Below are 52,475 nucleotides of genomic sequence, written 5' to 3'. Positions count from 1 at the left end.
ATTCAGAACCACGCCCTCTGATATATCCCTGCCCTCGGAAGGGGTGGGCAAGTGCTGGGTCACACGAATGGATCACTTCAATATATCCCTATGAGCTCGAAATAAAAGACACCACAGAGTCGTCCACTTCTGCTTCATACCTAGATATTTTATTGAAAGAAGATATCAACGGCAAAATAACACTACTCAACTATATGACAAACGGGATGATTTAAGCTTCTCCATCGTCAACTTCCCATATTTAATTTTATGTAGAAATAATTCAGTGTCACCTGCATATGGTGTTTATATCTCTCATTTGATTCGATACGCAAGAGCTTGTTCTGCTTATGGTAAGCTTTTAAATCAAAGCAGGCTGCTGACAAACAAATTGATGCTGTAGGGGTTCCAACAGTCTCAAAATCCTCCGATCTGATAACTTTCAAGAACAATGTTTACGTATGGGTATGTAGGAAAGTTTTGAAAACCTTCATTTCAAGAACAACAGGTTCATGATTAATTATCTCAATATCAAAGCACATGTACTGCAGATCGACTTTTGTTCAAATCATGGCCCCCAAGGAGTAAGGATAGGCCACAATAGGCGAACCAAGTATTTTACGGGACAAAAACGACACATTATCAAGAATTTCTCAATAAGAACAGTACTACCGAATTGCACGTGATATTAAAACATGGACAGAAAGCGCGGATTTAAGTTTAATCAAACCATGGCCCTGTGGGATAGAGTTTACGATTACGGGCGGATGCAGAAATTGAAATTAGGGGAGGCAACAGGTGGTGTGGGGCCTCCTTCAAGTCCCCAGTCGGTTTAGGACGAAGGCCTAATGGGACCTCGTGGATTTTCTATATTTTAAAGGGATTGAAATATGTCTCCTGTGTGATATTTAAAAAAATTCTGTTGTAGAGATGAAATTGATGAAAATGACACAAAATTATTGGGGGGGGGGGGGGGGGGGGGGGGGGGGGGGGGGAGTGTTAGAACTTAAGTTATCCCAATAAACGTAACAATAAATCAAAAGATTTTCTCATGTATTTCTATGAGTGGATTTGTTATACCCGCAATTTATAAAGAAAGTTCGGGTATATTGTTTAGATCCGAGTCTGTCCGTCCCGGTTGTTGTCACTAAAACTGTGTCCACATTTATAGCGCAATCCAAATGATATCCAAGGAGCTGAATAGCAATGTCCTATATATGTGCAATAAGGTTTCGGAATTTTCAAATTAGCCTCAGGGGGCAAATAGGGGCCGGGAAATGACGTTTTCTATGATAAAGCTCCATCTACATCTGTAGGAGTAGTCACATGATAGTCTAAGAGCTGAGACAGTCGCTGACAAATTCAACTCACAACTTATTTCTGTGAGAGATGAATCCCAGAAATCCGAAGACCCTCAAACTCAACGACTGTCTCCGAAAGTAATTACTCAAAGATGAGCGGTCGTGAAGACCCAGACTCCACTGGAATGGGATTGTTGACCTTGAATGACATTGAAAGTGGGTTATGGTTAATATCACACTTTGTCCTCATCAAGGTCTTAGGTGATTGACCTTAGAAATGGTGTCAAGACCAAAAGTCAAGGTCACTCTTCAAGATGTGGGTCTCCATAAGCGACGCAATATTGAGTATGTACGCGTTTCCAAAGGAAGTCTATATCCCCTTCCATCACGTGATCCAGCATGATATTTGTCTTTACCAAGTTTGCGAGACACAGACAGATGACCGACACTCCACACATTACTTGGAGAAACAGTGTTACACTCCAAATCGTCGCCCGTCCCAAGAGGTTTAATTGAGAGCAAGGAACGACAACTCTGGGTAGAGATTGATTGCCTTCGTAAACTTTTTTTCTCATTATTTAAAGGGTGTTCCTAAAACGCAGAACGGAAAATAGAACGGAACGGAACGGAAAATATTGTATTCAATTTAATGTATGGGGTCGGCATTTTGTAAAATCAAAAGGCTTATTATGAGCTAAGGAAGCAGAGATTACAGAGAGAGCGGGAAGTCATCCACAGAATCCTCTGTTTGATATACTTCATACGAATGCATGTGTATTTTAAAACCATTAACTTACCATGGAACGTATCAAACGCCTGCGGGTACCATCGTTTTTCCTGGCTTATTTTCCTTTTTTGCTCCCCTCCCCCCTTTTTTCCCCGGCTTAGTCACTTTTTTCAACAATATTCCCCAAACATAGCCGTTTTAAATCGACCTTGCTTTTTATTCGAACTAGATATTTTTTAAGATAGTTGAATTTGAATTTAGTTTTACACCTGGTACGATATACATTTAGATGCATCACATAACATTTGAAAGCAAACGATTCCGGTGTGTATGCAAGGTTTGTCTCATTTGGAATAAATTGATGTGGAAGTTTCGTACCTGCGGATTAGTGTTGAACCCGAAGAGATACAACGGGAAAGAAAGATTGAAACAGAACCAATGAAAACTAAGGTGAAGTTTACGATCCATAGTAAGGAATTAACAGATTTACTTCATAATATATGAAATATCTAAAAGGCGAACAGAGAATTTATGCTTGATTGGGATTAAAAGATCATCTCATTATTAATCTAAATGTTAAGATACAAGAATTTAATTTAGAAATAAACTTGTAAAGGCCCTCCCTATTTAGGAATTGAGTGCTGCGGTTTAAGTCAAAATGATAATTCAAACACAGATGCTTAACTTGTTGACTTAAAAAGATCATGAATTCTTGTTGTTTTATACACACATGCACCACAATCCCTAGCTGTTATAGGTACACACTTACACCGTATTATATATACATACCACACTCCCTGTTGTAGGTACACACATACACGGTATTATGTGTAAATACACGAACATGTGCGTTTATGACGTTTTGCCAGGAGGGGGGGGGGGGGGGGGGGCATATAAACCACGTGTGTTCTTTCCATTCTCTACCCATAGGTGGCGCTAGGTGTTAATGCCGAACTTTCAAAATTCTTGTAAAACGCTTTTTGAATTGTTATACAAACATTTACTTTGCTTATTCAATTTATGATGCAGAATTTTAGAATGAAATTGTTTTACCGCTTGTAAACAAATTCCCATCAACAGAATGTGTGTGTTATCTTAGCTACATTAACCATTCTAATTCTTAAATTGTATTCCGTTTTTCGTTCCTTTCCGTCTTCCGTTTCGTTTTCTGTTCCGCGTTTTAGCAACACCCCTATTCAAAACGTCATTCCGGTTCAAGTGATCATAGATATATTTAGAGGGGAAAAGTGAAACGGCATATGATGGTTGCCGATCAATAACTTTTGTCACATTTGTTTGAGCATGTAATTCAGTAGAAATTAAACTTGTAAAAAATACACACTGAAATAAATACGACAACTACTTGCAGAGAACATGATCATACTAGATAAGTGCCATCAATCATCCTTATCGAGTACAGTCACTTGACTTTTAAAATCACCCCGATGCGAAGTAATATCAGTCCCGTTCGTTTTATTGACATTTTATGCACTTTCTTTTGAAATGGTAGAGAAGTTCGATTTATTGACTCTCTCTCTCTCTCTCTCTCTCTCTCTCTCTCTCTCTCTCTCTCTCCTTCCTATGCATGGTAGGAAGTCGAAACGGTATGTAGTGAAAATGTACGTTTTAACGATGAATTAAGTCATGATTTGAAGATTTAGTATTTAAGTACGTGCTTTATTTTAATAACTTTAGGCCTAGTTGTCAAATTACTGAGTCAACTTCTTCATCCCCTTTTGGAACTGAGGATGTAACACCATAGCCAAATCACACTGTCGCTTCTTAACTAGTTACACATATTAATTATAGGATCCAGCGATATGAAAGGGGGGTGTCCAGAAATGAAATAAAGTAAAAAAAAAGAAGAAGTGAATCGATAAAAATAAATATACGTGTATCATCCAGTGCTAGTTAATCTTTTATTTAACTTGTACATTGAAAATAATTGCCTACAAATATTAGCAGTATCATATATAAAAAATCTAGAAAGATGTCCCACAGGAAGACGGGGGGAGGGGGGAGGGGGAGGCCGTTAAACCCCTGGATTCCCCTCTGGATCCGCCATTTTTTTTTTGGACGAAAGTATATTTAAAGGCAATCACTTGTATGTGGGTATTACTGTCTTATGACAGCATCTAGTTTATTTTTTTAATTTCTGTCTAAGAGACTATGATCCTTAAATTTGAAAATGTACAGGGGTGACTTAAATCCGCCACTGAAAATAGGGGAGAGAAGTTTTTTGTGATGGCACTAAATGAAAACGCTAAAAACCAGGAAAGCTGACGTTAATGTTTCCTGTACAAGTTTCAGTGGTGCATACACAGTTATGTAATATCTGTCATTTAACAGGGATGTAGCTTCGTTAGGCCTACATATTTATTTATTTTTTCATTTTCAAAACATATGTTTACCTATAAATATTTGCAAAAAATAATATGTTCATATATATTTCTAGTTTTTTAAAATCGGATATATAAAATTATTATTCCGTCGGGCATGTTCTTTTTATAATGCATTCTAGATGATGTAAATAATGGTTGCATATTTTCTACAAACGTATGGTGATTACATTGCCTCACTCGAGTTAACGTTTAAAATCTTTGAAAAGTTGTACAATATTTAATATCTATTGCAATTATTTTGATGCTCAGATTAGTGCAAATGAGTCCCAACATTTCAAACAATTATTTCGGAGATGACACCCCACCCCACCACCAGCGGAAATGGACAACCTCCTCCCGCACCAAATCCCCCCCCCCCCCCCCTCTTCGGACCTCCGTCACACCTAGCTTCATCTTTCGGGCCTATATATTGAAATAGTCCTAGCTACGCCCCTGTCGAGATTTCAGTCTGTGGAAGCTGTAAATTGTGATAGCTAATGGTTTCAATCATCGCTAGCCAAGGGCCGTGTATCATCACGATGGGTAGATTTTGTATCTCTGAAAGTAAACTAAAACTCGGTAGTTTTTTTAAATAATGATTTGATTTTCAATCTAGAATTCAAATACGAATAAAAAGAAATCATTATATTGTGAGAAAAATGAACAACAATTTAGTACTTGATAGCATATATTTAGAATTCACTATTTTTATCAAAACTTAAATGAAATGAAATACAGAATGCAAAGAGAGAGAGAGAGAGAGAGAGAGAGAGAGAGAGAGAGAGAGAGAGAGAGTATTCCATGCTTTGCAGTTGGATGTGGAATTTATTTCACGAGTAAGGCGGATGTTTTTTCACGAGTGTATCATAAGGAGTCTATGACACCTATTTGTTTTGGGATGAAATGGTCAAAATTGAAGGGTCAAACCGGATATAGCAATATAATAGTCCCTATGTTTTAAGAATAATGATGGAATGTTTCTTTTTCTCTGATGTCGGAGTTCTTTTTCGTGGTTTCCAGAAACATGCAGACACAATAACTCTTTAACTCTGGCTCTATAAGAAACGTAGCTACGTGCTACAACCGAGCTTTCAATTCTGCTAGATCGTGTCAGTAATATCACACAAAAATGCTCAAATTCATCCCCAAAAGGAATTTATGAGCAATTTAGCAATGACTCTCATAGCGGGCATTTTATGAATCGCATCGTATATATATATATATATATATATATATATATATATATATATTCATGCACTGCATAGTCATTTATATACTGTGATTTGTATTCTTTCGACTCTATTCGCTCGATTCTAATTTAAGTTTAAGACCCCACACCCCATCGCGAAGATTAAAGTGTGGATCACCCTATGGTGTGACGTTATGGAAATTGTATTCTTTACACATTTTGATAACGTGAAAACCTGTTTTGAAACATCGGCACGAGTCCTGGCGAATTGCAGGTCCCCATCGTACAGCGCTGCTCGTCAGAGCAAGGACACCGGAGTTATCTTCCGTTCTCCGCGCAAATCTGACAACACAAATACTAGTTTACCGTTTATTTTCTCAATAACACAAGCGATCTTTTATTTTGGTTATTGCAAAGTGTTGTCTAATGATACCACAATTCTGGGTTATTTACAAATATCTATTGACGGAAGGTAGAGAGAATAGAAAACTAAATAATAGAATTTTTCGGTGTTTTTTATTTTTATTTTGTGGCATTAGTCCCCCCTAAAAAGGGTGTATCCGGGATCAAGTTAGTTTTGAACATCTAATGAGGCAATCTCTCCGTTATCGTACACCAACTGTTCAAATTCATGTTCCCATATTGTTACGAGCGTTACCCTAAGCGATGTTAAATTCTTTTTTATGTGAGGCATCAGGGGCGGATCCAGGAATTGCGGTTATGGGGGTGCCACATTATGAAGCAGTGGGTCCAAAGCGAAGTCCTGGTGGGTGTTCAGGGGGCGAAGACTCAGGAAGCTCCTGGATTTTACAGATTTTATGGGAATTGAAATATTTCTCCTATTTAGTCATTTGTACTATTCTAAGAGGTTTTTTAAAAAAAAATTAAGTTCTCCCGATAAAGTAAGTAACGAAATTAAAAGATTTTGTCATTTATTTTTTCCGGGAGTGGAAGAAATTATTGTTTCTTTTATCGTTTAATACATTTTCCAAAAAAAGATACACCGATTTACCTTAAATTTGAAAATGTTAGGCTGAGCTCCTCTAAATCTGTAACTGGGCATACAATTCAACATAGGACTGCTTTGTGTGGTGGATTGTGGCACGGCGTTTATCAGACTGAGAGTAACACGAAGGACATCCGCGTCACATGCATCTATTGAATTCATAGGCAGTGTTTGTTTTACTACCATTCCCATATAATTTGTATTTTGAATTGAGAAAGGTTTTGTTTTATCTCAATAAGGCCTTAAACTATTCGTCATTTTATCAATTCTTATTATCAATTAAAACAACAAAATATAGTGATAACTAATGGGGATGCTAAGGAATATTCGAATATTCTCCATTAAAATGACAATAAAAGAATGATAACTTTGGCAAAATGTATTGGGAAGTTTAATTCAGAGTCATCTCTCTTCAGTTATGATCCCCACATACTTGCATACTCGCAAATACGAGTATGCGAGCGGATCTAACATCTCAATTTAGTTAGATTGATTTAAAACCGACTGACAAACGAAGTTGTTGATTACTTTAGCGGTCAGCCGGATTCGATCGCTGATGGCCAGATTAGTTCAGTTAAATTGGTAGAGCACCTGACTAGAGATTCGGGGGGGTCCGGGTTCGAATCCTGGTCTGCTTCATTGCATTGTCTCCCTTCCTGTTACATTTGGTGTCGTGACCAGCCCCTGGAATTAACAGATGAAAATGCCCATCAGGTGATTAAGATCCTGTGTTGATGTATTCAGATGCAAAGACATTTAAGGAGGGAGGAATGCAGCGGTCAGGGGGGTTCCATCGCCGTTGGCCAGTTGGTAGAGCTACTGACTAGAGATGCAGGGGCCCGGGTTCGAATCCTGGTCCTTTCTCCCTTCATGTTACCCTACAAGCAGAATGAAGTGTATCAAAAATGGGGCCTGGGGGTTGCTGTAAGACCCGCAGCGAGTCGATGACAATGTCTTTGACCCAACCCAAAACAATGCCATGGTGGGGGCCCGGAGTGAAGCCCCTGTAGGTCGTCGGCCGAAAATGCAGTCGAAATAGTTTTCTTTTTTAAATAATGTCTAAATATTACAATACTTATTACCTATACATAATGGCTTAAATATGCTAAGTTTTAATAGTTTTAAGTTTTAAAAATATTTATTACGTACCGTCGATAATTTTTCACTCCTTTTGAGATGTCACCAGCTGTACGTGAAGTACCACAAATTTAGACCTATACTTAGCGCTCAGTGTCGTAGCAGTGAGGGTTTTTTTAGCTTGTTAATGCCTGCTGCGACGCGGAACCTCCGTTCTTAAGGTCATATCCAAAAGAAGGTGAACATTATTTGTTTTTTAAAAAAAGAATAATATTTAAGCAAATTAGAAAATAAAAATATCTCATTTTCCTTTTAGTAACATAATTTAGATAATTATCGATCAAATTACCCGAACGAAAATCAAACAGTCCGTCTCATTTTGTTACGAAGTTTTTAGCCCACCTGAGCTAAAGGCTCAAGTGAGCTTTTCTGATCACCCGTATTCCGGCGTCCGTCCGCCTGTCTGTCTGTCCGTCTTACCGTCCGTCCGTCCGTCCGTCTGTCTGTCCGTCTGTAAACTTTTAACATATTTGACTTCTTCTCAAAAACCACTGGGCCAATATCAACCTAAGTTGGCACAAAGCATCCTTAGGTAAAGGGAATTCTAAATTGTTAAAACAAAGGGTCAGGCCACCTTCCAAGGGGAGATTATCAAGAAAAGGTAAAAATAGAGTAGGGTCATTAAAAAATATTCTTCTCAAAAACCAAAGGGCCAGAAAAGATGAAATATGTAGATAAGCTTTATTTGTTAGTGCAGATTCAAAATTGTTAAAATCATGGCCCCCGGGGGTCGGATGGCACCGCAATAGGGGATCAAAGTTTTACATACAAATATATAGGAAAAATCTTTAAAAATCTTCTTCTCAAGAACCACTGAGCCAGAAAAGCTGAGATTTATATGAAAGCTTCCTGATATAGTGCAGATTTTCAATTATTTAAAATCCTGGCCCAAGGGGGTCGGATGGGACCACAATAGGGGATCAAAGTTTTACATACAAATATATACAAAAAATATTTAAAAATAGTCTTCTCAAGAACCACTGAGCCAGAAAAGCTGAGATTTATATGAAAGCTTCCTGATATAGTGCAAATATAGGGCAATTTTTAAAAAAAAAATCTTCTCAACAACCATTCAGTGGACTAGGAAAGTACAGATTTACATGAAAGCTTCCTGACATAGTGCAGAATCAATGTGTTAAAATCGTGACCCCCAGGGGGAGGTTGAGGCCACAATAGGGTCCTAAGTTTTACATTCGAATATATATGAAAAACCTTTGAATGTAGGTCAAGGTGACTCATGTGAGCGATGTGGCCAATGGGCCACTTGCTTTGTTCTATTTTCATTTTCTGATAGATAGACTAAAATACCCAACTTGTGACGTGTCGTTTGGATATTTTTGGAAACTCTATGACGGATATCATTATTCAATAGACATGCATATATCACCAAGATGAATATCACGAAACATCAATGCATCGTCCCACCTCTAGCGAATATACCTAAAAATATTTTGAAATATTCTTTTTTTAAGAATCACTGGTCCAATAAAGTTCGAATTTAAATGTCAGCTTTCTGACATAATGTAGATTCAAGTTTGTCAATATCAATGCCCAAGGGGGTACGTTGGGACCACAATGGGGATGAAACGTTTTTTGAAATATATATAGGGAAAATCTTTAGGTATGGGGCAAGGTGACTCAGGTGAGGAATGTGACCCGTGGACCTCTTGATTTTAAAGATGTCTGATATAATGCAAGATAAAAGTGTGAACTGCGAAATCTTTAGGGGATGCTTACTTCTCCTAGGTAATTGATCCCACATCTGGTGTGTCCAATGGTCCGTATTTTGCCCAACGCTATTTTCTATTGCTTATAGGAGTTATGAGATTAATTGCTGTTCATTATCTTCGCCTTTTACTGAATACAAAATAATGAATACTGAGGACAACAGTGTGGGCAATGTCGTGTCTATGTTTAAGTGTGAACAGCAAAATTACTAGATTTAATACAAAATTATCAATACTGAAGATGAAACTGGTCAATATCGTGTCAGTGATTGCTTGATCATTCTGGATAATTCCGAATACGTTATCTTAATCCATGAATCTTATTTGTCAAGGCAACATATCTAGTTAACTTTATTACGAGGCTATGAAAGATTCCACAGTCATTTGATTAACTTCCTGCACCATGTGTAAACTTTCTGACTCATCCTTGGTGTGTTTGTAGAATTTAGAATGGAGTGATTGGTTGTATAGAAAGTTCTCCCAGATCCAGTGAAATATGAGGTCAGTCAGCTGGACATTAGCGTAAGTATATTCTGACTATCTGACCAAACAACAACATTGTGGAGGGGGGGGGGGGGGCAGTGTGAGTTAATTCTTTTACTTTAGAAGTGATTGATGCATCTTACTGCGGCGACATTTGTACCCAATGGACTGTAGGACAGCTCAATGTTCCATGGATATTTATAGACACGCTTATATCCTACACCCATGGGTCCCAGTATCTCTAGGCAGGTGCTCTAACAACAGAGTAACGTCAGATGCAGCACAGTACCTCCGTTTTTAAGATCATATCCAAAGACCTAGCTCTGATTCTCACTTCTAAGTGCTGAGTGTTTGACAAAGGAGCAATTGCTACCAATGTGTACATTTTAGGTTTCGCATCTTTGGTTTGACGTGGCATGAAGACATTTCAGACTTCAACCCTGAATAATCTACCCCTGAGCTACCATGATCGGAACCCCTATACTAGTCTCGGATTTGATTCCCGGTCAAACCATAAATACACACTGTAATAAACTGCACTCTAGTTCTGAAATGTATATAATTGTTGACAATTCAATTTGATATGAATACACCTTGTTTATGTTGGTTTTGTAGGACTGTGGAGTGTTGTGGTGCAACTGATGGGGAACAGAAGACCGTGACCTTGAATCTGAAGATCTTTGATAATAGGGTCACTCTCTGTTACTGTTTTACAAATCTAAGTAAGTACTAAGTAATAATGTAAGAGTGAACTCTATATCATGTTTATCTAATAACCTATCATTGGGTAAAATGCTGTCTGACGTGTGTCATACCGATTGTTAAGCCGTTCTTGTCACACTGATTTTAACTGCGGATAACTCCGTTTAGCTGAACATGATATGGGGCTCACGGCGGGTGTGATCGGTCGACAGGGGATGCTTACTCCTCCTGGGCACCTGATCCCACCTTTGGTGTGTCCAGGGGTCCGTGTTTGCCCAACTATCTATTTTGTATTGCTTGTGGGAGTTATGAGATTGATCACTGTTGTTCACCTTCACCTTTCTTATAGTACATTAGAATATTAGATAAATATATACATTGTAAAAATACATATTGAATCTGAAGATCTGTGATGAAGACTGGAAGTTTGGAGTCACTCTATGTTACAGTACTACAAATCTAAGTAAGTACTCAGTAATAATGTAAGACTGAACTCTGTATCATGTTTATCTAATTTGCACATTGAAAAATAAAACACATATTGAAATACATTATTAACAAAAACAAAAGATGTTCAATTAGTAGTTTATTACACTAAAACAAATAATAGGCAAGCACTCAGTAGTGGATGTATTATAATTCTAGACTACATACAGAATATTGACAAAGTAAATATCCTAAGTACCTCAAAATGACTGACTTACTTTTATTGTGTTCAGTGATTCACGCGTATTTCAAAGATTGAATATGATAGAAAATAATAAGTAATACAGTCAAATTAATCCACAAAAGATTGTATAGAGATAGATAGCTAGTAACACAGTCAAATTAGTCCACGAAAGATTGTTTATAGATAGATAATTAGTAACACAGTCACATTACTCCACAAACGATTGTATATAGATAGATATGTAGTAACACAGTTAATTAGTCCACAAAAGATTGTATATAAAAAGATAACTGGTAACACAGTCAAATTAGTCCACAAAAGATTGTTCATAGCTAAATTAGTCCACAGCAAATTGTATATAGATAAATAATTAAGTAGTAACCCAATTGAATTAGTAATTAGCATACCAAGGTTAATAGTGTTCCACTAACTATAATGATACAGATATTATAAGATATACATGTAATTACTAAACAGCAGTGAGATAATGTTCAATCAATTAAACTCACGAGTACATGTTAATTACATATCACAAACACAGAGCTGTAATTAACACATGGTTGTAACGTACACAGGGCTGTAATGAAATGTAGATGTAATTAACAAGATAATGTAATTAACAAACTGCTGTAAACAACACTGTGTTTACATGCAAGGTGAAGATAACGAACAGTGATCAATCTCATAACATGTGTCATGAACATGTTTCAGACATGTAATTAGCACTGTGTTGAGCTGTGTAATTAACATCGTGTTGAGCTGTGTAATCAACACGGCGTAGATTTATATTGTTTAGCTATTTTTCGCCAATCTCAACAATTTTTCAGTTATCTGGTGGCACCCAGTTTTTATTGGTGGAAATTATAATCCTTTTATAATATAACTGGGAAGAGACCACCGACCTTCCGAAAGTAAAGTGGGAAACTTTCTCACTTACCGGCGCGAGCGAGATTCGGACTTTATTTCATTTTATTTTTCAGATTACTTTCTAATAAAACTGCATGTTTGGACTAGATAAAATAAACTTTGGCAAAATTGCGTTCGGAAAATCGAGAAACTTGCGAGATAATTCCTCAAAGCCAACATTCACGCATAGGAGTGCAATACCTTCTTTATCATACAACTAAACTATATTTCCACTGTTTTATGCTGATGATTTATTCATTTTCTCCTCAGTTTAGAAAATGAAGCATTGCCGTGTATAGGCACTGATGCAAATGTGTGCAATAGAAAAGTTACTCGTGTTCTCAAATTTCACCCAAACGCATCGATTAATGCTTGTGAAATGTTTCAAATTGTGAATAATATCTACTAATCCTTAACGGTAAACCAGGGTCAATATGTGATAAAAATTAAGTGATTCTTAAAGGGGCATTAGCTGTCATTTCGTCACCAAATATTCAGTTCAATAAAAACTGCTCTATATTATATATTTCAGAGATAACATCAGTATCTAATTATTTCACACAGTTTCTACCCTCAATATAGGCACGTGGATATGCCATTTTGCTGATTATTAATTATTGTCTTGCAAGACAGCAATTCTCTCGTATATATTTATTTACATTACACACGGTTATCTCACGTAGTTTTATAAGGTCGGTCTTGTTTATATACAAAATAAATGTTGTATTAACCATTAATATATATCACTATGCCATTGGGAGATTTTGATAAATAATGGTTGCCATCACTTGCATAGCTAATGTCCCTTTTAAAACATTGAAACAGGCTACCAGAGCTCACCATTCGATGACTAATCTGATGTTTGCTTACAACGCGATAACGGCAATTCATGTTCGGAGAGTTTAGGTGCAGATATTATAATTTCATGAAAACTTGGCGTTCAATAATGGCCAAAATAGTTCCCCAGAATTTAGGAACTTTTCGTTGCTAAATAATCATTAGTTACAACAATAGATAAAGCGCTGCATTCTCCCATTCACTAATTCTGTATGAGAATAATATGGAGAGGTGAATGCATGTAACCCAGAAGTGTCTTTTTGAAATAAAAGTTTAATTTAACAAACCCATCTTAAGCAAAGTCTTTTGTAACAATTGTTTAAAAGTGTATATCTTTTTATTTACTTGTTATAGTAAGTGAATCAAACACATCATTCAGTTGTTATCTACGTAGAATCAGAGACACATAAATGCATATTTGAGAAAAGAAAGGTAACTCTTGTTACATCTATCAAAAACAAAAATTTCCATTTTATGTTTCAAATTCACGGGATTTAGAATTGAAAGATTAATATTTTTCGATTAAATGGAGTATATTATGAATGTATAAACACTTGGACTTGCATGTCTATATCAGTGTGAAATGTCGTGGTTGCCATGGTTGTCTGAGGTGGTGGTGTTCCGTCTGAATTATGCGGAAACACCATGCAAGATGACTTTGGAGTGACATTCTAAGAATTTCATATTGATTTCAAGGATTCTTTTTGTGGTTTTAATTCAACCTGTACCATAGGAGTTAATTAAATCGAAAGGAAAATAAAGCTTAATTTGATTAAATATTCGACAACACAGTTGAATGTCGTGTCAGCTGATGATCTGATGTAGAAACTGGAAGAATGGCGGTAATATTTTATTAATTGAGAGAATAAAGCTGTTTTGAAAGTGAATTTCACCGTTACGTGAATAAGAACAGTGGTTCAACATAGCAAGTTTCAAGTTTTTATTTTTCTCATAGCATTCAAAAGCAATACTCACGCATGCACAAGTAATTCCTATAAATATATATCACAATCTTGATAATAAGTACACGGAAGAGTCTCCATAGTATATTTCATGATACTTTGAATTACAACTAGAGATACAAAACTTACTGAATGACAATTACTTTATATATGAGATTGATCACTGTTCGTTATCTTCACCTTGCATAAAGAATCTATGCATGAACATTAAAAGCAATACAAAAAAACTTTCTAAAACAAATTAACCAATTGATTTGAAGGCGTCATATATTATCAGAACTCTTCAGTTTTGAGAAGGTAAAAATGAAATGGTCGTCATTTGCAACGGCTTCAAAAATAGGCAACTTTATTTACTGTGGGGTTTACATTGTGTAAAGGTAAGAAATGCATTTTATAGTGATAGGGAATTAATAGGATGTTTAAGGCCAAAAGTTAAAGCGGACAAGAAATGCAGTTTAACCCATTTTAATCGCAACAAACGGCCACAATTCAGGCAAGATTTCCCGAATCACTTTGTGTGACACTGGTCTGAGATTCGGAAGAGACGTCAGTCCAAATATCTAGCCTCGACGAATCTCGCTTCGGTTTTGAAGTTCCCATTTTGGCTAGCAAGAGTAAGAACAAGAAAACTCTCTTCGAATATTATCATAAGATAAAACACAAAACTTAATGCACTGATTAATGAATTAAACACAGTGGAATGTAAATTAAACAAATAATGACACAATGCATACGAATTAGAGGATTGCTGTGTAGTAATTTTGTTTTAAAGATTAGCATATATTCCCCCAGAGGAAGCAGGGCGGGCAACCAGTTTATAACACTGCTGGTACTCCTCCTACAAGAAAATAATCAAAGTACTGAATCTTGATAAATATCATATAGTATGTGTATTCTAATAGTAGGAATTCCAACATAAATACAAGTAAAATGCAATATACGAAATGATTTTTATGAAGTGCTTTCATTCTCAAAATTCATCGGTTTTCTCTCTCGTTTTTTTAAGATAAATATAGTATATCTATTTTAACGGCTTGGAATTCCAACAGAAATGAAAGTAGAATGCAAATATGAAAAATTGATTTTATTTCTATTTTTGAAAATACATTAAGACATTAACCACAACGATTTACGCTTGCATACTTTCCATGAATCACGCATGCGCAGTTCATCCATTCATGTATTTTCAAAATTGAATTTCATTTCTTAATCATACACTGATGATGTTTGACTATGTTGATATAGGTGAAAACTTCATATTTGTGAGATAGCATACGACTTTTCGGAGAACAAGTTACCTTTATAACACAATCATCTCTAGATGGAGTAGGGACTACTTGTTCCAGGGAATTGATTGTAAAATCTACTCATGTCAATTAGCACATTGTCTTTTATGTTCAGTGTTAAAAAATACAGCAATTTCAATCATTCGAAGAGTTGATTTCATTATTTAAAAGATGGTTCTCACGTTGTTTCAATGACGGATCTACAGAGTGTAAAGGGTGTGGCACATTACTGGCGGATCTCGAGATATTCCGGGGGCTGTACATCAGTGACGGATTTTGAGGGGATTACGGGGGCTGTACATCAGTGACGGATCTTGAGGGGATTACGGGGGCTGTACATCAGTGGCGGATCTCGAGGGGATTACGGGGGTTGTAATTCCTCTTCGTTTGAATGTTTTTCAAAAGAAGTATTTTCCTGTCATTTAGGGTTTCTAAAACACCACCACCCTTCCCGTTCCTTTGCGGGAAAAGGTACCTACTTAGATCACAATCTCCACCTCCTCTTTGAAATATATTTTGGATTCACCACTGGTTCTATGTTGTAAGATACAATTGGTACCATGGATGCAGGATAATATTAATCGTTAATCTGTATACTGACCGATGTCTTTACCCTCATACTAACCAGTTTTGTGATGATTTCCGGTCTTCTGGTCTGTATTTGTTTGACCGCTGTAAATATGTCCACCTCTCCGTCCATACGAAGCTGTTGTAGAGCGTTATGTAAAACACAGAATAATCCTGCTGGTCCGGCACCATTCCTTGATTAAATGGAAAAAAGTTATTGATCAAGCGCTTATAATATATAAAACATGTGCCATTACATAAATGCTCGTTATAACGATCTAGTTTGCCAATAAAAACCTGTCATTGTGTCAAATGCTGTCTGATGTGTTTCATACCGATTGCTAGGTCGTTCTTGGCACACTGATTTTGACTACGGATAACTCCGTTTACCTGATCAAGATATAGGGATCAAAGCGGATGTGACCGATCGGCAGGAGATGCTTTTTCCTACTACAAATTTGATTCCACCTCTGGTATATCAAGGGGTTATTGTTTTGGGGGGTATATATGTTTGATTTTATGCGTGTTTGTGTGTGGATATTTATGAGTGAGTTTATGCGTGTTTACTCAATACAATATCAAAATGTTGACAAGAAATGAATGCAATGATAAAAGTTTACGAACGATCTGTGACTGAGATCACGAAGAGATCTGGGAGCCGTAGAGGAAGTTTGCAAGACCTGAACTCACATATTTTTGTTTTTTATTTTACTCATGAAATCACTTACTTGCTCATTACAATAGTCGTCAGTATGCTGGTTTTCTCTCTGTCTAACAATAGTTCCGTGGCTTTCAGCAAGGCGTCTTCATTTCTGGACGGTACTTGGAAGACTTTTAAGTTCTTCTTATCTCCCTAATAGTAAAAACAAATTCCAATATCCTTTATTTGTTACAGCTTGTGAATGGATCCAACTCACGAAATCTTTTTAGAACTTTTTAAAGATTATAAACTGGTTTGAGATCAATCTGTTGTTATTATATAATGAAGCTCAGTTTTAATTAACACTATTATAATGATTAACCGTTGATAACGAAGCAAATTCCATTCCTCACAAATGTAGTAACGAACACCTAATTAAATATGTAAGACTCTAAAGTGCGATGGTCGCTCCAAAGTGTGATGGTCTGCGCCAAAGTGCGATGGTTTGTTAACGTTACGGACGCCAAAGTGCGATGGCCACGCGAAAGTCCGATGGTGCGGAGTTAAGTAACGTTTGTGATGTCACGTCATTGTGACGTCATCCTCAACGTCTTTCAAAATAAAACTGACAAAATGCAACACGAACGACAGCAACTGCAAGGTATACAAAATTGAGGATAGTGAGAACGGCAAAGTACATTTGTTGTTGAACTATCTACTTCGCGCAAATTCAATTCAGGATCATTTATTACGTGTGATGTACACGTACTAAAATCCTGGGGATATGCTCTAATGCAAAATATTCTATACGATTTCGCGTTGGAAAATTTTGTATTTAATAACACAACTAGATGGTAATGGAATAAGTTGAACTTGTTATTTTTTATGCATGGATTTTGCACTGGTATTTTAGTGAAACAACAAACGGTTGGTACCGTCTGTACCACACCACTGTGTCGTTTACAAACCAATGAGTTTCGGCGTATCACACCATCGCACTTTGGCGTGTCAGACCATAGCACTTTGGCGCATGAGTGTGGACCATCGCACTTTAGTGTGTCACACCATCGGGGTTTGGCGCAGACCATCGGGGTTTGGTGTGACCATCGCACTTTGGAGTCCCATCGCACTTTAGAGTCTTACAAATCTAACGAATTTCGCGTATTATGAAACGTTATATCCATGCTTTACTGTAGACTAATAATATTACGTCCTGTGTAACGTGTTATATCCGTGCTTTACAGGAGACAAATAATCTTACATCCTGTGTAATTTGTTATACCCGTGATTTACTGTAGACTAATGATCTTTCGTCCTATGAATTAGTTATATCCGTGATTTACTGCAGTCTGATAATCTTACATCCTGTGAAAGTTGTAATATCCACGTTTTACGGTAGACTAATAATATTACGTCCTGTGTAACTTGTTATATCCGTAATTTACGGTAGACTAATAATCTTACGTCCTGTGTAACTTGAAGACTATCCAATATAATACCACCAGTGTGAGTTTCTTTGTTTCCCGCAGTTATGATGAATGGTGGACATTTTCGTGACAGTCCTTTCGTTGGTAGCCATTTGTTTTCCTTAAATATACGAGTAAAAAATTACCAAACGAACTAGTGATGAACAATCAGATGAGAATAGACTGAAGTTCAATGCAAGGTGAAGATAACGAACAGTGATCAATCTCATAACTCCTACAAGCAATACAAAATAGATAGTTGGGCAAACACGGACCCCTGGACACACCAGAGGTGGGATCAGGTCTAACTCATCACTTATTGACGTTTATATGTAAATCAAATTCAAGATAATAGTAGATTTTTGATACGATTTAAAAGATTGATAATGAATTTTAGTTATTGTAACAAATCTAGGATATATTGAATGTGTAAGTTTTGGCTTAGTCTATTCTCATTTTATGATCGTGAAGTTCACATTCGAAAGTGAATTGCAGAGAAATACATTCCAAGTACTTAAATGGAACTAAATCAGTGAAGATGAAGTCTAGAGGAACTGGAAAGTCCACAAAATACCTGGATCTTCCCCTCTAAAACAACCAGGACGTTCACTTCATGATCCACACACAATCTCCACAGATCCACCTCCGTGTCAGGAAGGGGCTTCTGGGTAATAATGAACGCAGTGGGATTTGTGAAAGACTGGAAAATAAAAACAAACGCACATTCAGACAAGAACAATACAAACTATCTATTACGTGTACATTGAAATGAAATCAGAATTAATATTTAACACCAGAGTCTTTTTTAACTTTAAAACTGTATGATATTTCTAGAAGTTAATGAATTTATTTTTATAACATACTGGAACAATAACTGCATTGATGTATTCGTTTCTTCCTTTGACGTAGGTGGTCAGATACGGTCGGAATTTAGACACTGAAAACAAACAAATCTGATTCTACAAATTTACGTGTTGAGTAACCTACACATAGGAGTATTGTTCTGCAACTAAGTACAGTTTATTCTAAGATTGGGTGTTGTCTTTCATTTCTCAGTAACAGTATACCTGGTAATATCTCCATGTCGACATTTTTGGCTCTATTTTCTAAGGTTCTGGGGAGATCTTTTTCTTCACTCTTGTAAACTGGTATCAATGTTTCTAGAAACTGAAGATCATTTAAAAATAAACTTTTCAGTATATGTTTATAATAATTTGCGTGTATACTAAAAAGCTATTATTTACAACGAGGGATTCTCAACAGATACACAATGTTAAACATGAATAAATTAAAATGACGAACAATGATCAAATTCATCAGAGGTGACGCCAAATGCCTAGGAGGAGGAGTAAGCATTCCCTGTTGACCGGTCCCGTAAGTCTCCTATCTTAATCAGGTAACGGAATAATCTCTAGTTAAAATCACTATGTAAAGAACAGCCTAATAATGAGAATGAAACACAACAGACAATATTGGACCTGGTGGCAGGCTATATATGTAAATTAGATCTGTATAAGGGCCATAACATTTGTGAAATGCTGAATTTAAACGAGACTGTTGAAGCCCATGTAACATCAATTGATCAGTAACCCACATCGATTTCAAAACTGATCATACGCAAAGCATCCTGGAGTGTATCGAATCAGTTGAGAGACATAGACACCACATGTAGGTGGTATGGAATATTCACTAACAGGTTTGAAACAGATTTGGGAGACACTGTAGTGTTTTATGTCGAGTTTGCTGGGATATTTTGATTGATTGATTGATTGATTGATGTTTTCCGCCACACTCAACAATTTTTCAGTTATCTGGTGGCGCCCAGTTTTTATTGGTGGGAGAGAGAATCCAGATACAATGTACCAGGGAAGAGACCACCGACCTTACGAAAGTAAACTGGGAAACTTTATCACTTTCCGGCACGAGCGGAATTCGAACCAGCGCCAACAGAGGTGAGAAACCGTGTGATATTGAGCCCGATGCTCTAACCACTCGATCACGGAGGGATATTTTGAATCGAGATACGAGTGAAAATGAATATTATAGATAGATAAAACTTCTTCAGTATGTCTATGTTCAATAAAATATCCAAATATACCTGATATTCGTTATACAACGATTGTAGATTCAAAGGTGAGGACTCATCCAATAATGACTTCGCTTTTGCCGGAAGATCGTGTTCGGATATCACGGTGTTCTTTGCTTGAAATCCATAGTGAAGTGCTCTATGTAAGAACACGTATTGTTCCTAGGGTAAACAAAACGCGCTATGTAACACAATATACCTTATTTGTATATAAATCAAAATATATTTATACGATTGAAACCTTGAATATTACTTATCTACGATTTTAGCAATTAAGTGAAATGGATATCTGAAATGCTTTCTACATTTGCATGTCGAATTCCTCAGATATTGCGGTCTTACCGGTGTCTGGACCATGATCATTCGGTCCTGTCTCATTTGTTTTACAAACTCAAAAACATTGATCCTCCCCTTTTCTTTTCCTTGAATTAAGAGAGAATCCAGACCGATGTACGTCCCAGATCTCCCAACACCGGCACTGAAAATAAGGATAATAACATTGATAATGATAATTCTACAAGCTAAGATCTCCTATCTGTACAACAGAGTATGAACTGCAGAGATAAGGATAATAACATTAATAATGATAATTCTACAAGCTAAGATCTCCTATCTGTACAACAGAGTATGAACTGCAGAGATAAGGATAATAACATTAATAATGATAATTCTACAAGCTAAGATCTCCTATCTGTACAACAGAGTATGAACTGCAGAGATAAGGATAATAACATTAATAATGATAATTCTACAAGCTAAGATCTCCTATCTGTACAACAGAGTATGAACTGCAGAGATAAGGATAATAATATTAATAATGATAATTCTACAAGCTAAGATCTCCTATCTGTACAACAGAGTATGAACTGCAGAGATAAGGATAATAATATTAATAATGATAATTCTACAAGCTAAGATCTCCTATCTGTACAACAGAGTATGAACTGCAGAGATAAGGATACTAATATTAATAATGATAATTCTACAAGCTAAGATCTCCTATCTGTACAACAGAGTATGAACTGCAGAGATAAGGATAATAATATTAATAATGATAATTCTACAAGCTAAGATCTCCTATCTGTACAACAGAGTATGAACTGCAGAGATAAGGATACTAATATTAATAATGATAATTCTACAAGCTAAGATCTCCTATCTGTACAACAGAGTATGAACTGCAGAGCTTAACGTCGGTATGGTTCGTGACGTCAGAGGACCAGGTTATATGTAATGTATCAACAGTGGAAGAACACATTGCAACATTTAAACTAATAGTGTATCTACAACGCTGTAGTGTATCTACTAGCCTAAAAAGTATTTACAAACCTACAGTGTATCTACAAACTTACAGCGTATCTAGAAACCTACAAAGTATTTACAAACCTACAAAGTATCTAGAAACCTACAGCGTATCTACAAACCTTCAGTATATCTACAAATTTGTAGTGTATTTACAAACCTACAAAGTATTTACAAACCTAAAGTGTAACTACAACCCTATAATGTATCTACAAACTTACAGCGTATCCCCAAACCTGTATTGTATCTACAAACCTGTATTGTATCTACAAACCTACAGTGTATCTACAAACCTACAGTGTATCTACAAACATATAGTGTATCTACAAACCTACAGTGTAACTACAAACCTGTAGTGTATCTACAAATCTGTATTGTATCTACAAACCTGTGGTGTATCTACAAACCTGCAGTGTATGTGTATCTACAAAACTGTGGTGTATCTACAAACCTGTAGTACATCTTCAAACCGACAATGTATCGATAAATATATAGTTTATTTACAAACATATAGTGTATCTACAAACCTGCAATGTACCAGTAGAGGGGGACCCGGTCGGTATCGAGTGCTAACATATCTGTGGAACTGAATCAATCCCAGCTCTTCAGGAATATCGTGGTCTGGCCAGGCCGTATAGTGGAACTGTGTGATTGTTCTCCTCTGTGTTAACTACAGTAGTAGAAAAAAAATCAAGACGGACAAGTGGTTCTCAATGACTTAGCCACGAATATTGGATAACCTGCAAACTTGTTCACTTCTCTGAAGATTTTACTCTTTCTCAATTCCAAATAATGAATGACTATTTGTGTTAGATACGTACCTGTGAACGAAAATAGTTATATATAATTTTATCATAGACTTCTTGTTTCCTTCCATTGCATTCAATGACTGATGAAAACTTGAGAGTTGTGACGCCATTCTGGTAAATTATTCTAAACGATACTTACATCTACTCTTTCAACAGTTAATTTTCGAACCACATGGAATGCATAGATCGTTTCATCAGACAGGTATACTCTACAGCGACCCATACTCAGGTGTTTGTCTTTATCCGGCCAATACTTCGCACACTTTTTCTAAAGCAGTGACAGATCAACTATGAACTTTGAATATGTAGAACATAAAATGAATTGAAAATAAAGAATAGTCTGACAAACCTTTCCAGTTTCCACCAGATTAGTTAACATAACAATGTCCTTTACACGTTCTTGCCATATCAGTCGCCAGAAATCTTCAACTGTATTTTCTCTTGGACCTGCGGGAGAAATGCTGTGTGGTAGAAAACTTAAGGATGTACGCTGGTCAGGATTTAGACAAATCAAAGTCAGTTTGAGTCATCTATCACATGCGATAATTTATTGAATGACGAATTAAAATCTTTTTGGATTTCCCGACAAATGTTATCATTCACAAGGTTTTACCGTGGTGTTTGTGGTCCATCTGTTATTTAATGTGTTTCGAAAGACAGCTTTATTTTAAATGAATTGAAATTGAGTGACGAATTCGAAGAATTGTCGAAACATTTTTTTTTTGGATTCATTTAAACTGCTGTAGTTAATGATGTGATTGGATATTTTTGCAACTAGTTATCTGTAAGATTTGGTTGATAGAAATATTGGTTTTATTTGATTTTATGTTTGTAAGCACTGTGATTTGTGTTCAATAATATTTTGTCTCCATGCACAGCCACCCTCAGTTAATTTTAACAATAGTATTGTTAGCAATTTCGCTCTCTGACATGTTTATGATAAATATTGTCATTAGTATTGCCGATGTTAAATAGGTTTAGGGTTAAAGATAAATCTCTCACTAGCATCATGATGAGAATGAGTTTGAGTATTATATATACTACAGTTATAAGGATCGGGATGTGACTGAACATTACAAGACTTCTTCTTCACGTCTGAATGATTGATTTTATATTGATTTACGTCCCACTCCAGCACGTTTCATTTGCATGGATACGTCATCATTGCCAGTGGAGGGCTGCAACATGTATAAGCCGATGTTCAGCGCACACATACTTTTAGCAGGAAGGGGTCTTTATCGTGGTAATCGCCTATTCTTCTTTGATATTGACACACCGTAATGATATGCATGCTCTTTTATTGTATTAGATATCTTTGTTATAACTAGTATTTATCTCCTCACGAAAAAGTTTGGGGGAAAAAGAATTCACTTGGAACTTAGAATTCAGTTGTTGAAGAACTAGTAAGAGGACAGTCAGGCAAATAGTCTATACATCCATGTCAAGTAGTCTATACATTCATGTCAAGTAGTCTATACATCCATGTCAAGTAGTCTATACAATCTTGTCAAGTAGTCTATACATTCATATCAAGTATTCTATATATTAATGTCAAGTAGCCTTTACATTCATGTCATGTAGTCTATACATTCATGTCATGTCAAGTAGTCTATACATTCATGTCAAGTAGTCTATACATTCATGTCAAGTAGTCTATACATCCATGTCAAGTAGTCTATACATCCATGTCAAGTACTCGATATTCAAGCGTAGGCTGCTTTTCTCTTTCTCACATCTAAAGAGAAACACTGGGTATTTACAAAGCAGCAGTGCAATGGTGTATTCTAGTGTAACAGTGCCATTGCTTATTCTAAGACCCGTAGGTCCACATCAAATTCACGTAAAAACAATCAATATGGTCCATAAGAAAAGCTTGCAGAACTGAACTGAATCTCGTACCTTGTGTTGCAATATAACGTTTTTCTCCATTTGTGTCCTGTAGAGAAAGATAATTTTAATAAATCTTAAAAATATCCGTGCTGTCTTCATTTCACTTTAGTGTTCGTGTATTAAACTTTATTATTATTAAATTGAGTGGCAGTGTTAATATATTGCATCTCAGGGGTATTAAACTGAATATCAGTGTATTTACATTACACCTTACTGTTCAAACATTGAATGTCCGTGCTATTATATTCAACCTTACTGGCTCTATGTTAAAACTCAATGTCACTATCCTGACCTTCATTGCTATTCTACTGTAATATGTCACCTTTATGTAATTTGCATTGATATAATCGTTGTCGGAAGCGCTCCACCTTTGTTTTAGGACAACCCTCGAATGATCATCTAAACAGAGAGAAAATGTTCAGATAACTTCTCACTAAACAATCAGATATGATAAGTGCTTCAAGTATCAGCGTTCAAAATATTTTAATAGTACATAGAGCGATATATCTTTTTCTCAAGAACGTATTTATCTTACAAGGAAGTGTGGATTTGAAACGGTTCTTATCAAGGTTTTCCGTCTTCTGTGCTTCACAACAAGCTCTGACGTCCTTCGGCGGTAATTTCTGGTAAACAAGTGATAACAATATCTTGATTACTGTTCGTTATCTTTGCCTTTCATCTAACGATGGCATTAATGAGGAGAACATTCAAGTAATGCGAACAAGAGGAACTTGCGGATTTTTGTTTTAATTGATTTACACAACTTTGAGAGTAAGGTAACAAAACAAACATAACTGTAAAGAATACAGAATTATGAATCAGGCAATATGAACTCCTGGATATATCAGAGGTAAGATCAGGTACCGTAATAAATAAAGGTATAAATTATACACGAAAAAGTAGAAATAACGAACTGTGGTCAATCTCAGAATGTCTATAAAGAATAGAAAACTAAGAGTAGGACAAACACGGACCCCTGGATGTACCAGAGGTGGTATCCGGTACCGCTATGAATAACGCTATTAAATATGTATGAAAAAGTCAAAATAACTGCAATTAATATTATCAATCCCATAAAGAATTCAATATTATGACAACGGCAAACTTAGACCCCTGGACATACTAGAAGTGGGTTAAAGTGTCTAGGAGGAGAAAACGTCCCCTGTTCACCGGTCACATACGCCATGAGTCCCTTATCTTGATACGGTAAATAGAACAATCCGTTGTCAAAACAGAATGCGAAGAACGGTCTAATATTTGATATGAGACACATCATATAAGTTTTACATATCAGACAACAATAAACCTAATGACAGGTTGAATTTATAAATTAGGTCGTTATAACGACCATAGAATTTGTGAAATGCTGACTTTAGAGGAGACTTCTGACACCCCTGTATCATCAACTTATATGTCAGTAACCTTTCTGTATTTTAAAAAATGATCATATGCACAACATGTTCTCTCGTATCAAATCAGTTGAAAGACATGTTAGTCCTAATCACCTGTTTAGAAATGACAAGAACTCCATTTGCCTTGTGAATTTTAGAGACTTTTGTCATGTGAAACTTGATTATATTTGTCACGTGATTTATAAATATGAGTGGATCATGTTGATGTCTTCACGGATTTATACCTTGTGATTTATGTAGTACATAAGTTCCTATAACATTCAAATTGTTTTTCCCTTAAACAGTTACATCACTGAAAGATAATATTAATTTGGTAGTGAATTTTTCAAACATGCTCATGCATTGAAATTTCAAAGTTGATGTCCATCGACTTAGTCGACATTCAGATACTTTCGGTATCTATCACCTTGTACTCCGCAAGGAAGATGTTGTTTTGTCCCGTGGTTTTTGTAGCTATACAACGCTGGAGTTCATCGATGACAATGTCCGTCCCTCTGTAAGCTAAGTTGTAATAGCCACACTCCAACGAGACATCCACATTGGGTATCTGCACGTTGGATGGGGCGCCAGGCGAGTTTCCTTTATAAAAAGCGATAATGCGTGAATTATCGTAAACTATTCCAGGGGTAAAGTCCTATTTGCGTTAATGATACAACGCATACAGTAGGGTCACTTCTTGATCTTTTTTTCTTCTTTTTTACAATTTCATTCAATTCAATATGCTTTGGAATGCATAGACAATACACACGAGTTTGTAATGTTTACGTTTGTGGTTGTTTATCATTCAATAACGTGGAGTAAATACACCTACCACTGGTATCTCTGCGTCTGCCCTCTTGAATATGGTTAGAGTTCAGCTCAGAAGTGACACCAGCGTTGAGTTCACTTCTTGTACTTCTTTGTCTCTTTCTTACGTTCCGGTACCTAAGAAAATATAGAATCCATTGAAAGTCAAGAATTACTTAATTAACTCCATTTAATGATACTATTAAAGTACCAGCAGTTGTCAAAAATATTAGATATTTAAATGTCAGGAGAGGCTATGTAATTAAAGATTAATTCTAGAATGGAATCAATGGGAATTTAATTACCTCAAGAGCACAATTAACATGATTATTCCAACGAGGGCAAACAATGTAGCAAAAAGGCCCCCACCAATGGCACCTGTGTTTGGTTCTGACGTCATCAAGCGAGCTGAAACGTGATCATTGTCAATGAAGGTGTATATGCATGTAGCTTGTAAAATGTAATAAGTCATGTAGCTTTTATGATGTAATAAGTCATGTAGGTTGTATGATGTAATAAGTCATGTAGCTTGTATGATGTAATAAGTCATGTAGCTTGTATGATGTAATACGCCATGTAGCTTGTATGATGTAATAAGTCACGTAGCTTGTATGATGCAATGAGCCATGTAACTTGTATAATGTAATAAGTCATGCAATAAATCAGGATATCTAGAAGTTCATAAACCACTTTGAATACCGAAACTGTTTTAAAATTCATCTCAATCTGTTATATAAATTATACCACTGCAAATAACCTATACATTGACTAAACATTTTTGCCCATCGTTCTATACTCCAACAAATGTAAGGCATCATAAATAAAGCCTTAACGTACTCCAGCAAATGTAAGTCATCATGTGCAAAAACTTAACATGCTTAAAAACGATTTACTTATTAAATCTTTGGATACACACCATCACATCTGGCACCCTCCCAATTCTCTTGACATCCTCGTAAACAGTGTCCACTCTCCTGTGTACACGTGGTTTGTACACAATGTCCACATGGGTTCTCGCAACTGACTCCGAAAAAGCCCGCCACACACTCTACAATGAAAGGTGAAGATAACGAACAGTGATCAAACTCATAACATTAGAAGTGGGATCAGGTGATACATGTCACTCAGTATCTACAATGTGATACCTGTAACTGAACATATGTGTTTGTGGCCAGAATTTTTTTTATCACAGAAATATGAAATCCGTTCATCAGAATACTGAAAAGAATCAACAGTGTAAAAGGTACTGTTTCCTTCTATACGTCATCAAACGCCGTCATCAAACACCAATCGGAATTCCTCGAATGGCTAGCTATGACGTACGTAACGTAATGCAGTAGGCTGTGACGTTAGAGTTGACAATGCATCAAATTCACTCATGAATGCCATCGTATTACATCCGAGATCAATGTCGAGTGCACGAGACATTCGAGGTGTTCCGATTGCATCAAACATCGTCATTAAACACCACCATCAAACACCGTCAGTAAAAATCGTCATCAAACGCCGTCATCAAACAGTCATCAATCAGACATCCTCAACAAACACTGTCATCAAACAGTCATCAAATATACTGTTCGCGATTACATATAAACCATTCACCGCTCCATACAAGCCATTCACCAATCCATACAATCCATTCACCAATCCATACAATCCATTCACCAATCCATACAAAACGTGCACCGCTAAATATAAACCACTCACCGCTCCATAAAAACAATTCACCGCTCCATGCAAACATTCACTGCTCAATACCATCCATTCACCGCTCCATAAAAACCATTCACCACTCTATATAAACTGTTCATCGTTACATACAAACCGTTCACCACCACATATAAGCCATTCATCGCTCCATATAAACCATTCACAACTCCATTTAAACCGTGCAATGCTATATATAAACGATTTAGCAATTCATGCAAACCGTTCAACCGCTACATAAAAACCATTCATCTTTCCATACAAGCCATTCACTGCTCCATACAAACCATTCACTGCTCCATACAAACTATTCACCGCTCCATACAAACTATTACTGCTCCATACAAACCGTTCACTCCTACATACAAACCGTTCACTGCTACATACAAACTATTCACTGCTCCATACAAACCGTTTATCAGTCCGTTTAAATTATTTACCGTTCCGTGCTACAATCGTTTTGTACAAATCGTGTAGTAGCACGCTTCAGGGTATGTACTATGACATTAGAACAATGTTCTAAAATAACACACACAAAAACCAAAGACTCTCATTTCTAACTGCTGAGCGCTTAGCAAATAAAAAAAAATAGCTTTCTATGTCAAACGTCTTACGTTTGGATTGGAATCGGTATTGAGAATCAGATTTCCCCCGACATGCCCCCCCCCCTCCCCCCGGCGGTTTGCGAATAGATTGTTCTAACCACAACGCCTGCTTCATCATAAATCTTTGTGGTATGATGATATTTTACACTATCAATACGCACCATTACAACAAGAGCCGTCCCATCGTCTCTGACATCCGTTTGGACAAACACCAGTGTCCTTATCACAGTAGTCTTGTTCACACTTCCCACACGCTCTGTTGCAGTCTTTCCCATAAAAACCTTTTCCGCATACTGTAAAAATAAGCAATGTTTCCACATGATATGAAAGATAATAGAATAGAAACTTAATATAAGGTTGACAAAATTGCACGTGAATAACATTTGCTTATAAATGTGAAAGTTGTGAATGACGTCATAAGTGCGCGTCCTCTTATTTTAGCCGTAATAGCGGGATATATATTAGCGCTTTTGGAAGTAATACAAAAGCGCGAATTCATGGATTAGCTAAGAAATAGAAAAAATATATTTATCAAGGATTAACACAAAACAAGCGATAATGTAATACGTATATGGTATCAATTTTCATGCACCAGATGCGCATTTCGACAAATAATGTCTCTTCAGTGATGGTCAAGCCGGAATTTTGGAAATTTGAAATGACAAAAAACTTGTAAGAGCTAAAAGGAAAACTAGAGTGCCAAAAAAAAAACCCAAACAACTGGAGCCAAATGGGAGATATGATCCTTAATTTTGAAATGAAGTTCTAGATTTTATCCCAGCAATTAAATATACATCCATATTTTCAAGCTAGTAACGAAGTACTTAGCTGCTGGGCTGTGGCGACCTTCGGGGATTAACAGTCCACCAGCAGAGGCTTCGACCCAGGGGTCATAATGTAAAACTTATACGATACCAATTTTGATGCACAACTGTATTTTAAACGAACTTAAATCATGTTTACACCACATAGCGAATCAGTTTTTTCCACTTTATTTCCAAGGAAATTCATTGAAAACTTGAAATAAAGTTCATAAAATTTCATGTGGTTACGTGCAAAAACATCGGGTTATAAATGTGAAAGTGATGAATTAATCATTGTTGCCCGCAACTGGATATATTTATGTTTTAGGTACATGTAAGATAAGACAATATCTATTCATGGAGGTTTAAAACAAAACAAGCGATAAATCATGGTTGCACCACATATCAAATCAGCTTCCCTTGGTAGAACAGTAATGATATACTGGAAACATATAGTATTGACCTAGTGTAATCATCATCCATATTAGTTGTCTAGTTCATTTCCGAAACTTCATTACGCATGCCTAGCTTGCTTCCAGAACTTCAGTGCGCATGTCTGGTTACCAAAGTTCAACAATTATGTTAGCATAGGTGGCTGTTTGGTAGACCAAACACGAGCCGTGACACCCCTCCCGATTTCGACCAAGGTAGTTCAATCGTTCTTTGGTTCAACTTTAATTACTGTAGTTGATGATCGAACTAGACGATTGTTTTAATATTTTCGTAAGATCATTAATAATTATATACATTTCATTGCAATATGCTCGCTTGATATCAAGTACTTTAATTTGTACACGTCTGAACAAATCTTGAAAACATTTTCCGTTCAACTGGAAAGTCGTTTGATTTTGTTTCCTACAACTTTCGATTCTTGCTAAAAATGTTATAAAGGTTTTCAAAACATGTAATTTTATTGAGAATTCTCCGTTAACATGGGAAAGTAAAAGAAAAGTAACTGACGTAGAACTCTATAGATACCCACCGTCACATTTGGTTCCACTCCAATTCCCCTGACACCCCTCTGTACAAATACCGGTTGTCTTGTCACAATGTGATCCGTTTCTACAATGTCCACACGATAATGTACAGCCAGACCCGTAAAAACCGTCCTGGCACACTGTGAATAAAAATGTGTAGAATTATCTGAGGTTTTCTTTGACCATTTATGTACCCTAGTACCTATTAGATTTTTTAAATCATAGGTTTGGAAGGATTAATGCATCATTCGTGTTTCAGCGTTTGATTTAAAATCCGTAAATATTTCCTCTGCCATTAGCAAATGATCCATAGGATGCCAATTACGTTTTATGACCCTCTCAGAAAGAAACTCAGGACAGCCATTGATGAGAAGTTCATATCACATTTACCGCTCTTTTTGCTGAAATTTAGGCCCAATCTGTAGTGCTTGATAAGATGTGTTAGATAATGTGGTATTGAACTCATATATAACTGCTTGTTATGTGGATTATTCATAAACATCCGTCAAGATATGTTTTCTCTCTGCACATCGACGTTAGATTAGTTGTTAGGAAGTTAATATCCCAGCTGCTCAAATAAAAGCCAAAACAATGAAGGTAAAAGTCAGATAGATTTCAAATGCAAAATTGTATTCGTACACGGTATGCATCAGGAATTAAAAACGTTTAAAACTTCAATATGCACTACAACACCGATGGAAATCATTACGACACTGATGCGATATATCACAACACCGGTAGTGCGCCAAACGTTGGATGATTTGCATGGGATAATTTTTAACATGAATGGAAAAAATCTCAGAAGAAATGGAAATTTTTTTAGAGAGATAGTCTGAGATGAGAACAAACGATCTCACCTCAATCTGAATATTTGACCTTCGGATTTCAAATAAAATGTGTGAAGGGAAAAAAAGAGAGAGGTTTCATTTTCTGATTACAATATTTCCTTCAATGTTTTTAATTTTCTTCCAAACATGAAGTTACAAAAGTGTATTGGTTTTTTCTTAGTTTCAGCAATCAATGTAACGACATTGTAATAGCTGTATATAATTAGTACGCACCGTCACACTTAGGCCCAGACCAGTGATCCTGACATCCTGCTGGACAGGTGCCCGTGACGTCATCACAATGTGTTCTGGTACGACATTTCCCACAGATCTCTCTACAGTTTTTCCCATAAAACCTCTTTTTACAATCTGTTAAAAAGTTTTATGAGCGGATTAAATATATAAATAGAATTCATGTTAAGGAGTACCCTTCCCTGTACATCATGTATAATCTGTATAAAACCACTAATTTGGAATAATCAAAGTACTGAAAGATCTCAGAACTGAAATTATTTTATAAAATACTCCCTTCCTGTACTAGTACATTAAAACTAGCCTTGATTTCGAAACATTATTTCAAATTAGCATGTGACCATTACCTCAATATATAGATTGTATTTTACTGACACACTTTGATAAAATTCCATTTTAAAGACCCAAATAAAATACCGTACGCTTTCCTCACGGATCACTCGATGTGAGCAGAACTCATCCATGGTCATTGTTATTTACCTGGCCAAGAGATCGGGGTGCTGTGTATAGTTATGGGGGTCTCAGGGCCGTCTGTAGTGTTTCTGTGTTCATAGTGTTTGTATAATGGTTGTATCCCTATAGCTGGATGACACACAATCTACACCACCACCCCCCCCTTTCTCTCTATTTTACTCTCAGTCATTGGCTCAATAAATAATTTCTTTTATAAATATAGAACTATCATAAATTGATAACATAAATTGCAGTAAGTTACAAGTTTTGAAAATTAGTGGGCAACTTATAGTTTGATTTCTGAATGTGTAATTTATAATACATGTATATAGAGGGGGGATTGCAATTATATTAAAATTGTGTTGTTCAGGAGTCTTTTTAAAACAATTGAATTACGAGAAAATAGCAGTTGTGGACAGGTCAATGCTATTAAAACGTTAGAATACGGGGCTTCCTCGAGATCTAAAGAATGCCTGTAGATACTGGCTGTTATTGTTATCAAAACACCTATCTGGGGTAGCTCTAGACCACAATTTCTACAGATGTCACTCCACCTGAGGTCTATTGTTAAATGTTTTATTGACAGACAGCTAACTATTTGGGGGTGTTAATCTTTAATAGCATTCATTACTTATACATTATTTATACTATTGTTTCTGACCATGATTACCGATTGAAATTTCAAGAATGTTTCTAAGATGTACGTCACCAAAAATACAAGCAATGCAGCGTGTCGGGTAGGAACATATCACTACAGGGAACTATTTTGACATGTTTCTAAATATATGGGTGTTGTGCTTTCCGTTTGATATATATTTATAACGTGTTTTTTACCAGTTTATATTGTTTATAGATACACAATATGTTGAACAAATCATCTCTGTTTTTCAATCCATGCATTAGAATTGTGTTTTGAATATAGGATATATGTTTTAGCATTATGTCAGGCATCAAAGAAAGTTAAAGGTGATATGTAATGTGTACAAGATCCCCTGGCAATATATACATGCACGATGTAACCGATGACTTAGGAAGTTCAACTTCCCCAGCTCCCAAATTCTGTCTTTAAAAGTAATATTTTAAAGATTAAATTGTAATGTAGTTCCTGAATAAGACAATGTTTCAATATGCGATCAATATTTCCTTTTCATAGCATCAAAGAAAAACACAAAAGACCGAGAAAACAAATAAATACATGTATTATGAGAATATAAAGTATTAGTGAAACCCAGGCGTACGGATACAGAGAGGAGGATCCATCACGTGGGTACTGCATCCCTGGATACAGGATCCGTTAAATACGTCACACGATCCGTTCTGGCACAGTCCACATTGTGAGCAGTTTTCCCCGAAATATCCATACGGGCAACCTGTTAACCAGCAGCAGATGTTAAAGCATTGTTCGATTACGTAAGTATACTAGCGATAGAAACCACAAGAGTGTGTTTTGTATACATCATACAAAGCACGACCTGTCTACAGAGATACTTCTTTTAGATTAAACAATGATGCAAGCGAACTAAGCGACATGTATTCTTTGATGTGCATTTTGGTATTTTGCTTTGTATTTACCGTACCCTGTGGAAGACGGTACGTAGAGTTGAAATTTCTATATATTTCCTGACTATGTATTTTCTTTGATAGCGATTGGCAGAAAGTACGTGACGTGAAAATTCTATAATGTTTTCACTAGTTTAAATGCTGCTCTTTGCAAACTTATCAAGCCGATATCGCCCTGCTCCACCATCCTTGCTTGTATTTGTGTGACAACTTTCGGCAGCAAATCGTATCACGTTTGTGTTTCACAACTCATACTAGAAATACTGTTATATGTATTATCGGCACCGGAAATATCAAGTGCTCTCAGGACATTGTGTAAATTCAGAATAAACCGGTGTTCCGGCAGTAACTAGAAACTTCCCTATGTATTAATATTGTTTTTGACATTCTATTTCATTATTTCAGTGATATATTTTGTTGAATTTATGTTGTGGGATTCTTCAGTTTTCTTCATGCATCTCAGAATATAGGGTTCACCTCTGGAGTGTTCAAGGGTCCGTGTTTGCCCAACTATCTATCTTGTATTGCTTATAGAAATTGTGAGATTGATCACTGTTCGTTATCTTCACCTTGCATAATTAACATTATCTCAGTGTATAATATGTATCTTTATTGTTTCCTTAAACGATTATTCGTATAGACAAAAGTGTTTTTTTCCAAAAAGCTACACTTACGTTCCTTTTCTGTTGAACAACATACTGATTATCAAAATCTCGATTATTCAAATTATTAACAAGAACTTATACACCGGTCTTTTGTATTTTTAATGTAATTTTGCAGGCATATAATACATTTCTGTCTCTAACATTGAGAATATTTTTTTTTTCTACTGATGGTTTGTTCTAGAAACCCTTTTATGAAAAATTGAAGATAACAGTGATCGTCCTTATAACTCCTATAAAGAATCCACAAGTAAGAGTTGGACAAACACCGACCTCATGAACATACCAGACGTGGTATCAGGTGTCTAGGAGGAGTAACCATCTCCTGGTAGCCGGTCACACCCACTATTAGACCCATATCTTGAACAGGTCAACGGAGTAATTCGTAGTCAAAATTAATATGTAAAAGTGTGTACGTGTTCAATGTTAAGCTTACCCATTATATTGACTTCACATGTTTCAATGGTAGAGTATCGATGATCTTGTTTATAACCTTCACAGTTTGTTACTACAGGTGGTTTCTTCGTGTTGAACAGCGCTATCCCTCTGGTAGCTTTATTGACTGTGACATTCAGAACGCGGGTAGGACACGGTGATGATCCCTGAGTAAATACTTTATTGGGAGAAGATGACGTTGGAATAAAACGAGGGTCATCGAAGACGAAAACGGAAAACCCAACGTGTACATTGACAGCTGCAATAAAAGATGATTGTCATATACGATAAATAGATAAAAACCAGGTAATGATTAAAAGATGTACCTTTTAATATATGTACACATAAAAAAGTTTTATTTTGAAGGCATACTTTTTGCACATTAACAGGGAAATCCTGACTTGTAAGCGTGTAAATTGATTGTAACATTGTATATATGCATTATATCTTTGTGGAAAACGCTGTATATGAATTATAATGTAATATCTTTATGTAATAACATACTACGCTTTAAAAATATATAAATCTTGTGTAATATTGAGTTTTCTACATGGGAACTGTCGTTTACTTGGTAGTAGCGAAAGAAAACACTGGGAAACAGTTTTCATAGAATCAAAATGTTGTGTTATGCAGTATTGAAACAGGAACCTATTCATAGTACGCTTTTATTTCCGACTCCAGAATCGAGACAGGATGTATGGTAGATTCCTCAACTGCACTACACATTTAGATGAAAGCCTTTAAATAATATATGGAAACAAAACACGAATGAATGATCGTACACATTATCCTTATTTACCAAAAGGTAGTTCCGTCGTAATTTCTGTTTACTTTTCAATAGAAATTCACTGCGTTACCGCTTACTTGTTACTTTTCATCTTTCATTCAGCAATTACTTTAATTTGCTAAACATCATTCTATGTTTCGTATTCTTGTAATTGCATATTCATAATTCATATTTGATTATAAATCAATACCGGAAATAAAATGGTAACATGATTAAGGCGATTTAGTTATCTGAAAGCAATGGCGAAGAAATAGAAATAAGTCAAAGACATTGTGTTTGATTCTTGTTTTCCACTATAAATCTTACTTCTATTCCTAAAATAAATCTCCAAGTATGCCACGTTTGCTTTTTTCCTCAAAGAAAATTTCCACCATGCTGTTATTGACGTCCAGTCCTTAGTAAAACTACAGGTAGACTGATCGTCATCATGCTGAAGATGTCCGTCCACTGCTTTGTCTGCAGTCCAGGGCTCTCCGGGATATGTTGAACTCTGGGAAGCCTGACCTCTATATTTCGGCATTTGTGCAAGGTTAACTGAAATTTAATTTGATATGACGTTGAATAAATATTGATCCGAACAGAAAACGTGGAGATAAAATAATTTCTGATAAATTCGCCGACAATCTATATAACCAAAGATAAGTTCGCTTATCAAGTCGTATTTCTTTACCCTTCCATTTCATATATGTTTTATTATATAATTTTGATATACAAGTATTTAAGACACGTAATTACTGTTATCGAAATCAGAAAAAAAAACAACATTTAAATAGCACGTTTTCAGTATCGGCCGCGGTAACTCCGTGGTAGAGCGTTAGCTTCGTAGCCGGGAGGTTGTGAGTTTGAGCCCCTCTTGTGCCATGGCCGCGTCAAACCAAAGATGATAACATAAGTAGCGATTGCTCCTTTGACAAATGCTTGGCATTTAGAAATGAGAATCAAAGACCTTTCGGATATGACCTTAAAACAGAGATCACGTGTCACGGCAAGCGTTGGCACATTAAAGACCATTCACGGCCAACGCCATGAGCTGTAAGCATAGATCTAAATTTGCAGTATTTCAGCTAAAGCTAGGGAGGTCACAATGTGAGTGAAATATTCTCGACGGGACGTAAAACAAACAAACAAAACTAATGAAACAAAATTGAAATAAATCATACTTTGTTGTTATGAATACAGAAGTATATAGAAAAAAGATAGATATGTATTACCGAAACAGGACATTGGAATGACAGCAAGTCCAACACAAAGTATCTTCAGCAAAATCTCCATTTTCCCGATCCCACTTAAACGCAAGCAACACACAACAAAAATTTACAGTAGTGAGAAACATTTCAGAAGCATGTACACGGAAGTAAAAAAAAAAAGCTTGCAATTTTCGGTGACAAGAATCATAAGGTTCTACAGAGCACGTTGGCATAGTAGCGGGTTTGTATAGTAAAATCAAAGTACTGAAAGTAGAAGTAGTGCCTGGTTCAACATTTATTTACATACTGTTGGTTGTTTGTTAGTTTTACGTCCCGTCAATAATTGTTCATTCATATTGAGACATCACTGGGTGTAGATTAAGTACCACACATTTACACTTATGTTTGGTGTTTAAGGCCGTAGCAGTGTGGGTTCTTCCATTTTGTATTCAATGGAACAATGCAGTATCTATATTTTGGAATAAATGACATGTGATATATTCATTCAAAACATTATCAAAGCGGAGTCTTTGTTGTATAAAAAATGTGTGGTTACACTTTAACTGTGGAAGAAAAATCAATAATACTCTTGTCAATGTCTGTTAAAGACATCGCTCCTAAATATTTCCACATTCATCTCTCTTCTCCACGTTCAGATATCTGAGGATAAAATTATATTATTTTGATATTTACAGTACATTATTTCTACCATATGGAGTCATCATTACTACTGTAATATGTTTATGGTGTATCTTTGTTTTCCTTGTTTTAGAGATTTGACTTTTTTACTTGATATAGCGTGATTAGCTCTAACCAATATTTGTCGAAGGACTCGTTCAGAAACATTTAAGAATTTCAATTCTGTCGACGACGTTCAAATATCTCGGAAGTAAAATCGCAGTCCTTTGATACTTACAGTAAAAACACACAATATTTTGTTTGCCTTTTTGCAGATCTTTGTTTCGTTGTTTTATACACTCGTTTATAGTTTTGTATTTTGCCAGCTGTTCTCAGAGGTTTTATTTCTGTGCTTTGTGTTTGGCCTTTGTGTTGTGAACACATTTATGAGATCGATCACTGTTCGTTATTTTGATTTGTTTCACCAATCTGTAAAATCTAAGAGTTTTTAGTGATTGATTAGTACAGGCATACACATGCATCCAATCTCATTTATATAATATTGTTCAACGAACGAGGATTAATCTGTCCCCTGCTCCTGATCAGCATGGTGATTATCTTATGATTCTTTTTTTCCCTGCATTTTTGTAGATATTTCATTGTTTTAAACATTCGTTTCTATCTTTGTATTTTTAATAGCTGCACTTTGAATGTTTATTTTGTTTGGTTGGTGATAATCAATAGGAAACCATGAAATAAGATATTACTGGAAAATTTTGAGTCATAGATATAGTTGCTTTCTTCAGCTTTCAATGTATCCAATGGCCGTCAAACAAAGGTTGTCGATCGTCCTTTGAGTGTTAAATCTCATTTTCAGTTTCCTCGGTAAAGAACTAAGTTCGTTTGGTATCATATTTGGCCCCCTGATTTATTCAAAAATGAAGTACATGTTGAATTAAACTTCTATATTGCAAAATACAGACGAAGATACACTTGTCTCAAAAATAAAACGAAACTTTGAAAATGTGTCACATTTCTACTACATTGACGTAGCCAAAATACGTACGGAACACAAATTTCCGGAAAATTTCATAAAATTTAACCACTTTTAAAGATATTTGAATAGGTCCGCATAATATCACCACTTTAAAATTTCCACACGTAAAAGATCTATGTGTAAGCATTTCACATACAAAAAAATACGATTGTGATATTGTGCGGACCATACTTATTTCTTATTTTACGTTCATATTTTTAGCGTTTTTACAGCATGGAAATACACGTCATGTTTATGGATGTTGTTATATATGTGTTGTTACATAAGTTTACCTATATTTTGATTACAAAAGAAAATGCTCGTCTAACACCGCATTAAATGATAAAATTCCTAACATCAATCTAAAGGGGCAATGTCACGATACGATATTTACATGTCTTCCCTTGTGTTGTGTATTATATTAATCATGCCATCTTACTTCCGTCCCTGTAACTAAGCGACATGTACACTGGTTTGGAATACTTTGATATCAATTACTTTTAATCAATGAAAATTGCATTATATGAAACATTTTGCCGAATACAAAATGCTACTATTTCTTATTAATCTATATAGCTAAATGCGTGGCAGAGCACGAGGCCGATTTATTCATGTATTTCGGTATATAGACGACACTTCTCAAAAGTGACAGACGTCACTTAATTCTCAAAAGTGACGTCACAATGGGTTGATAGATCATTTAGTCAACTTACATACTACGTTACCTCAGCCGGTAGTGTAATGGAAACGACCAATATTAAGATATTAAGTAAAAAAAGATATTTTTTTTTTATATTTAAAGTAGAGATATTTCAATATAATTCTTATCTACTTTTTATTTAAAGGATATCAATAGCATTGAACATTACAGTGCATATGCCGTCGTGCGATACGACTATATATAGGCCTAAGTCTATATCTGCAGCATTTGTATTGTTTTAATTTTCCAATTACCCCAGTATTCGTAACGTGTTACCCTTTCCTGAATGTAAGTATATTAGCTATTTTATTATAGACACGTAGGGTTGTTTTTTCAAGGGGGAGCCGGAGAAGTTGACTTCACTTTGTCTAAAAATAATACTTGTAAAATTGAAACAAAAAGCCAACATGGTCTTCAAAATCCTAATTTGTGGGGGGTGGGGGTGGATTTGGGTTGACATACATCATATGTATTTTCATTAAATATAATATTGATTAAACTTTACGTTTTCCCTAACTTCTAGTTCTTCATTCCGGGGGGTAAGTGGGGTTGCTCCCTTCTATACATAAATTCAATTCATAATTTCTATTAGTACTACTTCGAAACTGCATTCTTACCATTCACTATTACTTTTTAAAAAGTGGCCTGGGGAAGTCACCAAATATATCTTTACTACAAAAATATATATTGTTAAGAAAGCACCCCCCCCCCTATCATAAATGCCTGTCATACATCGCTTTGTGTTATACACGGATAAATATTATAAAGTTATTTTCTGTCATATACGTACATTCGTGACAAATTAATTTTGTATAAACGCACATGATTACTAATGAAATATTTTTCAAACAGCACATTCAAGTAGGCAGCATAAATCTTTACGTTTTGTGAAACGATTGATTCATCATGACATGGATTTCAACATCGTCGGAAACCCACGGTGGAGAGAGGAACGAAGCGTAATCAACCGTGGGTTTCCGACGATGGGATTTCAAGGTTTTATTTCATTCCCACAAGCATTCACTACTACCATAAAGGGGAGGGAGGGTGCAGGGTAAATCAAAATTCATGTTAGAATTATGGAAACACTATATTGTCAAAATAAAGTGGGGGCAAGTTCTGTTGCTAAATCCCTGTAATATTTTTTTGTGGAATCTAATGTGGCAATATACTGGGCACTGGGATATGTGTTCTATGTCATGGTCCTTTTGAAAGATACATAATACCACTGGTTATTTTCATCATCAAAACGTGGAACAGTTGTTCAGGTAGTACGTAGAGCACGATTTTCACGCACATGTAGACCTTTACAGTCTGCCCATCCATCCACCGTTGATATGACATTTATATTGGCGTGTGCAAAAGACATCGCATATCTAAATCATGCGCGGATCTAAAGTGGGTCACCGGAACACCACCCCTGGAATATGAAGTTATTACATCCGTGCGCTAAGTAATGAGGACAGAACCAGATCACAATATTAATATCATGAAATCATCTGTACAAAACTGGAACATTGTTTAATATCCTTCCATTTTCAATTTACATAATTACCGGTGATTAATTTTCTTTATAGTCATTTTTTATTATATATATACTGCCGTAAAATGGCCGAAATAATGTCAATACGATGCAAAACATTAAAACAATTTATACTCTACATGTAGGATTCAAAGCATAGATTATAATTTAAACCTTTCACTTAAGTTAATGACAACAAACTACTGGATAATACAAACCTTTGACTGACGGCATTATTTATGTTAGTGAATTGTCATAAAAGAATTTACTTTTGTACAATTTAAACTGTCACTACTTCATTCATCATTAGAAACTGACCGAACAGGACTAAATCAGGCATGTAGCAAGAAGGGGGGGGGGTGGCTGCCTTAAGGTACGATCCTCTCCCATGCGGACTTTGGACGCGGTATGAGACAATAATACTAATTTATAATTCAAACTGTTTCAATTGCGTAAATACCAATGCATTGAAATATGTGTTGCATATAAAGAAGTATTTATGATATTTTTTTTTTTAAATAGATACACGTGCATATGCTAAAATTTTGAATCTTAAAATCCCGCAAGATTATTTTTAGTTATATTCTTTTCATTGTGAAAGTGTTGAATACATGTGCTGTACATTTTCAATCCCAACGTCATGTGTGGGTTTTTTTTTAATTCCAAAACATTTTAATATTTCTTCTCACATTACTTTGAATGAATTTCATGTTCTTTTTACTGTATCCAATGTGGCATCGTTTAGTGTCTTCGCTGAGCTGAATACACCTTTAGTGTTCTTGGGGGGGATGGGGGATTGAACATGGTGTGTATATACACATAAGTATAGTTTCATGTACCCAATCACCATACATACAACTGATATACATTTAATTCATATTTAAACAATGCAATTTAATCCAAATGCAAAGACACAAACATGTGCTGAATGATAAAATTAATTGAATATGGGTTACTCTACCATTACTAAATACCGTTACACAAATCGTCATTCAAATTGTAGCACCCGTCACATTGAATCATTTACAATTCATGAAAACTTTCGGAGTGAGTCAATTAAACTTTTCAAATAATAATCACAGTACACTGATACGGCACGCTATGTAATAACGAGACGGTCCCGGAATCGGCCTAAAACGGTACAGTCACTGCAATCGGTTGCAAAGCGTTGCACAAATGACGACGCTATGTACCAAAAATTATTGTTACACTGTGCATACCTTCGCCACTTATGCCACTGTATGTAACATACCCTCTCGTTATTGCATACCGTGCCGTACCAGTGCACTTTTATTTTTGCCAAAATAATAAGACATGTAGCCTTCTTGTTCATGACGTCGCATAACGTAACGTCAAAATGGCACAACGTTATCGTAAACTATACTGTATTAACGTATGTATTATATGAAAATAAAGCTTCTTACGGACATATGATAGTCATTTTATAAAAACATATACCTTATTAAAGAACTTTGAGGGATATCTTTTAATTTGAACACGGGACCAAATTTGGCCCCAAACGTACCGTGTCCTTTAACGAACCATTTCAAATGTGAGTTCAAAGTTATTGCAAGCGACAATTTGTGCACATATATGATATATAGTGAGATTCAACCATGCTTGACTACTACTACAATCACCGGTTGATATATAGTGAGATTCACCCATGCTTGAATACTACTGCAGTCACCGGTTGATATATAGTGAGATTCAATCATGCTTGACTACTACTGCAATCACCGGTTGATATATAGTGAGATTCAATAATGCTTGACTACTACTGCAATCACCGGTTGTTATATAGTGAGATTCAATCATGCTTGAATACTACTGCAATCACCAGTTCATATATAGTGAGATTCAACCATGCTTGACTACTACTGCAATCACCGGTTGATATATAGTGAGATTCATTCATGCTTGACTACTACTGCAATCACCGGTTGATATATAATGAGATTTAATCATGCTTGACTACTACTGCAATCACCGGTTGATATATAGTGAGATTCAATCATGCTTGACTACTACTGCAATCACCGGTTGATATATAGTGATATTCAATCATGCTTGACTACTACTGCAATCACCGGCTGATATATAGTGAGATTCAATCATGCTTGACTACTGCAATCACCGGTTGATATATAGTGAGATCCAATCATGCTTGACTACTACTGCAATCACCGGATGCTCTGTTAAAAATCTAACTTCTGTTTGAAAAAGCACGTTCGCATCAGTATACGCAACGGTAGAAGATTTTATGAATTTATAGAATATAAGCCCACCAGTTACTGTTTGTCAACAAGGGATGCTTACTCCTTCTAGGTACCTGATCTCACATCTGGTGTGTCCAGGGATCCGTGTTTGCCCATCTATCTATTTTGTATTGTTTATAGGAGTTATGAGATTGATCACTGTTCGTTATCAAATGTAGAATTTTAATATCGATAGATTGATTGATTGTATCTTGTTTAACGTCTCTCACGAGGATTTTTCACTGATATGGAGACGTCACGAAGACCGGTGAAGGGTTTCAAATTTGGCCCTTTGTTCCGCGCTTACGGCCATGAGCAGTGAGGGTTCTTTAGCGTGCCACTTCTACTGTGACACGGTTCATCCGTTTTTTAATCATCTCCGAGGACCCGTTACATTTACACCTGGTGCCGAGTGTTTGGCGATGGAACTGTCACTACCAGTTTGAACGAATTAGGTCTGTTGCAGACGAGATTCGAACCTTAGCCTTCCGCATGCGGGGCGAACGCCCTAACCACTAGATCACCGCGGCGGTTTTAGAGATCGAAAGAGATATGTCAATTTAAAACTATAGCTGTACTTATTAATTGATATCAAGGTATAAATCTGCAACTGTACTCATTCATGTGTATCTATATACAGATTTACAACTGAAGTCATTCATGTGTGTCTCTATACAGATCTACAAAAATCAAGTTTTGACTTGTTTTAAGATACATGACCTATCACAATATGTACAGAATCAGTGTATCGCGATCTAAAAATGTACAATGTAACTTTTAGACAGCCATGTATTATTTTATTTAGACTTGCAAATAAATCCTGCACAACAAATTCGCATTTTATTCCTAAATTGTGCATGGGTAGTAATAATCTCAATACCATATTTTCTGTAACGGCGATGAACGATAATTCAGTCATCCATGTAGGACATGCCTGAATCGAAAATCCATTGTTCAAGAAAACAAGGAAGCTAAAGTGCAAGGTGAAAGAGGGAGAGGAAAGTTGTGAAGTTGCAATTTAAATATTGCAGATGTTAAGACACGATGACAAGGAGCGGTATCACATTTCCCTCTGGTTTTCATTATTTTGTATTCTATCTTTATCATGTAGCAACGATGCAGAATGTGTAGATGGTTATAATGAATATAGTACAATGAATGTTCTGTTGTATTTTCCAATGCAAAAACACTAATTTCTCTATCTATCTTTCTATCTATCAATGCTTTTGAATATGACATTGTACCGGTGGATCGCTGGATAATTTTAAATATGGCATTGTACCGGTGGAACGCTGGATAATTTTGAATATGGCATTGTACCGGTGGAACGCTGGATAATTTTGAATATGGCATTGTACCGGTGGAACGCTGGATAATTTTGAATATGACATTGTACCGGTGGATTTTTTTAAATAAAAAAACAATAAGGATTACAACGGAAACCTGCAGTTTCGAGAAGAAACAAAAACGAAAAGAAAATGAAATTTATATCACCAGAAACTAATGTGGATTGTGCAGCCGATATTGGTATAGTTGATAATCAGCTACAACTGTTTCCATTAATCTGCATCCATATATTAGTAGACAAATCTTAATTTTCAAATCTAAAATACAAAAACCCGCACTTTTGTTTTCTCACTTCATTGTAATTGGATAGACTCTGTGTTTACAGTGAAAATTGAAATCTTACTAATCTTAATCGTTTTAAACAACGATAATTTATTTTTCCAAATTTTGAATTCCCTAAAACAAAGGAGGGGTTTTCAGATAGTCTGAAATAGTGCTTGAGGAGTTACATAAACATGGAACTCCCCTGTAACAAAGAAACATTTATTAATATATTTAGCCAACACAAGTGTCTGTTGTTAACAATCTAAGCGACAAGTACGATTATGAGTGAGGTTAGGCGTGCTTAGTACAAATTTTGACGCGAGAAAATAATACAATTCATAAAAAAAAATTCGCTTATTCGTCAGAAGCCTGCCTCGTTTTCTAATATGGCCGCTCTTGCGTGTCAAATCCTTTGGGATTAGTCAGGAGACAGATACTTGTTTGATAAAGCAAATAGCCAGATTGGGCCAGAGAGGTAAACGGAGTTGATCAAACCCGTACACGTATTAGTGTAGACATATAACCCCGATTGATAGTCAGAATAGTTTAGAGATATATACCAGGTTGATCAAGTCGATGGAGAGATTGGTTTACAGACATTTATAGGGTTGATCAAGCCTATAGCCAGATTAAGATGTAGAGATATACCAGATGTGTCATATACAGGGTTGATCAAGCCTATAGCCAGATTAAGATGTAGAGATATACCAGGCGTGTCATATACAGGGTTGATCAAGCCTATAGCCAGATTAAGATGTAGAGATATACCAGGTTTGTCATATACAGGGTTGATCAAGCTCATTGCCAGATTGGTCTAAGACAGACACTGTGTTGATCAAGCCCATTAACAGATTGATTTCCCATCAAGCTGATATATCTCTATGGAAGGTTGGTAATACACTCAGCTAATATAAACATGTAAATTCATGTTCAACATATCAGAAAATAATTCAAAATGATATCATACATTTTATTTCAAGTTTACGAAAATCTAACGATTGAAAACGATATGATAAAACACGAACATTGACAGGTTTTGAAATAATTGGAAGCAATACTAACACACAGATGAAACGTTGTCATAATAATAATAATAATATCCTTTATTTATACAGGATTGAACAATTAGTTATATAAACTAGTTTACATTGTGGTCCTGTCTATAAGATATATACATGCCGAGAACATATATCACAAAGCATGGAAATATCACTATTTATATACATAGAGATAAGAACTAAATGAAAAGAGACAATAAACACACGAGTATCATTGAGGATCAAAATAATGTTTTGGATAGGCTGATTTAAAAGATGTGGTAGTTGTGCATTTTTTTTTTAGATACAATCTGGTAATGAGTTCCATAAAATTGCTGCTGAAATGATAAAAAATCTTCTAAAATATTCTGTTTTGGCTCTTGTAACATAAATACAATTAATCATATTGTGTTCCATCAAGTAACTTCAGTTGTGTGTTAACATTCGTTTTATGATGCATGGAACAGTTGCGACTAAAATATGGTGGTACTATGTCCGTCATTTCTAAATTACTAGATCTGTGTTTGAATACGTATTCATTTCTGGATTCGAACGTTCATTTAGCGGGGAATCAATCTGACTGTACTCATGGTCATCTCCTGTCGCTGCGGTAAATTCGTATTCATCCATGTTTTCGCTGGTCTGCTTCGGTTTGTCCACTGTTTGGTTAGCATTAGATTGTTTGAAACATAGATTTCTTCTGATGTATGTAGATGAAACTTTGCACAGGATTGTTAGGATCATCACTGTAAAAAGCGTGGACCCAACGGAAATAACCGCTACCACAGTGTTAGAGAGTTCGCCATCTATAAATATAACGTTATTATTATTATTATTATTATGTTTATTCAGGCAAAGCATCAGATAAATTACAAATCTTAATCATATATATTGTAAAATACATTAATAATGTCAGTTAGGGATCACAATTAAATTTTTGGCGCATTGCTATCATATGTACACATTAGCACTCCAGATATTATCACAGCTATAGCCACCAACATCATTATCAAAAATACATGCTTATCGCAGTACCAGGTCTTATCACAGACAATATAAATTATATACTTTCAATAAAAATTTGCCTAGGATAACCCATGAAAGCAATTTATAAATCTTGCTTATTTCCAATGGGGTCCTCAAATGTTTTAAGTTAATTATGGATTATGTATGACTAAGACAGCAAAGACAAAAATAAGATTGAGCATTAGATGATTTTCCTAGCCCAAATTAAGTAAAACTATGTACATTGTTTGATTATATATTGATACAAAATATTTTTAAAAAGGTATCATTATACACCACAAAAACATTATAATATAAATGCTTTCTTCCCTTACACGAGCTTCTTCTGCAAGATGCAACTTGACAGTCGATTTAAAACTAGCTCTATTAGCTATATTGGTTACTTCCAAAGGAAGAGAATTAACATCTAAACCTTTGTTGTGTTTAATGTATGATTATTGACAAGCATTGAGGTTAGAACCTTACTTTAGCGAGCTGCTTATATTTAATCAGGCAAGCAAACATAGAGATATGGTATAATACGTTCTGCTTTTTGTAGATAGCAAAGGATGTTACGCATTTGAAATTGGTTCTTGTGATTATCGAGACCTGGTGGATCTATCCGCTTTTTCAAAAGTCATTTGGTGACGTACATGTAGATGAGTAGTGTAAATCATTGGTCTTAATGGTGAATGCCGACGGCATCAAAGTCATGGGGTGTTACAATAATCTCTTTCTAACTGAAATACACATCACAAATTCTATCATTATCGAGTCAAATACAAAACAGAGGAGATAAATATATGCTAGTAGAGACATCTCCTCCGCGCTTGAGCACAACTACAAGATGCTATATCTATTTACATACTAATCAAATATTGGTTGGTGTTAAGAGCAATATATTATGTACTGGATACCTAACTCCATACACTTGAATTTTTTATGGCAATTCAAACAAACAAAGTAAAATATTACCATCGTTTTATCAAAGGACTCCAATAGAACTCTTAAATGAGAATGTTTTCTAGGTTGTGTGAACGCTCACACAGTACAAGTGTTATTTAACATATGGTTAAATGACGTCACAATGACAACTCTGTTAATATTACAGTGTAAACAAACTATTAATTGATAGTTTATCTCTCCTATATTTTACATATTTAAATTACATTGTATCCCCTTATTCACTTTCTTTAAAAAGAAAATTATTTCATTTGAAGTGAAAAAATGATCACTTCTGAAGCGATTGCATGATATTTTAAGATATCTTAATTTATGAAAAGTTCGTAAACATGAAACAAGTTATCCATTGTCATTATAAAGGCAAATTATCATTAAGCAAAAATATGTAATTAAACAAAACGTAGATTATTGCCATCATTTCTTGCTAGCTATCTATTTAATAATCAAGTGTGATCGACTGAAATGTACTAACTGTGCTGATTTGTGAAGAATTAACTAATTTCATTGTGTACATCATTCCTCAAGTATTGTTAACTGATATTTAGCGAGGAAATACAGTATTCAGACATTATGAAGGTAAGGGTGGTATTACAGGGAGATTCCATCAAGAGCCTTATTACTTGTTTCCCAATAGCCTTAAGTAATATATTGAAAAAAGAAATTCCACCTGATTCGATTTCGTTGATCGATGAAACTAAAAAGATATTACAAAGAAAACATTTACTAAACTGTTGTTATTACATTGTGTTTGCTGATATTGTAAACTGTTGTATTGGCTGATATTGTAAACTGTTGTATTTACTGATGGTATTGTAAACTGTTGTTTTTGCTGATATTGTAAACTGTTGTATTTGGTGATATTGTAAACTGTTATATTTGCTGATGATATTGTAAACTGTTGTATTTGCTGATGGTATTGTAAACTGTTGTATTTACTGATGGTGTTGTAAACTGTTGTATTTACTGATGATATTACAAACTATTATAACTACTGATGGTATTGTAAACTGTTTTCCTTACTAATTGTATAGTAAACTGTTTTATTTGCTGAGGGTATTGTAAACTGTTGTATTTACTGATTGTATTGTAAGTAGTTTTTTAAAGAAATATATGCGTTTTACTGACAGCTGAATATCAAAGTAAAATAATTTTTAAGTTGATTTGCTATGAAGATATACAGTATCCACATACATCACATTCATCTCCATAGTAACCGTCAATACAATATATTTAAAAGAACAACCAACGGAGAAACAGATTTCGGTAATTGGGAATTTGTCCACAACATCATTTGGTAGTAAACGAAAAGTAAACCTGAAAATTTATGAAAAGTGATGAATATGATAAATTATACAACACTAAGAATATGAAGTATGCTATCTCCAGAGTTGGGACTACTTGAGCAAGAGGAGAAAATCCCTTGTCAACCGGTCAAACTTGCTGTAAACCCTTTGTGATTTATAACGAGCCATGTTGTTATTAAATAAAACTACTGCGGTATAGATAACTAGCGCATGGAGTAAGCATCCCCTGTTGACCTTATACCTTGATGAGGTAAATGGAGTAATCAACAGTAAAAAGCAGTGTGTAAAACAGTCTAACCATTGGAGTGAAACATGTCAGACAACATAGAACCCAATGACAGGTTGTATTGGTAACTTTGATTGTTATAACGACCATATTTGCGAAATGCAGACTTTACTATCTTTGAATCTACAACGTTTTAACCAGTTAAGTATAGAAAATAAATATACCGTTACACTTTGATCCAGTCCAGCTATCTTGACACCCCTCTGGACAGATGCCAGTAATGATATCACATTGTGTTCCAGCCTGGCATTTCCCACATTTTTGTGTACAGTCCTCACCATATTGTCCAGTTTCACAACCTGTCGATATAATCGTGATTGATAACAATGTTACAATTTGATAAAGTAGCTGATAATGAATACGAACAGGGAAACAAATATCGTGGAAATGTAGGTATGTAATGTGGTTATCTTTTCACGTGGTTTCATATACGACATGTACTGTATTCATGAAGGCAGGATCTGTGAAATACGCCAATATACAATATACATATCCTAATGGATCTGGAGAATATAAACTTTGATAACCAATGTCAGTCCATATACCATATACCATGCTCAAAATCCATAAAACTAATAATGTATAACTAGTCAAACCAAAAATTGAAATTAAAAAAATCTTTCAAGAAGTTTTAAATGATCAATTGTAAACACAATTAACCACTGACCATTTTTGCGCCACCCTGAAATCAAAAACCGTTCTCCCGAAATTATAACATCAAGTAATTTGGTAAAGGACTACCCGCCCCTTCTAAGTATCAACTCACTTTCACTTTAGTAACAGTTTTATTACAGAGATGTTATTCAAATGTTTCTACAAAAACACTATGCACCAAGTTGCAATCAGAACCCTACACGAGGATCGTGAAATTTACAAGTTTTGTAGAGACCTTCCTGCTCTGCATACCTAGGTATATAATGTTTTTTTTACAAATGCAGTTGTCAACAAAACTATCGAAAATTGATCAATTATTAGGCTTACCCCCCCCCCTCTATTTTGAAATGCTACAAAACGTGGTTATCGGAAAGTTGTATATGTTAAGACAAACGATGCACCTTCCCTTGCTAGAACAGCAATTGTATGCTGAAAACATACATTATTGTACTAGTTTGATCATCATTGATATTAGTTGTTTAGTTTATTTCCGAAACTCTATTACGTACGCCTAGCTTGTTTCCGGAACATCGGTGCACATGTCTGGTTACCAAAGTTTAACCATTATGTAAGCACCGGTTGCTGTTTGGTAGACCAGACAAGCGCCGTTACACCCCTCCCAGTTTCGACCAAAAATAGTGGAATTGTTCGTTGGTTTCACTTTATTTACCATAGTTGATGATCGAACTAGGCCATTGTTTTAATACGTTCGTAAGATCATTAATAATTATCTACATTTCATTGCAATATGCTGGCTTGATATCAAGTACTTAAATTTGTACACGTCTGAACTAATCTTGAAAACATTTTCCATTTAACTGGAGCGTCGTTTAATTTTGTTTTCTACAACTTTCGATTCCTCCTAAAAAAAATTATAAAGGTTTTCAAAACATGTAATTTTATTGAGAATTATGGTTTAACATGCAAAAAGTAAAAGAAAAGTAACTGACGTAGACTTATATCAATTTTATAGATACCCACCGTCACATTTGGTTCCATTCCACTTCCTCTGACAACCCTCTGTACAAATACCGGTTGTCTTGTTACAGTGTGTTCCGTGTCTGCAATGTCCACACGATAATGTACAGTCAGACCCGTGAAAGCCGTCCTGACACACTGTCGATCAAAATGTGTGGGGTTATTTGAGGTTTTCTTTGATCATTTATGTACCCTAGTAGTTATTAGATTTTTTAAATCATAGCTTTGGAAGGATTAATTCATTATTCGTGTTTCAGCGTCTGATTTAAAATCCGTAAATATTTCCTCTGCCAATAGCAAATGATCCATAGGATGCCAATTACGTTTTATGACCCTCTCAGAAAGAAACTCAGGACAGCCATTGATGAGAAATTCATATCACATTTACAGCTTTTTTGGTTGAAATTTAGGTCCAATCTGAAGTAAGATATATGTGTTAATGAACTGCTTGTTATGTGGATTATTTATAAACATCCGTTTAGATATTTTTTCTCTGCACATCGACGTTAAATTACTTGTAAGGAAGTTAATATCCCAGCTGCTCAAATAAGCTAAACAATGAAGGCAGACAGATTTCAAATGCAAAATTTTCCTTTTACACAGTATGCATCATGAATTAAAACCGTTTAAAACTTCAATATGCACTACAACACTGATGGAATCTATTACAACACTGATGGAACCTATTACAACACTGATGAAACCTATTACAACACTGATAGAACATATTACAACACCGGTGGAACCTATTACACACTGATGGAACCTATTACAATACTGACGGAACCTACAACAACACTGAGGGAATATATGTCAACACCGGTGGAACCTATTACAACACTGATGGAACCTATTACAACAGTAGTGGAACCTATTACAACACTGATAGAACATATTACAACACCGGTGGAACCTATTACACACTGATGGAACCTATTACAATACTGACGGAACCTACAACAACACTGAGGGAATATATTTCAACACTGATGGAGCCTATTTCAACATTGGTCGAATTTATTACAACACTGGTGGAACCTATTACAACACTGATGGAACCTATTACAACACTGGTGGAACCTATTACAACACTGACGGAATCTATTACAACACTGTTGGAACCTATTACAACACTGATATAACCTATTACAACACTGATGGAACATATTACAACACTGACGAAATCTATTACAACACTGGTGGAACCTATTACAACACTGACGGAATCTATTACAACACTGGTGGAATTTATTACAACACAGATGCTACCTATTACAACACTAATGGAACCTATTATAACACTGGTGGAACCTATCACAACACTGGTGGAATCTATTACAACAACGGTGCGATATATTATCGGTGGTACACAACGCGATTGACGATTAAACGTGGAATGATTTGCATGGGATAATTTTTAACATGAATGGAAAAAATCTCAGGAGAAATGGAACAATTTTAGAGAGATACAGTCTAAGATGAGAACAAACGATCTCACCTCAATCTGAATATTTGACATTCGGATTTCAAATAAAATGAAGTTACAAAAGTGTGTATGTTTTTTCTTAGTTTCAGCAATCAATGTAACGACATTGTAATAGCTGTATATAATTAGCACGCACCGTCACACTTAGGCCCGGACCAGTGATCCTGACATCCTGCTGGACAGGTGCCCGTGACGTCATCACAACGTGTTCTGGTACGACATTTCCCACAGGTCTCTCTACAGTTTCTCCCATAAAAACCATTTTTACAATCTGTTAAAAGTAGTTTTACGAGCGGATTAAATATATAAATAGAATTCATGTTAAGGAGTACCCTTACCTGTATATCATGTATAATCTGTATAAAACCACTAATTTGGAATAATCAAAGTACTGAAAGATCTCAGAACTGAAATTATTTTATAAAATACTCCCTTCCTATACTAGTACATTAAAACTAGCCTTGATTTCGAAACATTATTTTAAATTAGCATGTGACCATTACCTAAATAT

At 35.5% G+C, this 52,475-nt stretch overlaps 3 protein-coding genes across 4 annotated transcripts in view; all 3 read right to left on the bottom strand.

Moving 5' to 3' along the window:
• Positions 1–13,976: 13,976 nt before the first annotated feature.
• LOC125660878 (receptor-type tyrosine-protein phosphatase alpha-like) lies at positions 13,977–31,526 on the bottom strand. Its single transcript, XM_056146535.1, has 22 exons — positions 31,405–31,526; positions 30,349–30,483; positions 28,725–28,856; positions 27,168–27,299; positions 26,557–26,659; positions 26,277–26,389; positions 25,872–26,044; positions 24,589–24,676; positions 24,376–24,452; positions 24,063–24,099; positions 22,513–22,610; positions 22,303–22,431; positions 21,882–22,024; positions 20,395–20,530; positions 20,065–20,214; positions 19,034–19,133; positions 18,830–18,903; positions 18,541–18,666; positions 17,965–18,087; positions 16,589–16,713; positions 15,919–16,054; positions 13,977–14,845 (listed from the first exon to the last, which is right to left on the bottom strand). Exons 5-22 carry the CDS (start codon positions 26,649–26,651, stop codon positions 14,774–14,776), a joined length of 1,995 nt encoding a protein of 664 aa, XP_056002510.1. The 5' UTR covers positions 26,652–26,659; positions 27,168–27,299; positions 28,725–28,856; positions 30,349–30,483; positions 31,405–31,526; the 3' UTR covers positions 13,977–14,773.
• A 1,515-nt stretch (positions 31,527–33,041) lies between these two features.
• LOC130049222 (uncharacterized) lies at positions 33,042–36,761 on the bottom strand. Its single transcript, XM_056146532.1, has 4 exons — positions 36,531–36,761; positions 35,626–35,853; positions 34,534–34,791; positions 33,042–33,245 (listed from the first exon to the last, which is right to left on the bottom strand). Exons 1-4 carry the CDS (start codon positions 36,589–36,591, stop codon positions 33,094–33,096), a joined length of 699 nt encoding a protein of 232 aa, XP_056002507.1. The 5' UTR covers positions 36,592–36,761; the 3' UTR covers positions 33,042–33,093.
• Positions 36,762–45,208: 8,447 nt separating this feature from the next.
• Positions 45,209–52,475, bottom strand: part of LOC125663382 (multiple epidermal growth factor-like domains protein 10) — an 11,268-nt gene continuing 4,001 nt past the window's right edge. The window contains exons 5-9 of one of the 2 annotated variants that reach the window (XM_056146522.1): positions 52,101–52,235; positions 50,482–50,616; positions 49,011–49,145; positions 47,924–47,950; positions 45,209–46,094 (exon numbers count right to left, since the gene is read on the bottom strand). In XM_056146522.1, the coding sequence (XP_056002497.1) occupies positions 45,793–46,094; positions 47,924–47,950; positions 49,011–49,145; positions 50,482–50,616; positions 52,101–52,235 (734 nt within the window). In that variant the 3' untranslated portion in view covers positions 45,209–45,792. The remainder of the gene's footprint in view (positions 46,095–47,923; positions 47,951–49,010; positions 49,146–50,481; positions 50,617–52,100; positions 52,236–52,475) is intronic. The other variant, XM_056146523.1, reaches the window with a different exon arrangement.

The sequence above is a fragment of the Ostrea edulis genome, chromosome 8 (genome assembly GCF_947568905.1).
Source record: "Ostrea edulis chromosome 8, xbOstEdul1.1, whole genome shotgun sequence".
Taxonomy (NCBI): domain Eukaryota; kingdom Metazoa; phylum Mollusca; class Bivalvia; order Ostreida; family Ostreidae; genus Ostrea; species Ostrea edulis.
This window is presented reverse-complemented; position numbering and strand designations above follow the sequence as displayed.

Bases quoted from the DNA above. Each gene is read 5' to 3' on its own strand.
- LOC130049222 (XM_056146532.1), bottom strand. From the start codon at position 36,591: ATGGAGATTTTGCTGAAGATACTTTGTGTTGGACTTGCTGTCATTCCA. The intron at 34,792-35,625 runs GTAAGATTTATA...CTTTTATTGCAG, and splicing joins GATTTATTTTAGGAATAGAA to CTGTCAATGTACACGTTGGG. The intron at 33,246-34,533 runs GTAAGCTTAACA...GCTGGTTAACAG, and splicing joins ATGTGAAGTCAATATAATGG to GTTGCCCGTATGGATATTTC.
- LOC125660878 (XM_056146535.1), bottom strand. From the start codon at position 26,651: ATGACGTCAGAACCAAACACAGGTGCCATTGGTGGGGGCCTTTTTGCT. The intron at 22,432-22,512 runs GTTTGTCAGACT...TCACTGCTTTAG, and splicing joins ATCTGGTGGAAACTGGAAAG to AAAAAGTGTGCGAAGTATTG. The intron at 16,055-16,588 runs GTAAGTGATTTC...CATTTAATCAAG, and splicing joins ACGACTATTGTAATGAGCAA to GAATGGTGCCGGACCAGCAG.